At 47.8% G+C, this 58,693-nt stretch overlaps 4 protein-coding genes across 21 annotated transcripts; 2 read left to right on the top strand and 2 right to left on the bottom strand.

Moving 5' to 3' along the window:
* Window positions 1-18,589: 18,589 nt before the first annotated feature.
* Window positions 18,590-41,635, bottom strand: Mfsd11 (major facilitator superfamily domain containing 11). 6 transcript variants are annotated; one of them, XM_029483248.2, is made up of 14 exons: window positions 41,373-41,635; window positions 39,550-39,723; window positions 39,030-39,085; window positions 35,357-35,464; window positions 34,538-34,617; window positions 34,323-34,419; window positions 32,818-32,876; window positions 32,253-32,397; window positions 29,904-29,944; window positions 27,869-27,934; window positions 25,072-25,197; window positions 22,345-22,519; window positions 20,797-20,932; window positions 18,590-20,388 (listed from the first exon to the last, which is right to left on the bottom strand). In XM_029483248.2, the coding sequence occupies exons 2-14, from the start codon at window positions 39,643-39,645 to the stop codon at window positions 20,224-20,226; spliced, it is 1,350 nt and encodes a 449-aa protein (XP_029339108.1). In that variant the 5' UTR covers window positions 39,646-39,723; window positions 41,373-41,635; the 3' UTR covers window positions 18,590-20,223. The 6 variants fall into 6 exon arrangements, with proteins under 6 accessions (XP_029339108.1, XP_021031907.1, XP_085685526.1 ...); XM_021176248.3 differs by lacking the exon at window positions 41,373-41,635 and adding an exon at window positions 40,155-40,350; XM_085829400.1 differs by lacking the exon at window positions 41,373-41,635 and adding an exon at window positions 39,966-39,981.
* Srsf2 (serine and arginine rich splicing factor 2) lies at window positions 40,605-43,787 on the top strand. 9 transcript variants are annotated; one of them, XR_015044926.1, is made up of 5 exons: window positions 40,605-41,155; window positions 41,403-41,713; window positions 41,985-42,088; window positions 42,744-42,849; window positions 43,351-43,787. XR_015044926.1 is itself a non-coding variant. In XM_085829404.1 (3 exons), exons 1-2 carry the CDS (start codon window positions 40,794-40,796, stop codon window positions 41,704-41,706), a joined length of 666 nt encoding a protein of 221 aa, XP_085685530.1. In that variant the 5' UTR covers window positions 40,605-40,793; the 3' UTR covers window positions 41,707-41,713; window positions 41,985-43,787. The 9 variants fall into 9 exon arrangements, 3 of the variants coding, with proteins under 3 accessions (XP_085685530.1, XP_085685529.1, XP_021031914.1); XR_015044925.1 differs by having other exon boundaries at window positions 41,403-42,088; XR_002379100.2 differs by having other exon boundaries at window positions 42,744-43,787.
* Window positions 43,788-43,960: 173 nt separating this feature from the next.
* Mettl23 (methyltransferase 23, arginine) lies at window positions 43,961-50,136 on the bottom strand. The gene is made up of 5 exons (XM_021176254.3): window positions 49,907-50,136; window positions 45,339-45,443; window positions 44,548-44,785; window positions 44,387-44,471; window positions 43,961-44,290 (listed from the first exon to the last, which is right to left on the bottom strand). The coding sequence occupies exons 1-5, from the start codon at window positions 49,988-49,990 to the stop codon at window positions 44,125-44,127; spliced, it is 678 nt and encodes a 225-aa protein (XP_021031913.1). The 5' UTR covers window positions 49,991-50,136; the 3' UTR covers window positions 43,961-44,124.
* A 77-nt stretch (window positions 50,137-50,213) lies between these two features.
* Jmjd6 (jumonji domain containing 6, arginine demethylase and lysine hydroxylase) lies at window positions 50,214-56,282 on the top strand. 5 transcript variants are annotated; one of them, XR_015044922.1, is made up of 7 exons: window positions 50,214-50,616; window positions 50,955-51,343; window positions 52,348-52,634; window positions 53,197-53,332; window positions 53,807-53,900; window positions 54,571-54,709; window positions 55,951-56,282. XR_015044922.1 is itself a non-coding variant. In XM_021176250.3 (7 exons), the coding sequence occupies exons 1-7, from the start codon at window positions 50,488-50,490 to the stop codon at window positions 56,080-56,082; spliced, it is 1,263 nt and encodes a 420-aa protein (XP_021031909.1). In that variant the 5' UTR covers window positions 50,214-50,487; the 3' UTR covers window positions 56,083-56,282. The 5 variants fall into 5 exon arrangements, 3 of the variants coding, with proteins under 3 accessions (XP_021031909.1, XP_085685528.1, XP_021031910.1); XR_015044923.1 differs by lacking the exon at window positions 55,951-56,282 and adding an exon at window positions 55,201-55,288; XM_021176250.3 differs by having other exon boundaries at window positions 53,197-53,294; window positions 53,812-53,900.
* The last annotated feature ends 2,411 nt before the right edge of the window (window positions 56,283-58,693 follow it).

Consider the following 58,693-nt stretch of genomic DNA (forward strand, 5'->3'; position numbering starts at 1 on the left):
GCCTGGCCCTCCACTTATTGCCCCTAGTATGTAAAGTCACTTTTCTTTACCCTGGATGTCACTGGGGGGAGGGGGAGCTGAGGTCATGAAACCAGAGATGCACCCACCCCAGGAAGGCCTCCTGAATGAGCCTCCTGAGCCCTCCTCCCTCCCCCTTTTGCCTCATTCCAACACAGAGGCCCACACCTCAGAGAAGCAAGGCCCCACCCTCTTTCCCCACCTCAGAGCTCCATCTATATCCCCAGCAAGAGCTTGCACCTGCAGAAGCAGACGAACCAGATAACTCCATCCTGTTCCTTGGTTGGACACTACAGATCTAAGGATGGGGGATGAGGGGCAGGGGACGTGCAGATGCAGAGGTTTGGACCAGATGACACCCCTTCCCCTCCCACTGTTCCTGCCTTGACCCCAGCTCTCCCCATTACTCTCCTGGGGCTCAGAATAGACAGCACTTCCATCTGGGTGGGCACTGGCCAATGGGACCCTCCGCCCAGGAGGTGAGATGAAGTGTCCACTCACTGGGCACAGTTTCCTCTGTGGCATCTCTTTGGTGCCCCGTGATGGTCTGAGCTCCCTGCAGTGTGGGACACAAGGACTCGGTCACCCAGCCATTTCTCCCAGGTTCTAGCTTGATGAAAGCGAGCCCCCGGGACAGTTAAGAACTCTCACCCACAATGACACCTGAGGAGTGACAGGTGGTAACTTGAACCAGAGTTTATCTGTTCCCATTTCAACCATTCTATCACCATTTTAACCACGGTGACAGGGAGAGTATCATTGTGTTTGCAGTTCTGAGTGCCTACTTTGCTTCTGGACGAGGGCTGAAACCCTGGCTCCTGAGTGTCTCTCTGTCTCTGTCTCTCTGTCTCTGCCTCCCTCCCCCCCCCCCACATACACACACATGAAGCTAAGGGGATCTTTCTTTGGAAGATGTGGTTCAGTGAGTGGGAGACAGATGAGAGGGTAACCAAAATAATACTATACACACCTATGAAACTCTCAAAGAATAACTTCTGTTTGAGGAAGGGTCTCACTATGCATTCCTGGATGGCTTAACATTTGCTATGCAGACCAGGCCACCCTTGAACTCACAGATCTGTCATCCTATCTCCCAAGTACTGGAAGTGAAGTTGTGTGCCAACATGCCCAACAACAACAACAACAACAACATCCACCTGCCTTTAGACTGTGGGTGTGGCTTAGCGACAGAGTGTTTGTTTAGCATGCATAAGGCCCTGGTTTAACCACTACCTACATAAAACTAAAGCCCAGCCCACACAGAGATGGGAGAGACAGCCACTCATGAGAAAAAAAAAACCCCTCAGACTTGGGAAGAACGGAGCTGCAGTAAACCCATTGTCCCATCTGGGCCCTTGCCAGCCTGAGACAGGTGCTGAGTTTGTTACAGAAGTAGGTGGTAGATCTGGGTAACCAGCTGCTCCCCCCTCTCCCCGCTACCCTGGTGCTCAAGGGGGAACAGAAACTGCGACGGCAGACAGCTGGCAAGGGATCCAAATCACCTGCAGAGCACCCCCGGAGGCCTCCTGTTCCTTAGCAACCTGCTGAAGCCAGCCAAGGGCTTCCGGATTCCCTTTCAGAGGATCAGTCACCTTCCTCCCCTCCCCTTCCCTCCCCTCCTCTCCCGTCCCTTCCTCATCTCGTTCCCCCGCCCCCTCCTCATCTCGTTCCCCCGCCCCCGGAGAGGCGGAGAGCAGTAGGATCCCTGTACACGCAGAGGGAGTTCAGGGTGAAGGAGCCTAAGTTTCTTTTCAACTGGGTCTGCGCAGAGCCAGAGGATGCCAGGGATCCCCCAGCATCCCCGCGCCCCGCCCCGCACCCCCTGCCCTTCCTCACAATACACACACACACAAAGGGAAGGTGTCAGGGCAGTCTCCGCTGAACCATTTCACTGGCTCTTCTTTCGCAAAGTCCACCTATAAACTTAGAGATTTACGTCGGGACAACAGAACACATAGGACAGTGACACCTCGGAGACCTAAGCGAGGGAGACTGAAACACAGCAGAGACGTCCCTTAAACCGAGGTATTTACTATGCCGGCTCCACACCTCTTGCATCCCAGATCACGAGTTCGGTCTCGGCCTAGATCCAAAGCTGCAAAAACAGATCGCAAGAGTCGGTTGCCCTCTGCTGGGCATTGAAGGATATGCACCCAGCCTCCGTACCAAGAACTGATTTCTGCACTCTGTGAGAGGATTCAAGAGCTGGACAGCTGTGGCTGAGACTTCCCCCCCAGACATCTGGAATAAATTTGATGTGATTTGGAGTCTATAGCCCAGGCTGGCCTCAAAAACATAGCCAAGGCTGACCTTGGACTCCTGATCGTCCTGCCTCTGACTCCTGAGTGCAGGACTACAATCATGTGCCACAAAGCCCCGTTTTTGGTTTTTGGTTTTGGTTTAATAGCACTGGGGAATGGAAACCGGGGGTCTGATCATACTAGGCAAGCACTCTACAGCCCAGGTTCGAGACTATCTTGGGTATCTAGACCCATCGACTTGCAGAAGTAAAAAAAAAAAGGGTCTCAAAGTGTATGGAGACCTTATAGGGCAGGCATGCCCACTGCATTTCAAGATACAAGACAGGGCATCCTAGCCATCATAGTTCTGGTCTGACCGGAACAGGTCTTTTCTTTCTTTTACGTTTTTGTCTATGGGATGGAGAGATGGCTCAGCAGACAAGAGGACTGCTCTTCCAGAGAACCAGGGTTCGAGCCCCAATACCACACGGTCACTCGGAGTCATCTGGGATCGTTCTAGAGTATTTGATGAGCTCTTCTGTTCTCTACAGGCACCAGGTATGCATGTGGTGCACAGAAACAAAGCACACATAAAATAAAAATGAACAAATCTAAATATGGGCTCAGCAGTTAAGAGCACTTGACTGCTCTTCCAGAGGTCCTGAGTTCAATTCCCAGAAACTACATGGTGGCTCACATCTATAATGGGATCTGATTGCTTTTTCTGGTATACATGAAGACAGATCACTCATTAAATAAAATACATGTTGCTGGAGAGATGGCTCAGCAGTTAAGAGCACTGACTGCTCTTCCAAAGGTCTTGAGTTCAAATCCCAGCAACCATGTGGTGGTTCAACCATCTGTAATGAGATTTGACAACCTCTTCTGGTGCTGCCTGAAGACAGCTACAGTGTACTTAGATATAGTAATAAATAAATCTTCAAAAATATATAAAATAAAATACATGAATAAATAAATCTAAAAAATTAAGTATTATTGGGTGTCTGTACCATGGCATATGTGTGGAGGTCAAATGTGTATATTGTTGGTTCTCCATCAACATACATACATACATCTGTATGTTACTTTCAGGAAATCTCACCCAGGTGCCAGGCTTGTGTGGCAAGCAACTTTATCTTCTGAGCCAGCAATCTGGCTCCTGGGCAATGTTTGACATGGGTTTTAAGACTTCCTTCAAGCCAGGCAGTGGTGGCACACACCTTTAATCCCAGCACTTGGGAGGCAGAGGCAGGCGGATTTCTGAGTTCGAGGCCAGCCTGGTCTACAAAGTGAGTTCCAGGACAGCCAGGAATATACAGAGAAACCCTGTCTCTGCCTCTGCCTCCCGAGTGCTGGGATTAAAGGCGTGTGCCACCACGCTCATCTTGGTGCATGTTTTTAATCCTGCACTTGAGATGCAGAGGCAGGTGGATCTCTCTGAGTTCTAGGCCAGCCTGGTCTACACGTGAGTTTCAGGCCAGTGAGAGCTACATAGTGAGACGCTGTGTTTAAAAGGAACCCATGTGCACACAGGCACTGTAGGAGCCCGTGACTGCCGCACCAAACCACCACAAAACTGTTTTTTTTTGAAGCAGAGTTGGGTTTAATCAGAAATTTTGATATACATGTTAAACGTAAGGATCATGAGAAAGTGACACCTCAGATCATGATTCTCAAAGGAAAAATAAATCCCTTAATTGTTTTTTTTTTTTTAGTTGACAGGAATTTTTTTTATTAGATATTTTCTTTATATACATTTCAAATGCTATCCTGAAAGTCCCCTATACCACCCCCCCCCCCAACTCTTAAAAGCTTGAAACAATATGAAATAGTTAGTGGGTGTAACCTGTATTTATCTCAACACCTAGGAGACTGAGGCAGGAGGATTACTGAGAGTCAAGGCTACATTGAACTACACAGAACTCCAGGCCAGTCAGGGCTATTGAGCAAATTATCTTATCTAAAAAAATTATATACCTTCTTACATTTGTATGGTTCAGACATAAAGGGTCGGCCTCTGCTATCCTGAGGATCGAGAAGCTCTGCTTTCTTGACTTCTAGAGGCTTCGTGCATTCATTCGTTCATCTTCAAAGCCAGAAGTTTCCCTCCTTCAGTTCTCAGGCACGGCTTTGTCTTTTCTACCCTTCTCTGATCTTTGCAACTGATGTCAATTTTTCTCCGATTCTGACCCACTTTCTCCCTTTCATAAAGATACTAGGAGGGCTAAGCCTGGGGCAGGACGTGGGGGGCGGGACGTGGGGGGGCTGGGGGGGGCACTGGGCTGGGGTTGTGTAGGCAGAGGGTTTATCCCCAGCACTGTGCAAAACCAGGCATAGAAGAACAAGCCTATAGTTTCAGCGCTTGGGAAGTAGAGGCAGGAGAATCAGAAGCTCAGTGTCCTCCAAGAGTACAAAAAGAATTCAAGGCCAGCCTGGGTTACCTGAGACCCTGTCTCAAAAACAAAATAAACAAATGTGGTGGTGTTGAAAGACCCCCGAAGGGAGACCCTCACTCAAGTCTCGGGACAGCCGCGAACCCAAGAAGACACTGAGACCGAACTCAGAATATAGGAAGGTAAATTTAATCTAAGCACACAGGAGAGTTCAAGGCCAGCTTGGTCTACAGAGCAAGTTGCAGGCTAGATAGAGGCACAGAGTAAGACCCTATTTAAAAAAAATGAATAGAGAGGGCGGGAGCGATGGCTCAGCAGATAAGAATACTTGTTGCTTGCAGAGGACTGGGGTTCAGTTCTCAGAACCCGCATGGTGGCTCACAGCTATCTCTAACTCCAGTTCCAGGGGATCCAATGCCCTCTTCTGATCTATATGGACAATGAACACACTTGGTGTACCTACAGACTCATACACATAAACTAAATGCATTTAATAAAAATAAAATTTTCGGGGCTGGCGAGATGGCTCAGTGGTTAAGAATGCCAACTGCTCTTCCGGAGGTCCCAAGTTCAAATCCCAGGAACCACATGGTGGCTCACAACCATCCGTAACGAAATCTGATGCCCTCTTCTGGAGTATCTGAAGACAGTTACAGTGTACTTACATCTAATAAATAAGTAAATCTTAAAAAAAAATAAGATAAAATAAAATAAAATTTCAACCTAGGTGGTGGTGCTACACACCTTTAATCCCAGTACTTGGGAGGCAGAGGCAGGTAGGATCTCTGTAAATTTAAGGTCAGCCTGGTCTACAGAGTGAGTTCCAGACAGCCAAGGCTACAGAGAGAAGGCCTGTCTTCAAAACCACAAACAAACAAATCGAATTTCAAAAAGTTTTTTTTCCAAAATAAATAAGACATAAAATAAATGTTTTATTTGTATGTATCCATTTGTATGTATGTGAATGTGTCCAAAAAATGTGGTCCAGAGACAGAAAAGGGGTTTATTAAAAACAAGATGGAGCCAGGCGTGGTGGCGCACGCCTTTAATCCCAGCACTCGGGAGGCAGAGGCAGGCGGATTTCTGAGTTCGAGGCCAGCCTGGTCTACAAAGTGAGTTCCAGGACAGCCAGAGCTATACAGAGAAACCCTGTCTCGAAAAAAAACCAAAAAAACAAAAAAAAAACAAAAAACAAAAAAACAAAGAACAATGAAATTTTAAAGGGGCTGGTGAGATGGCTCAGTGGGTAAGAGCACCCGACTGCTCTTCCGAAGGTTCAGAGTTCAAATCCCAGCAACCACATGGTGGCTCACAACCATCCGTAACGAGATCTGTCGCCCTCTTCTGGAGTGTCTGAAGACAGCTACAGTATACTTACATATAATAAATAAATCTTAAAAATTTAAAAAAAAAAAAAAAACAAGACGGATGGCATTTATATGACACCCAGGATTAACCTTTGACCTCTACACACACAAACACACGGGTACACATGTGTGCTCTCTCTCTCTCTCTCTCTCTCTCTCTCTCTCTCTCTCTCTCTCGTGCGTGTGCACGCGCACACACACTTAGAAAAGACAAAACAAGAACAATTAGCCAACCAACTCACTAATGAAAGAAACTAAACTGCCCACAAACACAAAACACTTAATCTTACAAGATAATAGAAAGAGCCAAATGCCCGCTAAGTAGGTTAGCCAGAGCCAAAGGATGTCCTTCGGGCTAAATGTACTCTGACCTCAAACAAACTCCACCCACAAGCACGCTCTTAAGCCTGCACACACGCGCTCAAGCGCACACGGAGCCTGGTACAGACCTAGTACCAACACTGCACAAGAGCAGGCCCAGTGCTGACAGTGTGCACGCACAGTATGGATCCCCATAATGTGAACAGAGACCCTGTGAACGTCTCCCGACACCCCAAGTTTGACAGTTAATTTGTCAACCTGACTGATTAGTAAATGCCCCAGGCCTGTGTTTACTTAGTGAGACACTACTGTGGGTGTCAGTGAAAATGCTTCCTGGGAAGACAAACTGAGTATGGGCAGGGTAGTCCAACGGCAGGGGGCTAGACAAGATGGAAGGGGAAGGGGAGAAAACCAGAGTGGGTGAAAGGTTTGCACTGCCTCCTGATCCCGATCCACCGACTGTGAGCAGGCACGGGCACAGCTGGGAGTGCCTCCCAACCACCAGACCATGGGCTGTCCCCTAAACAGTGAGCCAAAATGAACCTTTGTTCCCTTGAGTTGCTTTTGAGTTATTTGGTCACAGAAATGAGAAATCAAGAGAAAACACACACATCACACACACATATAGCTATACACATCACACACCACACACACACACATCACACATACACACACATTACACATCACACACACACATATCACACACATCTCACACACACATATACACACCACACATCACACACACACACCACACACATCTCACACACACACATCACACACTTATACACCACACACACACACACACACACACACACACACACACTGGGGGTGGCCTGTCTTAACTCCATATGCTCCCGTGCTCCCACTCCATCTAAAATGAGTCACGGAGGGAGACTTGGCTTTCAGCTGGTGTAACAACTGTCCCAGCCGAGCTCGTTCAAATGCAGAACCCGGAGAACTAATCCAATAAAAAAGAAAAGGCAACCAGGCTGAGAATGTAAACAAAAATGACTGAAGGTTGAGGGGGAGCTGATTTTCAGGAGGAAATTTCAGGATTTCAGGAGGAAAAAGGGACCTTTGAATAGAGACAAACTAGAAACTAAGGGAGAGGCGCAGATGAGCCTTCTAGCTTGCAATCAGTGCTTGAAATTCCCTGGCTCAGTTCACACAGAACTGGGCAGAACCAGTTCTGACCGGAGCATCAGACCTTCCAGCTCAGGAAAATGGAGGAAGCCAGGCAGACACCAGCACGCCCTGCACAGAGAGGTTTGTGCCTCTTTGCACCACCTGCAGCGGATCTGAAGAGAAAGCCAGGAGGGCCGGCAGCCAGGACTCCAGCTTAGCACACACTTCCTACTGTTAAAACAGTAAGATCTAGGGGGCGGGAAGCTGGAGAGATGGATGGCTCAGTGCTTAAGAGCATTTGCTGATCTTCCCAAGTACTTGGGTTCAGTGCCCAGCTCCTAAGGTGAGCTCACACTCCAGTCACAGAGGATCTGATGCGGCCTCCAGATCACACATGCATACAGGCACATACACAAACTACTTGATCACACATGCATACATGCACATGCACAAACTATAACTTTAAAAAATAAACTGAGCCAGGCGTGGTGGCGCACGCCTTTAATCCCAGCACTCAGGAGGCAGAGGCAGGCAGATTTCTGAGTTCAAGGCCAGCCTGGTCTACAAAGTGAGTTCCAGGACAGACAGGGCTAAGAAAAAAAATTATTTTATGTATGTGGATACACTGTTGCTGTCTTCATACACACCAGATGAGGGCATCGGATTCAATTACAGATGGTTGTGAGCCACCATGTGGTTGCTGAGATTTGAACTCAGGACCTCTGGAAGAGCAGTCAGTGCTCTTAACCTCTGAGCTATCCTGCCAGCCCCAAAATACTTTCTTTCTTTCTCTCTCTCTCTCTCTTTATTTATTTGTATGGAACAGAGTTTATTTGGGGACATGGGAAGGGGAGTTGAGAAGGGAGTAGAGGCAGAGAAAGAGAGGGACAGAGGACAGAGAAAGAGGGAGGAGGGAGGAAGAGGCGGGACAGGAGCATGTGGAGGGGAGGAGGAAGGGGAGAGAGGGAGAAAAGGGTCTGAGAGAAAAAAGAGTCAGAGTCAGAGAGCCGAAACACTGTTGCTAAGAGAGATGTTTCAATATTTCTTGTTTTATTTTGTTTTGGAGACAGGTCTCTCTGTGTAGCCCTGACTATTCTGGAACTCACTCTGTAGACCAGGCTGGCCTTGAACCTCTGCCTCCTGAGCGCTGGGATTAAAGGGGATCCCCATCATTAAAGGCTGAGGCCTTTTTTAAATACACCAGTGGACACATGAGGTGTGTGGGTTAATACAAATCCAAGAAATCTCCCTTCCAGGCCTCAGGAGCTACTAAGCTCTGGTTAGTACAGGTTTCCGTACATGCCACAGGATTTACTTGATGGTCATGGTCACAACGACATTGACTGACATTCAGAGGAGGGTAAAAAAAAAAAAAAAAGGTTGTTAAGAGGGCTAAAGGTGACTCAAGATAATTAGGTTCTGTACCTGCAACATTCCAACTCCACACGGTGACAAAGATTCTCATTGGTTAATCAGTCATGTTCAATGAAGCCGTAAAACTGCCAGCCCCAGCAGCTGAGAGCAGCTCCCGGTGCCTGGTCTGGGAGCGCTAACAATAAGTTTATGTGAAACACACACCTGCCTTCCTTCTGGGAGTCTGGCAGGTGGCCAGGAGGCAGGCCAAGGCTTTGTGTGTCATCAGAAGCCAGGGAACCCCTTCCATAGAAGGTCTGGCCCGGTGTCCATTCCCTGCAGGCGCACAACGGAGGTAGCCGTGGAAGTGTGACCCCCTGTGTGGCCCTGAAGTGGAGACCCAAAAGATGGACCCACTCATAGCACCTCTAGACTCTGGGTCCTGGTCCCTGCAACGGCCATGGATACTTGACACTGGAATATTAGCCTTAGCCATGAGCATGACCACATGCATTCACACAGTGACATGCATCTTCCCTTCAGATGTCCCTTGTCAGGGATGGTCCTTGCTATAGAGTGCTATCCTTGGTCCCAGCAGCTGTGATATCCAAAAGCTGGATTTATTGAATGTTGACACTCTCACATAGGAGAGGGTAAGAAAGGTGGCTGGACCCTGGCTTGTTCCCCGTTCCTTCTAGACAGCTACACGCACCTCCTCTCTGATCGCACGGGGTCTCACGGATTTGGGAGCAGCTTCGGTGTATGCATGGAAGGGTTACCGAAGGGGGCTCCATCTGTCTGCAAGGGGAGACGTTTGGGTGGAGCAGCCCCCTTTGAGCTGGCCCTCACCCCTGCTCTGTAACTAAATCCGGTAGGTTCTCTGGCTTTCCAAACCGGGTTCTGGTGATTTCTTTAACCTAGTCTGCTGGTGGTACCCTGTGTGGAATGAGGAGGCACGCAGAGGTCAGAGGGCAACTTTCAGGGGTCGGGTCTCTCCCTCCACCATGTGACTTCCAGGGACTAAACTCAGGTAATCAAGCTTGGTAGCCAGTGCCTTTACATGCCTGAGTCCTGTTGCCAGCCTCCTGTGTTTCTAACACACACACACACACACACACACACACACACACACACACTTATATAATCTCACCAGGCCTGAATCAATCCTTTTGTCTCAGCTTACTGAGTACAGGTACTTCAGGCATATGTAGCTATGCACAGCTAATAGTTTTGTTATTGTTGTTTTGAGACAGGGTCTCACAGTATAGCCTTTGGAACTCGCGATGTAGATCAGGCTAGCCTTGAGCTCAGAAATCCAGCTGCCTCTGCCTCCCAAATGCCCCGTTTTACTTTTTGAGGCAGAATCTCACAGAATTGCTAAAATTAGTCTTGAACTTTTGTGGCCTCCCTTCCCCCAGCCTGGAACTTGCTTGCTCAAGGGTGGAGCTTCCTGCTCATTCGTCCTGCCACGCCTACTGCTGGAACCTGCCTTTGCTGCCTGGAGGCACACACGTGTTCGTCCTGCTACTGGACCCTGAGTTACTTGGCGGGAAGTTGGGTTCCCTCTCCCTTCCTTTATAACTGAGTGTCTGAAAATAGTAAAATTGAGCCTTGATCAGAATGTTTGTTGTCTTGGCTTCATTCATTCTTCCGCCCCGTCTAGATTCCTCTCTTTTCAGTTCGAACTGCCATTCTCAGTTGAACCGTTCGTGTTGTGGACTGCGGGCAGGCCGCAACAGTTGGCGCCAGAACTGGGACCTGAAGAATGGCAGAGGGATGCTAAGAGAAACGACTGCTGTGTGGAGCTCCACAAGAAAGGAAAGGATCTTCGTATAGGAGGAGCATCGGAGCAATGGACAGGTACACATGCTAGCGCTAGCCTAAAATTTCAGTTTTGTAAAGTGTTGCTGAGGATGCGGTAGGATACGAATCAAGTTTGAATCAGTGCTGACCCAACACTGTTTCTGCTTGGGGTCAGTAGTTCGTTAATCGGAACTAGATACGGAGACAGGCGGTGTGCCGCAGCTTTTTAGAAAGCTGCTTAGGTGGAAGAAGGAAGGGTTTAAAGTCATGGATCAGGCGGTTGTTTTTAGTTTTCAGGAGTTGCTTCAGGCCAGAGGAGTAAGGCTTGAAGTACAATTAGTAAGAAATTTTTTAGATAAGATAGATAGCTGTTGTCCATGGTTCAAAGAAGAAGAAACGATAGATTGTGGAACCTGGGAGAAAGTTGGTGAGGCCTTGAATATCGCTCAGACAGATAATTTTACTCTAGGTCTCTGGGCGCTTGTAAATGATGCTATAAAAGATGCAACTTTTCCAGGGCTAAATTGCCCTCAGGCGGAGCTTGTGGTATCTCAGGAGGAGTGCCTATCAGAGAAGGCCTCCTCAGAAAAAGATCTTCTTAACTCAAAAATTGATAAATGTGGAAACTCTGATGATGGACTGAATTTTAACAAAAATCACTCAGATAGAGGAATTGCCCATTACCTTAATGAGAATTGGTCCTCTTGCGAATCTCCCGCTTCACCTATAGTCACCACTTCGGGAGGTGCTACTCATAGGGACACACGGCTAAGCGAGTTAGAGTTTGAGATTAAGCTTCAGAGGCTGAGTCTCTTAAGATATTTCTAGTTTAGATAATGATTAATGTGGTTCCTATCCTAAATAGTAAAATTTAAGATAAGATATAAAGCAATGCCTCTTTATTAAAGCGTTAAAGCTTGCTTTAATAGGTATTCATAGGTATTAATTGATATCCAAACTTCGTAATATGATAGTAATGCTTCTAATATTGATTTTAACAGTGATAAATTGTTTTAAACATAGGTTTTGCTTTCCCAAAGTTGTAGATATTATCCTAACCTTGCACAAAAACTTAAAAATTATGGTTAAAACTGCCATTGTTCCATTGACTGCAGCTTGCAGTTTGATTGCAAATTTAAGATTAATGCTCAGATTAAAAAGTATTTTACCTTTGAGTCAATAAAGGGCTCTGGGCAGCCCCAGAGCGGCTTGTGGCCCTTTCTTTTGTTTTGCAAACAATGCCTAAAAAAGTTTTTCCCTGTGTTCAAGAAAAATTCTTTTTAACAGTGTTACAAATCTATTCAGATGTTTAAAATAATACTTAAATTCAAAGATTTTTGCTTCTAGTAAACTGGTAATCACTAGAAAATTTTGCCTCTACGTATGGCTAATATAGCTTTACATTATGTAAGAAAAATGTTTATTGTTTCTGCTTCTTTACAAGAAGCCAAAAGTTTTAATCTTTCAGTATATATTGTTTCCTAAGTGGAAAGTATTTTATTAACTAATGCTTCTCAAGGGAAGTTTACCTTAAATCCTTGCTTGTCATTTTTCCAGTTTAGACTAGCTTCTAGCCTTTTAACTTTATGGCAATAGTACATCAGAGACTGTATATTCAGACTTAGTAAAATTAGTCATTTAATAGAGTCATAATGATTTTTCACTCTTTTTCAGTGTGACCAGCCATTCTAACTCAATCTTAGACTGGTCTAATATTCAGTTCAATTATTAGAGATTCCTATATTCTAAATTACCTAGCAAAGTTAATTCAGAGCATTTCCCCCAAGGTCACCAAAGGCTCATCTTGCCTTCACCTTATTTGTCCTAAACTTTTTGCAAACTGACATTAAAGGTCAGTCTGCAGCGGAACGCAACTGGCACCCAGTTACTTCTAATTCTTATGCATTGGTAAAATGGAAGGACGCCCTGACTAATAAATGGAAGGGTCCAGATCCAGTTCTAATCTGGGGAAGAGGCTCGGTTTGTGTTTTTTAACGAGAAGAAGATGAAGCACGGTGGCTACCAGAGAGATTAATTCGTCAGGTAAACACAGATTCTGTCTCTTCTCGTAAGTATCATTCTAAAGACTAAAATTCCTCTTGTGCTTAGAATTCAACTGGGAGTGGAAGCTCTCAGAAAAACTGTTTTCCTCTGAGCCAAATCCCCTACAGGAGGCCGGATCTTAGCTTTAGTTTTACAATTTGCATCTAAATAAAGTACCTTGACTTCTCCAAACAGAAAATTTACATTGCTACACTCTCATTGTTTAGAATTCTTCCTTTTCTCAAGCAGGTCAATCTACATTCTCCAGTTCTCTGCCCCTAAGAGCAAACAGGTGGTACTGCTAATCTCCCTTCCAAGGACATCCCAGCATGTGGTTTTCAGTCTAAGATAAGATTTAGATTTACCAGGAGAGCTAGGGAAGTAGAAATTTCATATATATTTACAGAGATTAGTTCTTATTTTGATAGAGATGGGCTTAGTCCCTTAGCTGGCCTCTGGCTTTTCACCCTTGCTGTTACTGCAAGGTGTCCTTAGTTCCTCAGGCTATTGGGAATAACAGAGATGAAGAGGAAAGACTTTCAGCTCCTATTTTAACCAAAATTAGTGATGTTAATACTGACACAATTTTTGTCTAGGCCTTGCTAAATCTGAGGTTGACAAGTCTCATATAGAGACTGCGCATAACTCAGAATTGCGCTACTGATTCATAATCATATGAATACAGTATGGGTACCGCTTGGCGCAGGAGATTACTGCGGAGGGAAGGTCCAGCTTGACCGTTTCTGAGTTCCCTGTGCGACACACCTGATTTGAAAGAGGTTGGTATCTGATTCCAGCTAAAAACCAAAAATACTTAAGGCTCTGCCTCCCCTCCCCAAAAGATACCAAGAGCCACAGATGTGAGTTGTTATAATGCTCACGGGAGGAATCAGGTCAATGTCCACCCAAGTCAAGGTTAAAGGCCCACTCATCTATGGATGAAAAGAATAATTTGATCACCTCTGTTAAGCATTGCCTATTTAAACTTAATTAATAGGGGGGAGAGAGGTTGGAGACCTTACTGTCGTAGGGGCAAGCCCTTCACTGCCTCCCACCCAAATAAAAAAGCCAACTGGCCTTGTACTAAAGAGCTGGTCTTACCCCTTCTCACTGTTTCCCCTGCCTGTCACCCAAAATTGCGGAGGATTATCAGCTCAGTGTTATTCTAAATTTGTTTAGTTAAACTCAGCCAGGGTTCCAACGCCCTACTTAAAATGGAAACAGGTAGTTACCTATTCAGCACTAATTAGCATTATAAAGTCAGAGCCTATTACTAGGATAATAAAGACAGTCTTAGCCAAATACAGTTTACCATTAGAAAAGTTAGGGAATCCCACAGAAACAGGTTTTTTCTTTAGCCCTAAGAACTCAGGCAGAACTATTGAACATAAATAATTTTTCTGCCTCAGGCCACCCCCTTTTTTGTTTGTTTGTTTGCTTTGTTAACTAATGGGAGGAGATGTGGCCTCCCTTCCCCCAGCCTGGAACTTGCTTGCTCAAGGGTGGAGCTTCCTGCTCATTCGTCCTGCCACGCCTACTGCTGGAACCTGCCTTTGCTGCCTGGAGGCACACACGTGTTCGTCCTGCTACTGGACCCTGAGTTACTTGGCGGGAAGTTGGGTTCCCTCCCCCTTCCTTTATAACTGAGTGTCTGAAAATAGTAAAATTGAGCCTTGATCAGAATGTTTGTTGTCTTGGCTCCATTCATTCTTCTGCCCCGTCTAGATTCCTCTCTTTTCAGTTCGAACTGCCATTCTCAGTTGAACCGTTTGTGTTGTGGACTGCGGGCAGGCCGCAACAAACTCTGTTGCCTTAACAGGCTTTGGAATTTTTCAGACCCCACCCCATTTGAGCCCCCCAAACAGATAGCGGGGATTTGACCCCCATTGCTGCCCACTGTACCCTCACAAGCTGTACCCCAGCATTGGGAATAGAATCCAGGATCTCATGCACGCTCGCCAAATGTGCTGCTACTAAGCTGTGTTCCAGCCCTACCTCAAAGCCCTTGGCACTTTTCATGACCTTTTAGACAGTGTCTCACTACACATAGCTTCAGCTGTCCTGAAACTCACTACATAGGCCAAGCCTTTGCTGTGAATTGATTCCAATGCTGCTTTATGATGTTAATTTGAGCATCAAAATTGCCTGCCCGCATGTCCACACATAAGATGCTGAGGGACCCTGCCCCCAGATGGTTTTTTTGTTTTGTTTTGTTTTGTTTTTTCAAGACAGGGTTTCTCTGTGTAGCTCTGGCTGTCCTGGAACTCACTTTGTAGACCAGGCTGGCCTCGAACTCAGAAATCCACCTGCCTCTGCCTCCTGAGTGCTGGGATTAAATGCGTGCGCCACCACGCCCGGCTCCCCAGTTGGTTTTGATTGGTAATTAAGGTTGCTGGTGGCCAATGGCTGGGCAGGGAGACAGAGGCGGGACTTTAGGATTCCTGGACAAGGGATTGAGGAAGGAACAGGGAGGGAGAGAGGCACCATGCCAGGAAGAGAGGAGATGCCACATCTGAGAGGTGCCAGACAGAGAACATAGCCGTCATGTAGGTGCCAGGGAACTCTGCCCGAGAGGGCTACAGGTCTGGGTCTGGGGCAGCCAAGATGGAATACAGGATTTAGTAATAACTCAGGAATATTGGAGAGGAGAGTGTTAGCCACTTGGAGGTTTGGAAGTTTAAACAGCCATTGAGCTGTTTAAAGGCATATTAAAACAAGGCTGTGTGTGTTTGTGCATGCATACATGCAGGTAGGGACAGGGTGTGTGTGGGGGGAATGCGGTAGCAAGGAGTGCCTCCACCTCCTTGATCTCAGAGATCCCCCTGCCTCTGCCTCGAAAGTGCTGGGATTAAAACTCTGAGCCACCATGCGCAGCTCAAGACATTACTTTGGTGAGTCCTCATAAACTTACCATCTTAACAACTTTGAGGGGTATGTCCAGCTAGCAGTATTGAGAGTGTGCACTGTGCTGCGTATCCCCCATCTCCTCCTGCCCACCATTCTATTGTCTCTACGAGCTTTGGCTGGTAGGTACCTCATGTAAGTGGAGCCATCCATACGGACCCTTTGGCCTGACAGTCCATCAACAACCCAGGTGCTTGAGGTGTGTGTGTGCTGAAAGCTGTGACCAGCATGCCTACAGGAGTGACAGGGAGGCTTATTTCACTTAACAAAGCATCCTCTAGGTTTACCCGTGTTGTAACAAGTCTCACAATGGGCTCTCTTTTAAAGGATGGACACTATTTTGCTTCGTGCATAAGTCACATTTTGTGTTTGTTTTTTGTGCTTTTGTTGTTGCTGTTTTGAAACAGGGTCTCAAGGTATTGCTTTACATGGCCTCGAACTCCCTATGTGGGCTCTGAATTCATCCAGAGCTTAAAATGAGAAAGGAGGCACAGCATCGAGGAAGCAGACCAGAAGAAGCTGGGCTCCCAACTTCAACACACGTCCTCTCCCTGTTGACAGTAACCACCAGGAATCCTCTAAACGGTGAGAAGATGTGACTTCCTCATATGAAGACATCTGCTGTTAGGAACAGCTCTGCCACCTTCTGCCACACAGCTCTGCAGCCCATCCTTAGCAAGAACAGGGCCTGGGAAAGCACACTCAAGCTCAGGAAACGCATGATGGGATCCTCTTCATACGGATGCTTTGGCCTGGCAGTCAACCATCAACCCTGGTGCTTGTGGGGTGTGTGTGTCTCGGATGCAGTGACCTGCATGCCTGAAGAAGGGAAAGGTGTCATTTTCAAGAGTTAGGAAGGACCAGGACTTCCGTCCTGCCTTTGCTCTGTCTGTGGCTTTGCTTGGTTGGTGAACACAGCTGCCCTGATGTGAGTTGTCCTGACGACAGCCCCTTGTGACAATGGACAGATGGTCCTCAGCTGATTCCTGCCACAAGAGTTTGAGCCAGCTGAACACTGGGTCCTTCTCATAGAGCCAGCCTGCGTGTGGATTGCCGCCCTGAGGGATGGGCCAAGAAGACAGCTGGCTGGGCCAGGACTTCTTACCCTGGGAATCTCTGAGTACAGATGTGTACTGTCTTAACCAGTGAGATTGGGACAATGGCTCTCAACCTTCCGAATGCTGCAATCCTTTAACACTGTTTCTCACGTTGTGGTGAGCCCCAACCTTAAATTGTTGCTATCTCACAGCTGTGGTTTTACTACTGTTATGAATCATAACACAAATATTTGTGTTTTCTGATGGTCTTAGGTAACCCCTGTGAAAGGGTTAGGGGTCAGGACCACTGGGAACTTCTGCCTGAGAGTAACTGCTTATACCGAGAGCATTAGAAAACAAGGATACCTGGGTAGAAAAAGATACTCAAAGAACTAAGGGCAACAACAAGGGCAACCAGCTGCTGGGGTTATCTCAGCTTCAAGAAAGCCAGCCAGACCTCAGCCTGGCATGGCTGTGCAAGCCTGTAATCCAGCATTTTGGAAACAGAAGCAGGTGGACCAGGGTTCAAGGTCAAATTCAACTCCATAACAAATCTGAAGCTAGTTTTGCCTACCTGAAACCCTGCCTTACAAAACAACAACCTTACAACCAGGGAGGACGCCAATGTTCCACACAGGGGACCTCTATAAGGACTGCGGCTGATAGCAGGGCTTTGTGGGTTCCTACCCTACCATCAAATACTCAAAAATGCCAGGCATGGTGGTGCGTGCCTGTAATCCCAGCATTCAGAAGGTGGACAGGAGGAGCAGGAGTGTGAGGCCAGCCTATACTACATAGTGAGATGGAGGAGAGCCTAGGCTATACAATAGCCTATCTCAAGACCTGAAGCACGGAGCTAGAGAGGAGGCTCATGGGTTAAGGGTATGCACTGCTCTTCCAGATGTGAGTGTGGTCAGTTCTTAGCACCCACACTGGGTGGCTCACAGCCACTCTAGCTCCAGGGGATCTGATGCCTCTTCCTTCTGACACTGACACAAGCATACACCCTAATCAATAATAAGAATAAATCTCACCCGCCCCCGCATCATCCAACCAACTATACGATTTCTAGATTCATGGCATGTTTCAGAGTCACAGGTCTGGGTGTGATGGCTATGCCTTTAATTCCAGCACTCAAGAGGGAAGGCAGATCTCTGTGAGTTCAAGGCCAGCCTGGTTTAGGCTACTCTGAAGGGGAGTGGTGGGGGGTTGTAAAGGGGAAGGGAAAGAAGAGAGAGAGAGAGAGAGAGAGAGAGAGAGAGAGAGAGAGAGAATACACAAACCCAAACAAACAAACAAACAAAACCCCAAAAAACAACCCCAAAGTCATGGAAAACAAGATGTTTCTCTGAGCTGGACTCACTGTACTGTGGACAGATAAATGTCACCTTTAAAGGGAAGGCTCCTGTTCTATGGAATATCCAACAGGTCCAGACACAGGACGGTTGTTAGTGCCTGCCACATCTGAGAAGGTCTGAGACAATGCACGAGCACTTGGGGCTTGTCCTGATTGGGACGAGAATGGCCCCCATCTGCTCACACAGCTGAATGCTGCCCCCCGCCCCGCCCCGCCCGCCCAGCTGGAGGAACTGTTTGGGGGAGGATTGGGAGAAGTGTCGCTGGAAGTGGGCTGGAGGGGTGGCTCCGTGCTTAAGAGCAGCAGCTGCTCTCCCAGAGGGTTCTGAGTTCAATCTCTAGCATCCACACAGAGGCTCACAACCATCTGTAATGGCAGACCCATGGGAAGTTCTCTTCTGGTGTACATATATGCACACATATATCTAAATACATAAGTTACATAAAGACAATTATCTAAAGCAGAAAGTCATTCCCAGTTAGCTCTCTGCTACCTGCTTGTGGATAAAATGTGAGCTCTTAGCTATTGGTAGTGCATACCTTTTGTGTGTGTGTGTGTGTGTGTGTGTGTATCTTAATGTAATTTTTCCAAGCAGGCACACAGAAGAAAAACAAGAAAGCTAGGCGAATACATATGCCAAGGTACATTGACACAAAACAAAGAAATAGTGCACACTTTAATCCCAGCATTCAACCAGATCTCCAAGTTCAGGGCCAGCCTCATGAGTTCCAGGACAGCCAGCGCTACACAGAGAAACCCGTTGCCTCGGTGTCTCTTCACAAGAGGAAAGTAACTAAGACACCAGATAACGCACCCCGTACCGGACGGTCTTTAACTGCCTGTAAATGCAGTTCACAGGGATCCAATCCCTGCCTGACTTCTCTGAGTTCTGTAGGCAGGCAAGCACACAATGTATATACAGACAAGCCGCAGGCAAACACATACACTAATAAATAAAATAAAAAAGAATTTAAAAATAAAATATTAAGCCGGGCGTGGTGGCGCACGCCTTTAATCCCAGCACTTGGGAGGCAGAGGCAGGCGGATTTCTGAGTTCGAGGCCAGCCTGGTCTACAAAGTGAGTTCCAGGACAGCCAGGGCTACACAGAGAAACCCTGTCTTGAAAAACCAAAAAAAAAAAAAAGAAAAAATATTGTCATTAGATATGGTGGCAGTTATACAACCTTATGCACACACACCACACATACATACTAAGTTGGTGAATTTTAGCCAGAGGTTGTTTGTGGCTTGGAAGAGCACAAGTTGGAGGCCAACCTGCAGTACATATTAGACCTGATCTAGATGCTTAATTAATTTAATATCTCGATCGTAAGAGTGTCAGTCCTTATGGGAGACAGTCTGCAGTACTTACGCACTTTCCCAGAGAGGATGGCCGCACAGACCCCACTAGAGGATGGAGTTGTCTTTATTGTAACGTTAGGTCAGGACAACCACAGCGTAAGTCCTCCCCCTCCCAGGAAATACTCTTTCCTTCTCTAAATATGCTTTTATTAGTTGACAAATGACACAGTCTTTACCTCATTACACATAACCGGCCCCTTGCTGGGAGTGACAAGGTAAGACTTGTTCAATAAAGCATTTTAGGAGAAGTTGAAGTCTCAGGCCAAGCGGTGTGTGGTAGCATATTCTCACCACCCAGGCATTCTGGAGACAAAGGCAGGAGCATTGCCTGGTATACAAAGTCCAGGCCAGCCGAGGCTGCATATCAAGACCCTAACTCTTAGGATTGGAGCGTTTTAAATCCAGTGTTGGGCAATAACCCCAACACTGGAGGCGGGGGAGGGCTGCAAGTCCAAGACCAGCCTGGACTACGCAGTGAGATCCTGTCTCAAAACAACGTGTCTCAGCATCCTTGCTGTGTATCAGAAAGTCATTCCCAGACCCACACGTGGAGTGGCATCTGCTTCCTATTTCGAAAGAGTGAGGCATACTCCACAGCCAGCAAGGATCCCGTGACACATGGCGAGCCAGGCAGGATCGTTCCTCGAGAATGAGGATGGAGGAGCCCTGATTGTGAGGAACTGAGGGAGGGGGTGGACAAACATCTCAGAACAGCTGTAATGGATAGAGCGGGATTCCCTTCCTCCGCTAGTGTGTGCCACTAGGATATGTAAACTTTACTACCAACCCCGCCCGATTTCACAGTCTCCGTTCTCGCTTTAGCGATTATGAGACTGACAGGCCGTCGGATTTAACCAGCTGCCATGTGACCAGCTGTGTTTCTTGGAGACACTTGTCTCATCAAATGCTTCGGTAGTCCGAGCCTCGGGCCACGATGGCAGCAGCGTCCCACTCCACAGCGAAGAAAGAAATGGTTCCAAAAAACCCAAATATCACCATGACCAGGAGCTGCCAGTGGAGGAGGAGGTAGTTGCTGTAGAAAAAGGCCACGGCTGCGCAGATCGACTAGAAGAAACAAGATAAATCACCAAGTGGATGCTGGGGCCTCAGCTGCTCCACAGTCAGCCCAAAGGACATCTGCAACTGGCGGTGCCCGTGAAGACAGACTTCACTGGTCCCCAGCTCACAAATGCACCCCAACTTGCCAGACAGCAATAATCCAGTAAGCTGTGGCACTATAATAGTACAATAAAGTGATAAGAAGTCTGAGACTCTGTGGAGAGATGGGGCTGGTACCTAAGGAAGTATTCACTCAAGTGCAGAGACCAGAATTAAAGCCTCTCACCTAAGCAAGCCCACTGTGCCTGGTTCTCCTCACCCCCCTTTACAGGACACCCAGCATTCATTTAAAACCCACAGGAGGAGTGAGCGAGGACAACAGGAAGGAAACCTACTGCAGCACAATCCAGTTACCTGAACAAACTTAAAGACTGCGAAGGCTGGCGCACTGTCTTCTGAGTAGAGAAAACCCAGAATGCTAAGCAGCTGGGTGTTGAAGCAGCTGTCTCCCAGACCCAGCAGAAAACTGCAGAGAATGGCAACTTCTTTGCTGAAGAAAAACAAAAAAACAAAAACCACATAAGACTAGGAAGATGGCTCAGTGGTCAGACAGAGGCATGCGCTGATTCTGGGAAGGACCTGAGTTTGGTTCCCAGAACCCATGACTCCAGCACCAGAGGACCCAATGCTCTTCTTTGAACTCCACAGGCACCACCTGAACTCAAATATGCCCCCCCCCCATATATGAGTAATTTAAATAAAAATATGCTGGGGGTGGTGGGTACATGCTTTTAATCCCAGCATTCCAAAGGTAGAACCAGATGGACCTCTGTCAGCTCAAGGCCATCCTGGTCTTAGGGAGTTCTAGGACAGCCAGGACTCTGTAGAAAGACTGGTCTCATACATACATACATAAAACTAAAGTGAATCTCTAGAAAGAAGTTAAATGTGTAGCACCAATATTCACCAAATATAAAACCATGCTCCCAACAAAAGCAGTTTGTATTTGTTTTGTTTTTATTTGGTGAAGAGGCTGCTGAGGACTGAGCCCAGGGACTCCTTAATGCTAGGCAAGCCCTGCTACCATACCACTCTCCAGGCCCAGTACAGACCCCAGGCTGCCCTGGAACTTATGATCCTGTAGCCTCAGTCTCCTCGGCAAAAAGGTCACAAGTGTGCAACGCTCCTGTCCCCAAACAAGAATAAATAAATACTAACACGGCTGAGGTCTTTTCTGTGCTATTGGAGATTGAATCCAAGGTCTCCCAAATTCAAGGCAAATTTCTTCTTGTTTGTTTGTTTTTGAGACAGGTTTTCTCTGTGTAACTCTGGCTGGCTGTCCTAAACTCACTTTGTAGACCAGGCTGATCTTGAACTACTATAGATCCACCTGCCTTTGCCTCTAGAGTGCTGGGACTAAATGCGTGCACCACCATTCCATCTGACTCCAAGTAAACATTTTACATTCAGGGTTCCAACTCCAGCCTCCCTACTGACTCTGCAGTGAACAGTTATGCTCACACACAGAGACCTTCACAGTCTAGCAAATTCTGGTCTACTCTCTTTGAAAAGCAAATACTATCTCCTGGGCGAGGCTCCCTTGGGTCTATGGATTTATCTCCAGACACTGCATCTATGATGAATTAAAGTCGAATGAAATCAACTGACACCCTCAAACCACGAAGGACTGAGCAGCTGCTCGGCCAACAGCTGCCGCCTTGTTCCTCTGTGTCCCCCTCTAACACGGCAATAGTTCACTGCTAAAAAGCCAAGGATAAAATTCTCATCAGATATTTCTGTACCCCTGCACGGATCAAGAGATGATCCAGGAGGGCAGAGGTTAAAAGCAACCATTGCAAAACTACCTTTGTACTCTCTGCTCTCTCAGCTCTTGCCAGGTGACCTCACAAAGCTGACAGACTCTAAGAAGGTTTAAGTGCTCCACTTGGACAGTCAGCATACCTGGGCCTGATGTACGCAATGCTGTTGGTCCCTTCCACAGGGGCAATGGGCGCGTCTCCGGGCATGTTGAGAAAGATCAAGTAGAAGGCTACGAAGTGCACCAGGGTGCCGAGAAGCACGACCGGGTTCCTGCCAAAGCGACTGTTCTTGCTCAGCAGACCGAAGAGGCTACCACCTGTAGGTCAGGACACAGGAACACTTCAGGGGGTTCCACCCACCACAGAACCATAGTGTGAGCAGAGGATGAATCTCAGATGTCCAGCGTCTGCCCAGAAACAGGGACCGTCACAGTGGGAACACAGGATGACCACAGCACTCACAGCCACGGCATCGACGTTAGCTGTACTTCCAGCCAGCGATGCTCCTGCTATTCTTTCTGTGAATGAATACACCAATACACTTCCTATGCTTGCTGCCTAGTTAGAGAAACAAAAGGCTGTGCATAACTCATCAACTACCACTGTTGTAGTGAGACTGGGCCTCAGGTAGCCCAGGCCTGTGCTGACCCTGCCTCCACCTCGGGAGTAGGGGGTGGGGATTAGACCCGTTCATGACTGGATGAATCACCGTGAAACTGTAGGGTGGCAACAAAGGCTTTTAGGAAGGTTCACCCATCATAACAGCTTAGCGCCAAGGCCAGTGGCTTGTCCTATGGATCTAGGGACCAGGAGACTGAGGGAAGAGGAGTTCAAAGCCAGCCTGGGTAACTTTGTGAGATTCTGTCTCATGGTTTTAAAACTGGAGTGTGGTAAGCAGCTAGCTCAGTGGTAGGGTGGCTGGTCTAGTATGTACAAGGCTCCAGGTAATTCCTAGCATCCCCTCTTCCCCAAGGTTAGCAGTTAAAAAACTTCTCACATGAATAGGGCTGTGGCACAAACTTGTAACAAGTTTGAAGCTAGCCTAATTCTATATTGTGAGTTCCAAGTCAGCCAAGAGCTACATAGCAAGGCCATCTCAAAAAAAAAGATAATATTCTATAGCACAGTGTGGTAACTGTGGCTAATGACAATTATCTGTGGGCTACAAGATAGCTAGTAGAAAGGATTTGAAAAGTTCCATAACACAAAGTAATGATATAGCCCTGAGGTGGCTGATATGCCTATTACGCTGACCTGGGATCGGGTCATCACACAGTGCGACGCCACACTGTGCCCTGCTCCCCCGTGCCCACACAGCTGGTGCAGGCCCCCTGAAGAACAATCTTGGAGCCCCTAGCATCCTGCTAGCCTGCATTCTTCTTCTTTTTTTAAAGATTTATTTATTGTAAGTACACTGTAGCTGTCTTCAGACACACCAGAAGAGGGCATCAGATCTCATTACGGGTGGTTGTGAGCAACCATGTGGTTGCTGGGATTTGAACTCAGGAGAAGTTCTTCCTTCAGAAGAGCAGTCAGTGCTCTTACCCATTGAGCCATCTCCCCAGCCCCTGCATTCTTCTTATTAAGCAACAGGGTACATCTAGAATTTTCCTGAGTTCTGTGAGCTACATCTAACCCTGCTGACTCATTTGTGCCCATGAGGAAACTGAAGGCAGGATGAGGCCTGCCCCCCCCCCCCGTACTGAACACACACACACACACACACACACACACACACACACACACACACACACACACGCGCTTTCCATCAGTCTCTGCTGTCCTGCTCTCTGGGTCACACTCTTAGTTCTGCACACACACTGGCCTCCATGCGAGTCTGTGGAAACTGATGGCATCCAACCTGCCTTAACCAGCTTTGAGGCTGAAAGCAAGCACAAATCTTTGAGTCCTGAGCACCTTGCTATCAGCTTTTACAATGAGCGTCCTTTTCTAGACCCCCACAAAGGTGTCAGCAGGTTTCTAACCATCCACCTAAACTTACAGGCAGAAGAGCCTCACAGATAGCTCACCCTGTGATGACATCACCCCAAGCGGGAACAATCATTCCAGGAGAACCAGGCTGTTCCCTCAAGCAATAAGGCTCTCTTTGAAGCACCTTGCAGAACCAGATTTGTGACAGCTGACAACAGCTTAACCGCAGCAGACTAGTCGCACACCTCCTACCTGGGTGCCATCGCCCTAGCCAGGGCTCTGATCCCAGCACCCAAGCCCAGCTGCAAGGAGAGCAGGGAAGACTGCAGGGGCACAAAGACTTCCAGCCTACCCAAGAAATCTCAACTCCAAGTTTAGGGAGGGACCCTGCCTCAAAGAAATGACAGAAAGTGATAGAGGACTTTAGATGCCCTCCACTGGCCTGTGAGTATACACTTGTGCACACACTCTCTACTGGCCTTGTGTGCACACACCTGCATACACACACAAATAAGCAAAAGTTAAAAAAAATAGTGATGATGGAAAAATAAAATACACCCATTTGGATAAAAATAAGTAGGGGAGATAGAAACTCAAGGACAGGACAGAGGTGAAGGAGACCTAAGATTTCTATCTTTATGCCAACAAAATGTTTTTGTTTTCCTTTCTTTTCTTTTGAGATCAGGTCTTAAGTAGCCCAGGCTGACCCAAAGTCATTATACAGCCAAGGATGACCTTGAATTCCTCAAGTCATCCTGCTTCCACCTCTCAAGACTCAGGAGTGTAGTCAGGAGCCATCATGCCTGGCTCTTCTTCCTTTTTAAAATTGAAGCAGGGTCTCCTTTTATTGCCCAGGCTAGCCTTGAACTCCTACAGAGCCAGCTTTCCAGCCTGACTCTGAATGAAAGGTTTTTAAACTAGAAAAAACCCAACCTACCTAAAATCTCTCCAATGCCGATGAAAATTCCAGAAAGTCCAATGAGGCTTTTCTCTTCTGTCCCAAATTTGTTTACGGCCCCAATACAGGTACCGTACACCCCAGAGAAGAAGGTCAGCTCCAGACCTTAGGAGGGGAAAACCAGGGTTAGTTTAACTGTCCATCCAGGCTTTTTCCTATTTTTGGTTTGTGTCTAATAGCAGCTGAGCTTGCCCTACCTGAGGACAGACACACTGACAAAATTCAGAGACACTTCCACTCCCCAACACAGAGGCTCTGCAGGGCAGCCTTCAGATGACTAAATCATGTGACAGCTCCCTCATGAGACCACAACTCTGGCAGGAGACACCAGGGTGGCTTGCTTCCTGCTTTTTTCTGCCAGCCCTGTGACCGCACAGGGAGATGACCTGCTGACACAGGCTCTCTGACTTCTGAGCCCCAGAACTCAGGGGATACAGTGTGGTTGGCAGCTGTTGGTGATTTTTGAGACAGGGTCTCGCTTGTGCAGCTAAGGTTGGCCTCAAACTTGCATCTTTCTGACAGGCTCAGGCTGGTTTTCATTTTTGTTCATTAGGTTTTGTTTTTGTTTTTTCCTTCAAAGGCTGGTTTGTTTGCTTATTTACTTATTGACAGGGTTTCTCTGTGCAGCCTTGGCTGTCCTGGGACTCAGGGTTTCTCTGTGTAGCCTTGGCTGTCCTGGGACTCACTCTGTAGACCAGACTGGCCTCAAACTCAGAGACCCAGCTGTGCCACCACCGCCCAGCTGATTTATTTTTATTATGGTGCATATGGTGTTTGGCTGCAGGCATGTATGTCTCTGTACCATATGCATACAGTGCCCGCAGAGGTCAGACGAGGCCTTTGGACCCCAGAATTAGAGTTACATATGAGCCACCATGTGAGTGCTGAGAACCAAACCTGAGCCTCTGGGAAGAGCACAAAGCCTTCTTTCTTTCCTTTTAAAAAAAGATTTATTTATTTACTTATTATACGTAAGTACAATGTAGCTGTCTTCACACACACCAGAAGAGGTCATTGGATCTCATTAGTGATGGTTGTTAGTCACCATGTGGTTGCTGGGAATTGAACTCAGGTCCTTCGGAGGAGCAGTCAGTGCTCTTTACCGCTGAGCTATCGCTCCAGCCTGTGGTTTTGAGTTGCCCCTGACTCTTACTCCAAGACTGGAACTCTAACCTATGGCTCTGCCTTTGCTAGGCAAACGCTGACACTCAATTATGCAATTGCACCCTCAGTCTAACCACAGCAGGTTTTTTTGGACACAAGGTCTTGCTCATCTGAAAGTCAAACTGAGATTACAGGTGTCATCTCACACTGGGTCAGAGCACTGATGTTTGAGTTACATTAAAAACAAAATCATTAGATGGTAATCCCAGCACTTGGGAGACAGAGAGGGTCAAGAGTTTGAGATCACTTTCAGCTTCACAGTGAGCTCTAGACCACCCTGTGCTCGATCAGAGATCAGGTCTCAAAAACAAAAGCAAGTAAACAAACAGGCACCACCAAACAAAAAACAAAACAAAAATCAGCTCCGGCTGTCCCGGAACTCACTCTAGACCAGGGTAGCCTCAAAGTCAGAGATCCACCTGCCTCTGCCTCCTGAGTGCTGAGATTAAAGGTGTGGCCATCATAGCCTCAGCTTTGTATACCTGCTTACCTATATTTTATATACTAACATAGAATTACATAAAAATTTCTTGGGTAAAGCACACGCCTTTCATCCCAGCACTTGGGAGGCAGAGGCAGGCAGATTTCTGAGTTGGAGGCCAGCCTGGTCTACAAAGTGAGTTCCAGGACAGCCAGGGCTATACAGAGAAACCCTGCCTCAAAAAAAAAACAAAAAAAAAAACAAAAAAAAACAAAAACAAAAAAAGAAAGAAAGAAAGAAAAGGAAAAGAAAAGATCAACAGTAGAAAAAGTTCTAAAAGCCCCGATTTAAACCCCACTCTATGGTAAGTTTTCCAGAGCCTCAAACTAAGACAGCTCAAGGGGGCAGTTCCCATGTCTTTGGTAAAAACCCAACTTAAACGGGCATGCTTCTGTACAGCTGGCTCGCAGGCAGGAGATGGCAAGGGCATAATATCAGCAGACAGAAATAGCACACATTGAAGGCTCATCAGCCCATAAGAAAGCCGCCGTGAAGGGCTAGGGCACCATCAGCTGTTCTTATGGACACAGTGATGTTTTACAGACTCTTTCCAACATACACAGAAAGTTCCATGTTTATCCCACCTTCCCTAGAAGAAGAGACCAAGGGCTGCAGCTGTTCTCACAGCGCCCTAGTTCCCTAGGTCACATGTCAGTCATGTGACCCCTCCTGGGTACATCCTGAGTGCTCCCTGCTGCTTTGACCTGGCTGGTCCAGGCTATCTCTGGTAGTAGGTTCCTTCCACACAGAATCTGGGTTGGCCCTGTGACTGGCTGTCACCGAGGCTAGGTCCATGACAGGCCTTCAGGAGAGCTTGGTCAGCTTTTCCTGCTGTCTTTGGCCACTCTGAGGTCTGGCTCTCCTGTCACTCACATGAAGAGCTCACGGAGGGAAGAGGTTATTTATTCACAGAGCAGGGCGGAGCCCTGACGACAGGCTATGACACCCAGAAAGGTACCAGACATGCGTAGTAAACTGTTTTAGAGGCTGTGGCAGCAGCTGCTCTGAAAGCAGCCTCAGGAGGTGACAGGACAGCACTGTGTACTCGAGCAGATCCCGCCATCAGCACACAGCCGCAGGGCAGGCAGGGCAGCTGTACCTGTGTAGGGACAGGAGGGACAGAAGCTGTACCTGTGTAGGCAGTCGTGACGCTCAGGAGCAGCATCTCCCTGGTGATGCACAGCCTCAGAGACTTTTCTGTAAGGAGAACAATTGGACAGACGTAGCTGGATTTTAATCGGCACCCATTTCCTTCAGCCAGAACATTCCTCTCACCACTGAAGCCAGGAAACAGAGCCTAAACTTTCAGAGTAGAGTGCACGGGACAGGAATGCTCATTTCAAGTGTTCATGTTGGTGCTAGAGACACACTGTCCTCCCTGTGTCTTTAGATCTTAATGACAACAGAGGAGGGGAAAGGAACCAGAATTACTCAAGACAATAAAAAGCTGAGCGCACACTCCTGAGAGGCTACTGAGGAGCCAGCCGACAGAGATTTGGGTCAGAGACTGACTGCAAGCTGGGCGGTGGTGTCCATGCTCTGCTGTCTGCAGACACCTCGACCTCTGCCTCAGCACCTGGAGGTGTAGATGAGATCCACAGTGGAGATCGCATTGCTAATTACGTGCCCACTCCCTACTAAGACAGGTCTCACTCTGGCCCAGGGTATACTGGGAGTTACTATGTAGTCCAAGATAACTTGGAACAAGTCAATCTCCCTGTCACTGTCCCGAGTGTTAGGATTACAGACACAGACCACCACACATGCAAAGCTGCATCTCAATTATTAATTATTGTTATTATTATTTTTTGAGAATCTCCTGTACCCCAGGCTAGCCTCAAAGTCCTCGGTATGCGGATGATGGCTAGCCCTCTTGCCCCTCAAGTACTGGAATTACAGGGCTGAAGTGGAAGAATCCACAAGCTTCAGGGGAGCCTGGGCTACACTCTGCAAATCAGTCTTTACAAAGTTGCTAAACTGCTGGTTCTGTGAGCTTTAACCTCGACTCTCTGGCCGTGAGTAGACGGGTTCCTAGACTACAAATTGGAAAGCCAGACCTCCAGTGACCTCATTTTGGCAGGGAACCCAACTATACCCTACCCTACCTGCTAATACATAAAACCCCAATTTATAATTTATAATTATGACTGCATCCCTCAAACACAGGCAGTGTATAAAAGCTGTATTAGACAGCTCTAATAACAGAGCATACATGTCCCACGTCCTAGGTTCTTTCTAAGAGGAGGCCTTGTGACCTCTGAGCCAGGCGTCAGCTGATAAGATCAAGAATTTCCGCTCTGGCAGAAGGGACCTGACAATGCCTCATATCCCCAAGGGCCACAGGCACAGTGAAGTCCTGAGAGCTGATGGCCTGCAACGGGTTGCTCCATGGAGTAACCGCCTTAGCAAGGGTGTCTCCTAGGAAAGCCAAGAAGCTGAGAGGCTGGAGTTGGAGCCTGCCCGGGTCTGAGGGAATGACTGTCTCCCGTGTGAATCAGTCTGGGCTCAAATCCATCTCAGCCACCTACTGACTGGCTGGTTGACCTTGGGCAGAACTTCCTGACAGCCGGTTTTCCCATCAGTAAGATAGATGGCACTTGTTTGTAAAAGTTACAGTGGACACTGATAATCACATGCCCTGCCTGTCAACCACTGAGCCACCCAATCCCAACCTCATTCCCCATCTCCCCCTCACTGGATAACATTTCCTCCACGCTCCCAGTACTGTTTGGTTACTTGTAAACAGCTCCGAGAGGGCTCAGGACGGACCCTGGAAACCTCAGCTTTCTTCTCTGGAATGAAAATGTCGCCCGCTGCCCATTACAGAATCCTTAGAACCACTGTGCAAAGGCAGCGAGAAACCTTACTTATAGAATGCTTGCTCTAAGGAGCAGCCTGGGTTTTCTCACCTCCCTGAGTCAGAGTCCCCACACCTGAGGCCTCCTCCCAGCCGTCACACATTCCTTAGGTGGGCAGAGCTACCGTTCCTTCCTGACAGCCCCATGCTAGAGACACTGGTGGAGAAACTGGCGTACGTTAGAAGCGCATACCTGGAAGACTGAAAACCCTGGGGATCGTCAATCCAGAGTTACCAGGGAAAGGGGGGAGGCAAATGCTGAAGGTGTTCCCCAATAGCTCTTGCATTTCAGACACAGAGAATACTTACTAAACGCATCGACTGCCTTTGTCACGTTGTTCTGGGCAGACCTGGGAAAATAAAACAGACTGGTTTCTCCCTCGGAAACTCCCAAGGGAAAAAAGCAGCCCCTGACCAGTGACCGCCCCATTTCTACTGAGGTCTGTGGAATCTCGGGCCACACTCCTTTATTTCACCATGTCAGAGGCCCAGGCAGGTGGCTCTTGGGGAGTTCCAAGCCAGACAGATTTACAAAATGAGACCCTGTCTCAAACACAGACAGGTGTGCACACAAAAAGACCAATGTGTCTAGCTCCCACTTAGTGGCTAAGAGCAGCTGCTCTTCCAGAGGACCCAGGCTCGATTCCCTGCACCCATATAGCGACCCACATCCATCTGTAACTCCATTTCCAGGAGCTCTGATGCCCTCTTCCGTCCCCTAAGGGCACCAGGCACACACATAGTACACAGATTACAGATGCAAGGTGAAACATCCACACATATTAAATACAACAATTTTTTTTTAATTTAAAAATAAAATCAAGTCAGGCGGTGGTGGCGCATGCCTTTAATCCCAGCACATGGGAGGCAGAGGCAGGTGGATTTCTGAGTTTAAGGCCAGCCGGGTCTACAGAGTGAGTTCCAGGACAGCCAGGGCTACGCAGAGAAACCCTGTCTCGAAAATAAATAAATAAATAAATAAATAAATAAATAAATAAATAAATAAAATCTTCTGATATAAGGACAAGAACATGACTGGCTGGAGGCACAGTTAGGGTGCTCTGAGATTTTCTTACAGGGGTATTAATTCTGCCGCCTCTAAAACTCAATTCCATTAAGAACATGTCACTGCCCGGGCTGGCACATGGTCAGCCAGTAGTATTAGTGAAACAAAGACGCAGAAGTTGTGCACGTAGGTGACAGTTCAGGACGAGAGAATATTCACTAGGCTGACGTCATTCCTAAGAACCACACTTTTCCATGGGCACACGATCCTCTTCTCCAATTGCTGCTGACTACTGCTCTAACACAAAGCTGAGAAACAAACCTCACATACTGCTTAACGCGTACACAAAGTCTGCTGAGCCAGGCCAGGTGACATCATCTTATGGGTCCGCTGTCATCTAGCAGTCTGTCACTAAAGGCAACTCGTCACACGATGCGATACGATGCGATGCGATGTGTGACTGTATCACGTTAGCATATCCTCAGCCCAAAGACCACCACCTTCATTTTAAACACTGGTGCCAGTTTCCAACTGGAGAGTTTTATGAGTTCTTTGTTTGTTAATTACAAAGGCAACACAGTAGCCAGGCATAGTGGCCCACACCTTAAATCCCAGCACTCAGGAGGCCGAGTCAGGTAAATCTTTGTGAGTTTGAAGCCAGCCTGGTCTATGCAATGAGAGTCTGTCTCCCAGACAAATAAACAAGTAACTAAGTGGCAAAACGTTTAACAATGGATGAAAAGTTGTAAGGAAAAATCCTTCATAGTTTGACAACTCAAAAACAAAATAAGCCTCTCGTTTTTCTTTTTTCTCCCTCTCAAACCTAACTAGACAAATCACCTCTAATTTTTGGTTATGTAAGGTTCTGGTTTGAAACAGGTCTTCTGTAGCCTGACTGGCCTTGAACTTGCTGTGAGCTTCCATTCCTAATCCTCCTGCCTCCACTTCCCGAGTACTGGGACTACAGGTGTGTGCCACTCTGTCTGGTGACCAGATACCTGAAACAGTGTCACTCCTGAAATGTGCTCAGGTAACCGAGTATGCTGGCACTCACTCGGGATTCCAGCAGCAGGGGCTGACGCAGGAGGCTCTCCTGCCCAGGCCTGCCTAAGCTATGTAGTGAGATCCCATCTCAAGCTCAGAAGGAAAAGGCTCAGATAATGACAGCATCGGAAACCTCGTGTACAGATGACTGTGAGGGCCAGGAGCCCAGGCCCTGAGAACTGCAGGGCCCGACCGACACTCACCCACACCACAGCACTAGGAAGCTTGAACGCTGGGCCACAGGCACAGGACTAAAGGCAGAGCCATTTGTTCCTCACCTATCAGCCCAGCCTCCCACAGGGAGATGGGGTAGAAGGCTGCTGCTCACCAGAGCAGGAAATTGAGGCCTCGGGACATGATGGGATAGGGTTTTTGTACTGTAGGGTCGTCTGACAGCTGGGGAAGGACAGAAGTCCCCGGGGAACTTTCACAGCCTCCCTTCTAGGCCCTCCCCTTCTGTTCCCCAGGACTCTCCTTCACCTTTGCTGGAAAGCTCTCCCCATGCCCATCTGTCTGAGAGTAGCCGGGACAGACCAGCTTAGTAATCCCTAGACCAGGGCTATTCAAAATCTACACTAACGCGAGGAAGAGTGTTCCGGGCGTCTTACTCGGTGGCTTCCATGTCCTGGTCATCGCAAGACTCTTCTTCTCCAAGGACATTCTCGGGATCTGGTTTCCGAATGAGAAAGAACAGAACGGTGCCCACGAGGCTTATCACTGTCAGAGCAATAAACACTGTCCTTCGGTCATGCTCTAGGAACAAAAGCAGAGAGTGGAAGAGCCTGTGAGTGTTACGCCCACTGGCCATCCCCAGGCAGTGAAACATTTCCTCAGTACATTTTTAAGGTATCCGTAAAAACTTAGGAGAAGGAAACAGCCACTTTCATCTTCATCTCTCAGCTAGAGAATACTAAGAGCAAAGGAAACAGTCCGAGAACGAACTTTCGCTTCTAACCTGGGGAGGGCACGGAGCCAACAAGGGAGCGCACAGACCCTTGGGAGCCTGGCTAGCGCGTGCCAGCAAAGCACAGCCACTTGGGAAAAGGCAAGCTTCAGAAGAAACATCAGGGTGCCAAAGTTCCGGGGAGTGCTGCTTAGAGCAGATGGGACATTCTGCAGAATTGCTGCTCACTTTCATAACCATCTGAATAAAGCAACGTGAAGAAGACCAACCTGAAATCTGGGTCTTCCCTTGCCATGCAAAATATATGTAGAGATTTCCAAAGAACAAGCTGTGGGGGGAGAAAGGAAGAAGACGCTGGGGCATCACTGGAGTCCTCTGGTTAAGTCATTTATTTACTTGAAACAGGGTCTCACTATGTACTCCTGGCTGGCCTGGAACTCAAGGGAGCCACCTCCCTCAGCCTCCTGCATGCTGGGACAAAAGGCCTTGAGTCACTGTGTTAAGCTCACTTTTGGGGCTTTTAAAACCACTCCCATTATTTGGAAAGAGGAAAGAAGCTAGTGAGAAAAATGGGAGGTGATTTTTTAAAGAACCTACCTGCCCTAGGTTCCTTAGCAGGACCACCTGACTTTCTAAGAAAGTTAAGTGACCCATAGCATGTGACAGTAACCTGACTTGGCACCTGATTCACTTGGGCACATGTGACTTCCTGGGAAACAGACTTATGCTACCTTTAAGTTGTAAAATTTAAAGAGTCTGTGAACAAACTGCAATTTCCGTATGCACACCTCCAACCATTGCACACTCCCCTCACTCGCTCTCCTCTGTCTCAGTCTCTAACTCTTTAAAGCTTCTGTCTCAAGCCTGGTGGGGTACACCTGTACTTTCAGCTACTTGGGAGGCTTGAAGCAAAATAGTCACACCGAGTCAAGGCCAGCCTAGGCAGACTCCCAACCAAACAGAAAATAAGACACACACATACAACCCCTCCCACCACCACCAACTAAACATTCAAAATGAAGTCTTACGAAAACCCAAAAAACTTTTTTTTGTTGTTGCATTTAGTTGTTTGTACAGGAGAGGTGAGCCGGGGCTACAGGGCACAGGTGGAGGTCAGGGGGCAACCTGTTGAGGGAGTTGTTCTCTCCTTCTACCACGTGAGTCTAGGGACAGAACTCAGGCCATCAGATCTGGTGGCAAGAGCTTTTATCCACGAGCTATCTCGCTGGCTCCAGGCTGGCCTTGAACTCACTGCAATCTTCCTGTCTCTACCTCTTGAATGCTGGAATTACAGGTGCATTCCACTATACCCAGCTCTTCAGGATAGACTACTGAAACCAAGAGGCATAAGAAGAATGAGAATGACCGCTGTGGCTTCTTTCTCAGAAATTAGCTCCCGTGCCATATGGTTCACACTTGGTACCGCCATCCTCCCTTCTGAATCCAAGCGTACTTGTTCACAGCTATCAGGCAGCGCAGCTTGGGGGAAGGATGCTGCTCCTGGACCCCAGATAGCCATATTTCCATGGGTTAACTTTTAGTCTCCATTTTCTCATCTGTGGACTACAGATAATGCCTCCCACCTCCTGAGCTGCGTGAAGATAATTAAACAAATGACCCCAAAGCCCTAAACTATAGAGGATGCTAGGTTGACATTTTCTATTTGCTAATTTTAACATAAATCATAGAGGGAATCTGTACCACATGGTAAAGATCTAATAAGTGACGTCACAAGGCAACCCAAGGGGGGAATGAGCTCTAAAGATATTATTACCTAGACTGTAAGAGTGCCCAGAAAATTCCGCTGTTTCTCCCGATTGTGTGCTCATCAGAATTTATCGTCAGGCAATTTCCTTGTGCTGTCCAAAGGACTAAAATTCAAAGCAAAAGTTCATTAAAAGTCTAATATCAGGTAGCTCCCGGCACTAACCGGTACACCGCACCTGCGCCCCAGCCCCAGGGAAGTGTGCTTGCCGGGTGCTCACTCACCAGCAGCGGCAATTCCGATGAAGACAGATGCCGTGTAGAAGGACCATGGGAAAGGCTGGATAAAAACGGCAATGTACATGCTAAAATACAACAGGTCAGCGCATTACAGTCAAACAGTATGTGAGACAGAGCTAAGCATGCCGCCCCAGGGCCAGCACAGAGGCTCTCTTCCTCAGCTTCACCTGGAAAGCGCTTTCGTATGAAAGAAGCAGAAACGTGAGTTGGTTTGGGCCTTTTTCTTTTCTTTTTTCTTTTTTTTTTTTTTGCCCCTGGAAAAGAGATGAGGCCTCTGAGTGTGACAGGGCAGTGGTCTGCCACTGAGCCTTCTCCAGGTCAAGCTGCTTGCTGTTTACCACATTGGGATGTTAATGGACATTTTGAAGGATTACAGCAACTGCCATGAGCTCAGTGCAGGATGAAGCTCCGCCCAGAAACATCTCCTAATTTCATATAAATCTACTTGCCAACATAAGAGAAAGCAAACTTATTTCATGGAAGGTTCTTTTCAACCCCAACAGGTTTTTGGATTCTGATTATTAATAAGACAAACGCTGATATCCACTAGACAGGTTGGAACCTGATGAGAGTAGGAAGAATTCTAAAGGCTGATCCAGTTTGGGGACAGCCTGGGTCTGGGCTATCATGAGACCTGGTCTCAAACATAAAAACCAACTTGATACACTCGTTGGTTAAAACTTCAGTGTTCCTGAGCAACAACCCAAGAGTCAGACCCCTGAAATAACTACTTTCTACGTGCTCGAGAGATGATCTGAAGTGCTCTCCATTTAACAAGCGATGGGGGAAAAAAGAGCCACTCACCTGTAAAACAAACCACTGACAAACATAGAGATCTGAGGTCCAACAATGGCGACCACGGATGGAGTGATCAAATTCGAAGCAGAGAACACGCCATAAATAATTGCCAAGCTGCTCAATATACAGAAGGGAAAAAAAGAACAAAAACCTTAAGTAACGCATCCCAAAAATTCATGTTTAAATTTCTGCTTAGGCGGCCAGATGGCCCAGTGGGCAGAGGCACCTGTGCAAGCCTGGAGACCAAGTTCCATCCCCAGAACCCACCACAAGAGAACCAACTCCTAAATTGTCCTTTGATCTCCACTCATGCACTGCAGTATGTGGATACATATATAAAATAAGATTATGTAAAACCCTATTCATAGCCGGACATGGTGGAGCACACCTTTAATCCCAACACTTGGGAGGCAGAGGCAGGCGGATTTCTGAGTTCGAGGCCAGCCTGGTCTACAGAGTGAGTTCCAGGACAGCCAGGGCTATACAGAGAAACCCTGTCTTGAAAAACAAACAAACAAAACAAAAATTCTATTCATAATATGTAAATTTTATAAGTTCACAAAAAATGTCACAGACTTTAGTCAGAATATATATTTATATCCTTAGAATAAAGTTCTCATTTATGTAGCATATAAAAATATACATTTAATTCATGAATATATTAGTTATTGATAGATAAATAAAGGTTTTGTTGAGATGGGGCCCTACTATGTAGCTCTGGCTGGGTTTGAACTCATGGCATTCCTGACTCAGCCTCCTGATTGCGAAGATTATGGGCATGCAAACAATAAAAACTGGCTGGTTTTTATTTGTTGGTTATGACAGGGCCTCTAAATCTTGTCCTGGCTGGCCTCAAACCTGCAGCCAAGCTCCTGTCTGCCTGTCCATCCCAGGGGAGTGTTGAGATTATAAACACGTGCCACATCTAGCTTGTATCATGCTTCTTTCAGCCAGCTTGCCTGTAACATGATTCCAAGTACTGCTTTTAACAAAGTGAGTGGAGAGAACTACTGTGCCGAGCACTTCACAAATATTTCCTCTTTTAAGCCTAGATGCTATGTTACTACCCAATCTCACTTTATAGGAAACACAACTGCAGTGAGTGAGTTGTCTGAGTTCAGCCAGTCCTTAGGGAGTGGTGAGTCAGCCTCCAGCCCAGGAGACTTTGCTCCAGGGGCCTGCAAGTGGTCTGTTCCAGTCCAGCTTCTGGGAGCTGCATGGCATTTCTCTGCTATAGATAACAAGCCGAGTTATAACGTGCTTCCCTAGAACTTGCCTGAACATTTTTCAATCTCTCCTCAGCCGTTACATACACGCTGCTCAGTTACACATATAGGTTATATAAATATACAAGTTATTTATATAGGCAGTTGATTTTGAGACAAGATTATCACTATGTAGCCAGGGCTGGCCTTGAACCCACAATTCTCCTGCCCGAGCCTCCTACATACCAGGATTACAAGCATACACACAATGTCTAACCCTACATGTATCTTTTTTCCCCTTGCTAGTATACATATCTTTTGTTGTTGTTTTGGGATACGTCTCTTATGTAGACCTGGATGTACGACAACTCTCTCTGTAGACCAGCTGACCTTGAACTCACAAATATCCCCTTGCCTCTGCCCCAGTTTACTATACATTCCTTGAACTCAAGCTATCTTGAGGATCCTCATTTCATTTCTTAGGCAGTGTTTATCTGCCTAATTCATTCCAATTTGTAAATGCGTATTTCTCTGGCTTCCATAAGCCGCTCACAAATTGAATGTATTCTTTTATTTGTTCTTTAAAATACACAGAACACACAGTACTACCAAGTTGTAATGGTTTTAATTATCTAAAAAAGCGGACACTAAAATCCACCTATCCTCGGATACCATGTATTTGGGTAATAAAGAACCAAATTAGGAGAGTTTTGAAATTGGGAGGATAAACCTATAAACAAACCTATAAACAGAGAAATTACGGAAAAGGACCCAGGCATAGCAAGGCCTGTCTACCATCCCAGTCCTCAGCAGGTTAAGCATGGCTGGGTTCCAGGTCAGAGGAGACTACAAGGTAGGATTTTCTTCTCAAATAAATGTAAAGAGTGTGTGTATAGCTTAACTTCACAACTCTACAACGTGCACATACTAGAGATAAACACGTACGACTCTTGTCAATTGAAAAGTTTTGGTTTTCTGCTTTAAGAGAACCCAGAGGTAGATGAGGTACATTTGGTTAATCCCAGCACTCAGGAGGCAGAAGCAAGAGGATCTCTGTGACTTTAAAACCAGTCATTTTGAGGCCAGCCTGGTTTATGGAGTGAGTTTCAGGACAGCCAAGGGTACACGAGAAACCCTGTGTCGAAAAACCAAAGTAAATAAATAAATAAATAAGACCAGCCAGGGTTACAGAGTGAGACCCTGCCAACCACAAAACAACCGCCCCCTGTCTAGTTTGCCCAGTATCTCAGCAGGGGGTAATGCCAGGTTGACAGAGGCCTCATTGTCACCTTCCTGACAACAGAGTCTTGGAGAGCCTCTGAGAGAATGCTGAATTCTTTGATGTAAGTAATTGGAAAGAGGAGGAAAGAGAAAAAAAGAAACCTTGAAGCCAGGCCTGATGCTACAGGTTTCTAAGCTTATCACTAGGGAGGTGTAGATACCTGAAGTTCAAGGTTATCTTGTATTAGGCTACAAGCTCCAGGCCAGACAAGAGAGGAGGCAATTGGAGGGAGAGAGGTTGTATATGTGCATGTATTTAGTACATTTCCAGCTACAAATCCAAAGTACTACAGACCTGTGAAGTTTTCATTTTCTATGTCTAAACAGCATAAAAATCTTTGGGTTTTTGTTGTTGTTGTTGTTGTTTTGTTTTGTTTTTTGAGACAGGGTTTCTCTGTATAGCCTTGGCTGTCCTGGAACTTACTTTGTAGACCAGGCTGGCCTCAAACTCAGAAATCGGCCTGCCTCTGCCTCCGGAGTGCTGGGATTAAAGGCGTGTGCCACCACGCCCGGCTTCAGCATAAAAATATTAAAGCTTCTGATGAAATTATAAATTGAGAATGAGATTACAAAGCCTCAAAAATCCAATGTTTCAGCAATTACAGCACTGTTTAGGATTAGAACATGAGTTTGACAAGACTTGCGTGCATATTGAGCCAGAAGCACTACACTGCCTGCATAGCCATGATCTCAGTAAAGAACCTGGGGTCACAGAGATAACTTGCTGAACGTAGCAAAGCACCCCAGTTCTGAAGCCAGGCTTTCAATCCCAAAGTCTCCTAATTCTACAGAAGACCTTCAGTCATCATCATAAAGGAATTTACCATCACACTTATTTATTTTGGGATTCACGGCATGCACCCCCATGCCTGCTCTGTAACTTTCTTATTACTACATTTTAAAATTAATGTTTATATGGTAGGAGAGTGTGCTCCTGTGTGGAAGTCATATGAAAACCTGCAGGAACTGGGTCTCTTCTTCCACCATGTAGGTTCTGAGGATTAATCCACGTACTGTGGGAGGTCTGGGTCTGTATCTACTGATCTACCTGGCCGGCTCAAATCTCAGCAAAAGAGAGACAGATTTGACACAATCATGGCTACTCTTCAGTTACAACATGTTATTGCTGGTTCTCCTGAGGAGATGGACGGAACTACGACATGCAAAATAAAGTCATGCACACAGTACAATACCTGGTATATCCACTGCCATGAAAATCTGTGCTATTTAAGCTCCTGATGACAGTTTGCTGTGTGGAAGATAAAACTAATCAACGAAAATGTCTTGCCATCTCCCTCCCCGCGGGAAAGCCTGAATACTCAGGAAAAAAAATGTTATGATCCACACCACTCACCCAAGCCCACCATGAGAGGAGAAAAAAAACGACTCAATTGCAGCAGATGACATACTCGAGATGGGGAAACAGATAATCAACTGTACCCACAAGCCACCCAAGCACTAAATACAGAGTTTAACACTCACAAAAATTAAAGTAACTAGGTCCATACTCAAACTGCAAGCCGCATCTGAGTATTAAACGCAAGTGTTTAACACCACGTAAACGCGAAATATCTGATACACAAAATTAAGAAAACGAGAAAGGGTAGGTTGAAAAACAGGAGGTGCAATCTTGGCGTGGTAGCGGACATAAACGTTTATTGTCACAACTGGAGTGCATTCAGATGGGCATTCAAAGGAAGGATTCCAACTCACCGCCACATTTCCACAAGTCTGAAAGGCGGTGAACATAAACATAAAGGCAACTCCTAAAATAACGATGTTGAAAAGCTTTTTAGACTCCGGGGACATTTTGGCTCCGCTTGCTCGGAGGCCAGCAGCGGCCCAGGACAGTCACCTCTTCTCCTCCAGTCGAACCCCCTGACAGCCCTGAGGGAAGAAACCAGATAAGAGAACCACGAAGCCAGACTGCCAATTTCCAGTCCTGGGATGAGAATGGTGGGTTTAAGGGAAAGCTCTCCCCACCGGCACAGTCGGGACCCTCCGGGGACGCGACCGAGTGCAGAGGACACCCAGGGTCTACCCGCCGCAACTCCAGTTGCAGGGACCGGGATCCCGGACAAGGACGAGCAGTAGCAGCTGCTGGGGCCCGCCCTCCCGGCCTGACTCACAGCAGATCACGAGACCGGTCAGCTGACCAGGGTCTGGTCGCAGCGCCCGCTGGGAAATGTAGTCCCGGCGCCCCGTGGGGGGAGGGGAGGGTACGGCCGCACGCTGTGGCTAGTGCGTACTTTAGGTCTACACTACCCGTCCCTTCGTAGAGAGCAAAGGCCCCGAGAAGTGAAACCAAGGCAGCGAACCTCAGTCAGGAGCGGCGGGAGAGGGGAACGTGAGGTGGCCCCGGGACACAGAGAGGCAAAGGAGAGTGCAAGAACCGGCTCTGACAGGCGGGACTGAAGGCTGGGCGGAACGGCGCGTGGAGCCCGGGCATTGGCGTGGGGAAGGGGGCGGAGCTCTGGTGGGGCGCGCTTCCTCTTTCTCCCTCCATAGAGTCTCGTTCTTCCCCATCCCGCGCCCTCGCGGACGCGCCCACGGTAGCGCATTTGGCGGGCTTTCTAACTGCTTTCTCGGGCTGCTCCCCCGCCCCACCGCAGTGACTGCGCGCTTTCCGCCCGCCCGCCGCGCGGTGCGCAGGCGCGCCCGGGAGGGGCGGTGCGCGCGGCGGCGACGTTACGCAACGCGGCCGAATGGGCCAATCAGGAGATTCATTTCCGGGTGGCGCGGGCGCCATTTTGTGAGGGTGGGTATAAATGCGCGGTGGGGCCCGCCCGCCCGCTTAGTTGCTGCTCAGGCGTCCGTCCCGTGCGGGTGCTCTGCGGCGGCCTTGCGGCTCCCGCCCGACCCACGAGGACTGTAGCTGCTGAGCGCCTGACGGAGCCGCGTTTCCGGAGAGCGAGGGCCTGTCCGGGGCGTTAGGGTCTCGGCGCCGCTTCGCAGCCATGAGCTACGGCCGCCCGCCTCCTGATGTGGAGGGCATGACCTCCCTCAAGGTGGACAACCTGACCTACCGCACCTCGCCCGACACCCTGAGGCGCGTCTTCGAGAAGTACGGGCGCGTCGGCGACGTGTACATCCCGCGGGACCGCTACACCAAGGAGTCCCGCGGCTTCGCCTTCGTCCGGTTCCACGACAAGCGCGACGCCGAAGACGCCATGGACGCCATGGACGGGGCGGTGCTCGACGGTCGCGAGCTGCGGGTGCAGATGGCGCGCTACGGCCGCCCGCCCGACTCGCACCACAGCCGCCGGGGCCCGCCACCCCGTCGGTACGGCGGCGGCGGCTACGGGCGGCGGAGCCGCAGGTGAGCGGGGCCCGGGCGGAGCGGGAGGCAGACGGGCACAAAGGTACGCGGAGCACGTGGAGCGAGCCCCTCCCTCGCGGCCGGGTGGCAGCAGGGCCGGGCCACTCCGTCCGAGACCCCGCCTCGCGGCGAGGGAAATGGCGCCTGGCAGCCAGATAATGGCGGCGGGGCGGGCAGAGCGGGCGGGCGGGGCGGGACCGGCGGCCTGCAAGCTCACCCTGTCGCTTCGTTCGCGTCCCACTCGCAGCCCTCGGCGACGCCGGCGCAGCCGATCTCGAAGCCGGAGCCGGTCCAGGTCGCGGAGCCGCTCCCGCTACAGCCGCTCCAAGTCTCGGTCCCGCACTCGCTCGCGCTCCAGATCGACCTCCAAGTCCAGATCTGCCCGAAGATCCAAGTCCAAGTCCTCCTCGGTCTCCAGATCCCGCTCGAGGTCAAGGTCCAGGTCGAGATCGAGAAGCCCTCCGCCCGTGTCGAAGCGAGAGTCCAAGTCTAGGTCGCGGTCCAAGAGCCCACCCAAGTCTCCAGAAGAAGAGGGCGCAGTTTCTTCCTAAGAAAATGGTAATGCCCGCGGGAATCTGAGACACGCCCTAACTCCCGTGGGGTATGGAGTAGGTTTTTTGAGCCATGTTAGCAGGAAGACTCCTGGTGTTGAGAGCACTACTGCTCTGAAGTTACTCAGCTTTGGGAGTGATGCTGAAGAGGGGTCTGCAGAGAGAGGATTGTGTAAAGCTTAGATAGTAATGGCTGTTTCATGCTGTTTGAGACCTATTAATGAAAATGACTATTTCTTGCTGTTTTTATCCAACGTCTGCATTTTCCCCCTTTAAAGCTGCGGTCTCCTGTTTGATAAAAGAATATTGGCCAGTATTGCAGATTTTAACTGATTTGGCTGATCCTCCAGGGACCAGTTTCTGTGGGCGTGTATTGGAGCAGGTTTGTCTTTAAATGTTAAAGATGCACTATCCTCATAGAGAAAAACATTCAGTGCAACTGTTGTTGTGCTGACTGGGACTTCTTACTCTAATGGATGTGGCAAAGGAATTGCAATTAAGAAGCAATGAACTTTTGGAACCCCAAAAGAAAGTTACAGGTATCGATCTACACCGGGTGGGGAAAGGATAGTGTGTCTTTAACTCTAAATTGTTTGGTCCTATTTTTCTTTTTAAAGGAAAGGGCCCTAAGTAGCTGATTAAGAACATCCTCAACTGCCAAATGTTTCATTTTCAAACATCTTACAAAGTGTAGACTAATTTCTGATAGCAAGTTTTTGTTTGGATACAGCCCCACCCTGTTCCCCCTCCCTTTTTTTTTTCTTTTAACCCTCCCTTGCCTCCTTTTTTTTTTTTTTTTCTTTTTGGTCTTGGTTATTTGACCAAGAATCACATATCCGAACGTGCTGGTGGTACCCTTTGGGAAAACTCCCATTTGGGCCTTTTAAAAAAAACTGATAATGGCCAGGTGGAACCTTCTGTAACCTACTTGTTTCACCAGAGCCTTAGTAAGTACATGCCTGATAATGAAGCCATGTGCACTTTGGAACCTTTGTAGTAGTGGAAAGTAAGCTGAACCTCTTTCTTTTCAAACCTAGATGAATCGGCAAGCGGCTTAACAGAGGACATTGGGGGAAAGGACCACAAACTCAGTCCATCGGTCCATGGAAGAGTCCTTGGAACAAGCAACTGGCTATTAAAAAGGTTATTTTGTAACATTTGTCTAACTTTTTACTTGTTTTAATCTGCCTCAGGTGGCAAACTTCATTTTATGTGCCATTTTGTTGCTGTTATTCAAATTTCTTGTAATTTAGTGAGGTGAGCGACTTCAGATTTCATTATTGGATTGGATATTTGAGGTAAAATTTCATTTTTGTTTATAGTGCTGACTTTTTGTTTGAAATTAAACAGATTGGTAACCTAATTTGTGGCCTCCTGACTTAATAAGGAAACATGTACAGCCATTACATACAGCCTAAAGCTGTCAGCAGAGTGACTCAACATTGCCTTCACTTCTTAATAATTAAAAACCTATGAAAGTTGGTGTAATTTGTTCATATATGTTATTTACCTTCAGGTCTATATGATAATCTGAACCCAAATTTGTATAAAGACTTTTCAGGTGAAAAGACTTAATTTTTTTTTTAAAGGATTGTTTACCCAACACAATTCTAATCTCTTCTCTTATGTATTTTTGTGCACTAGGCGCAGTTGTGTAGCAGTTGAGTAATGCTGGTTAGCTGTTAAGGTGGCGTGTTGCAGTGCAGAGTGCTTGGCTGTTTCCTGTTTTCTCCTGATTGCTCCTGTGTAAAGATGCCTTGTCGTGCAGAAACAAATGGCTGTCCAGTTTATTAAAATGCCTGACAACTGCACTTCCAGTCACCCGGGCCTTGCATATAAATAATGGAGCATACAGTGAGCACATCTAGCTGATGATAAATACACCCCCCTTCCCTCAAAAAATGCAAAATGGTAAATCTGATCATCTTTGTGTTGTGAACTTTAAAAAAAATCAAAATGTTAAGGAAGCAAATGGTTTGTAACTTTGTAAGTACTTAAAACATGGTGTATCTTTTGCTTATGAATATTCTGTACTATAACCATTGTTTCTGTAGTTTGATTAAAGTGTTTTCTTGGTGTTAGCTTTTTTGAGAATATGTCCTGGTCTTTTGTTTCCCTCATTTTAATCCAAAACCTATGCAATTATTTACTTTGAATGCTAACAGCCTTAAGGTATAAAATGTGGGTTGGATTGCTTTTTACTGGTAGGTACTTCAGTGTCAGTGTGGTCCTACTTTAATGATTGGGAGCAGTCTTAAGTCCTTTTCAATGTTTAATTTTGTTAAAGTTATGTTGAATGCTACCCTAGGCATGACATCACAGCCATAGGCCTACAGAATTGACCATCTTCGTACCCATTGAGTTTCCTCGGATAATCCATTTTGACACTGTCCCAGAACATATTGAGGTACAATTCATTCAGAAACTGTCCTTTGCAAAGGAGATGATCAGCATTTCAACAGTATGTCTTCCTGGAAGGGTAGACTCTGCTATGTCTTCCTTGTCGGCATCAAAAGACTCCAGAGGAATGTGCACACATTTCATATCCCACTTGTAGAGCAAGCCTTCAAGTGACCAGTCAGCACTTAAAAGAAATAAATTGTTTTTTTTTTTTTTTTATTCTATGCTTTTTCTGTTTTACTGTATTGCTATAAAAGCAGCTAAAATTGTCCATACTCACCTTCTGACCTGGTATGTAGACCAAAATTGAACTTTTGGATTCTTCTGCATCAGGAAGTATACTGTGGCTAAAATGCTTTCAAAGTCTGGGAGGGGTAGGGTGGTTTTTTAAGTGAGTTTTCTAAGATACATCCAGCCAAGTTTGCTATAAATTATACTTACCTTCTGGTTCAAAGAACACATCAGATCCAAGAATGATGTCTTGTGGTGGCAAAGACAGAATGTCCTTTGATATGTGGCCCCATGTCAGTCCTACAACTTGGACCTGTGGCAGGTTATTCATCTGGCAACTTTGCCTGCAGATATCCAGACAGTGAGGGAACTCTGAGCTGTCAGATAGGATGACTTTAGCACCACACTTGGCAGCCAAAATCCCTGGAAGGCTCACTCCAGCTCCAACCTAAATGAAGATGGTATTTAAGAATAATTTAGCTCTCCCACCCCAGATGAGATAGTTTGCATATTCTAGCTAGGCTGCCTTTGAACATCTGCTGCCTGTCTTCATCTGAAGACTGGGACTAAAGGCATAACACTACCCCTGGCAATAGGCAGTCTGGGTTTAGAAGTTAGTTAATGGTTAACTAAATTGCTAAGGAGTAAGTACTTAGGCTGGGCATGGTGGTGCACGCCTTTAATCCCAGTACTTGGGAGGCAGAGGCAGGCAGATATCTGAGTAAAAAATTACTTCAAATTTGTTGAAGGACTACTTCCAGGCTTACAGGTTCTGGAATAGAAAATAACCTCACTGCATGTAGTGCCAGAAAACGTGACTTGGATTAGCCACTTACACTACTCTGCTGCTAACTGGTATTCCATTTACAGCTAAAATTTCCAGACTGCCACTTTAAAAACATACTTTTCCCAGTTCTGAATTTCAAACTTTGCCAAACCGATTAATTTAAATGCATGAAGGCACAGCAAATATAACCCAGTATTTTGGTAACTCTGGTTACCTCTAAGACAGCTTTGTCTGGTAGAGATCTTCTGTGAAACCACAGGTATTGGGCCAGGACTACAGCACAGGGCCAAACATACATTCCATACTGGACATGCAGGACCTGCAAAGAAAGTTCATCACTAACATACATTATTACCATGACACTCCTGGCCTGCTCTAGATCACGACTAGCAGGTTCTGAAACCAATGTAGCCCAGGCTGGTCTTGATCCTGCCTTATTCTCTTGAATGCTGGAATTACAGTCATATACCACACCATACCTAGATTGAACACAGGTTTTGTGTATGGGTTTTGTCTGTACATATATATGTATGTATATGTATGAGCATGCCTGGTGATTCTGAAACTAGCTCAGGTCTCTGAAAGAGCAGCATCTAAGCCATCTCTCTAGCACCTCCGCAAGCATTTAAAATGAGAAGGGGCAGGATGACTTTTTGGGCTAGAGTGTACACTGTACATATTACATACTGGACAGTCATGTGCAAAAATGAGTATCTTGTTGGACATAAAGGCTACAACAGTAAAGCAAGATGTGAGGTTATAGCAGCAGGAGACAGGGTTGCCCAAACAAGTGCCTTTAGTCTGGCTACAGCCCACAGGCATAGCAGATCGGAGTTTTATTGGCCCACAGAAGTTTAGAATTCTAACAAGATGATACTAGAAGGTAAAACCAAAAATGGCTATCTTTTTTTAAAAAATGGCATATGTGGAAGCCAGAGGACACCTTGTCAGTTATCTTCACCTTGTGGGATATTGTGGTGAAGTTCAGGTCAGGCTGTCCAGCCTATAGGCAAGTGTCTTTACCTAAGCCATCTTTTCAGCCTTATTTGGTTTTTTTTTTCAAGACAGGGTTTCTCTTGTGTGTAGCTCTTGATTGTTATGGAACTCTGTAGACAAGACTGGCCTCAACTTCACAGAGAAACACATGCCTCTGCTTCCAAGTGCTGGAATGTGCCACCACTGCCCAGCTTATTTTTGGTTTTTAAGGCAGTAGTCTCCTGTAGCTCAGGCTGGCCTCACTGTGTAGCCTAGGATGACCATAAGCTTTTCATCTTCTTGGCTCTACTTGCTAAGCACTAGGACTGCAGCTAAGTGCCAACACCCAATTTTATGACGTGCTGGGAGTCAAACCCAGGCCTACATATGTGCTAGAGAAACCCTGTTCCATCTGACCCATGTCCCTGTCCTATCTCATTCCTAAATCTTGGAAGACTTTCAACTCCTGCCTGACTTGGACATTCCCTGCATGTCCCTCAGGAGGGGGCATGTGTGGGGCTGAATTTTAAAAAACAAAAAGAGAATCTTTCAGAATGTGGTTCCCACTTGTAATCCTATCATATAGGAGCTTCCTATATGCATTGTCAGAAGTTCAAGGCCAAACTGGACTACATACAAATCAAAGGGCAGCCAGGGCTAGACTTCTAGATCCTGTGTAAAAACAACCAAAACTCCAAAAGCAAACAATTAGAATCTGGGGAGCCTTTAGAGGAAAAAGATGCTTCCACAATGAGCCTCCCTCACCAACTACTCCAGATCCAGATGTGTGATGTCACATGACCTACTTGTCAGGGCTTCAGTCTCAACTACAGACACTGTCTCCATAGGGTAGTTAATATGCAATGCCAGGCACAAAGCACTGAATATTAGCAACGGAAATATAAGCCTTCTGCCTGTGTTCTGGAAGAAGGGGTGCCCTGATAGACTAGCAAACAGGGCAAAGCTTATCAAAGCTGTAAAAGAATGAGAGGGCCAAATTTACTCTAGGGACTGAGTTTACTCATTCAGTCCACTAACAGCACATGGATGGGTATGGTGGTAAACACTGGTCACTCCAGCACTGGAAGGAAGGGGGGCAGACGGGAGGGCCCCAAACTCAAGGCCAGTCAGGCCAAAATGTCATGACCCTACTTAAAAATAATAATAGGGATTGGAAAGAGCTCTCCTTTTCCAGAGGATCAGGGTTCAATTTCCATCACCCTTATGGCAGCCAGCAAACATCTGGATCTTCTGTTCCAAGTGGCCTCTGAGGACACATGTAGGTGGTGCTCAGACATACATACAGGCAAAATACCTATAATCATAAAAAGCCTATGTAGTGATACTCCCCTTTAATCTCAAAATTGAGAGGCTGAGCTACTTAGATCTCCATGAGTTCAGTCAGCCAGGACTGCATAGACTTTGATTAAAAAAAGAACAATAAACATAAAAATAAACTTTATTTGGGGAGCAGGGAGGGAACGTAATACTGAGGGGTGGAGGGAAGAAGAATGAAGAACACTAGAAAATGAATGATGGAAAAAGCCAGAGAAACATTGTTTTGTTTACTTAAAATTACAAGTGTGTATATGCATATACTTATGCACTTGATGTAAATGAAGTCACAGGGCAAAAATATAGACCAGATGGAAGATTCAGCAGTTCAAAGCTTCCTGCTCTTCATTTTCGAGATGAAGTCACTGTGCAGACTATGTTGGCCTCAAACTCCAGTGATCCGATTGCCTCTGCCTTTTGAATGCTGGGATTAGAGGAGGGATTAAGGGCATGGGCCATCAATCCCAGCAAAAAATTAATCTGTAAATAAAAAAATAAAGCAGGGGATGGTGGTGCATGGCTTTAATACACTTGAGAGGCACAAGTGGGCAGGCCAGCCAGAACTACATAATGAAATCCTGTCTCAAAAAACAAATATCAGTACCTAAGTATGAGACGCTGACTTAACATATATACACATGTCTATAACACAATGGATTGGGCTTTGAGTAAAGGCCTGGCCTGGTAGACTTTACCTTTGAGTACAATAAAGGCCCAGAGAAGGATGTTTCTAGAAGAAATGCAGATTTGTGTATTAAAAACCCCGGGGTTCTTTACTCATATGGAGTATCTTTACTCCCTAAATTTGGAAGGAAATTCAAGAGTTTTTGACATGAAGACATTTGGAAGCTACAGAAACAAGTTCTGTTTTGGGTCTGCCTCTTATGTGGTTTCCCCTGCAACACTGACCTGCTGAGAAAGGACAAACTGTAAAAACAAGGAGTACACGGGAAAGCCAAGATCCCCTTATCCCTAGACTAGTCTCTCACCCAGTGAGGGTCAAATTTCAGTACAACTAACAAAATTCGCTGTGGCAAAGGAGCAGAGTTCTTTATATAGACACATTTCAAACCAGAATGTTCTATGGTTTTATTTACTAAAACAAGTTTCTTAGAAATTCCTTAAACAGTCGGGCGGGGTGGCGCACGCCTTTAATCCCAGCACTCGGGAGGCAGAGGCAGGCGGATTTCTGAGTTCGAGGCCAGCCTGGTCTACAAAGTGAGTTCCAGGACAGCCAGGGCTACACAGAGAAACCCTGTCTCGAAAAACAAAACAAAACAAAACAAACAAACAAACAAAAAAGTTCCTTAAACAATTTAACTTCAGATGTTACCAAATCATTCATATGGCTATTAAGACACTCAAGTGCAGTGTTCTGACTTATGAAGTCTGTGCCCCATGCCTTCTTGTCCTTTTCCGAGGTGTCTATTAACGCCCAAACTTAAATCCAGGTTATTAGTATCTTCCAACTCTGCCTCCCGCTGATTTGTCCTGAAATAGTTCTCTGTAGTACACAGCCAAGAATCTCTTCTCTAATGTTAGAGGCCGCTGGGAGGGCGGAGGAGTACACCTTTAATCCCAACACTCCAAAGGCCGAGGCACGCTGATCCCTGAGTCCAGACTGGTTCACAGAATGAGTTCCCCAATAGCCAGGGATACATAGAGAGACCCTGTCTCAAAACAAAATCTCTGCTTCACTTGTGTAGAAGTCTGGGGAAAAAAAACGAGGACTGCTACAGGTGGCAGCATAGGGCTATACCTTCTGCTCCCCCTACTATTGCCAGGGACACCTACCTACCTATGGGCCAGCTGCCTACATTACAACACGAAAATCCTTTGTAAAACCCGACTATCTGGGTAGAGCTACTCAGTTTTAGAGTAGCTATGAGCTCGGAGGGAACAAGCCAGTGCCGATGTATAAAACTTTATTGGGGTGTTGGAGACAGGTATCCCTGGTCCCAAAACTTAAACAGAGCAAAGATTACCGGGTTTGGTATAAACTCAAAAGCACAGCTATTATCTATCGTGTATGGATCTTGGATTCGAGCCCCGGCACTGCTTAAGCCAGCATGGTGGCGTACACTCGTAACCCTAAGAAGCGGGAAACGGGGGTTCAAATTCAAAGCCTGCCTGAGCTCAGAAATAAAACAGAAAGAGAGTTAGGGCTATCCGTGGCAGAGGTTCAATCAAGAGTACCCGGAGGTTTGCGTGTGGGGACCGGGAGGCCGTGTTTGACATATTGACAGATGCTTTCAAAAGAGTCCAAAGTTAGCATCACGGTACAAGACAGCCACTTTCCTGGTGGAATTCAGTGAACTTCCTGGCACGGTCCTTAAATGTGTCACTGGAGCGCACTTAACCCCTCACCGGGCTTCACACCAGACCTGGTGCTAATGAACGAAGCCGAGAACTGAAGGACACCCCACTCCCGCTCCAACCAGGGGGCTCCCACGTGGGTGCCGCCGCACGCACCTGCGGGACGCGGACCTCCAGCACCGCCCGGTCGCCTCCGGGACCTGGCTCCTCCCGGAACCGAAAGCGCTGGGTCCCGGCCATGAGGCCGGGCTCGCACGGAGGGGAGTCCAGGGACGCCGGGTCAGGAGGCGGTCCTCAAGGAGGGCCAGGCTGGACACTGTCCAGAGCAAACACAGGAAGCGGGAGGCCACAGCGGGCCCGGCCGGAAGGAGACCGCGGGGAAGCGACGCGCAGCCGGAAGTGTTGCGTAGGCCAAAGCAGGGAGGGGCAGGGCGTCGGCGACGCGACCTTCCCAACATGGCGCCCAATTGGCGCGCATGAAGGCGGATCTGGCAGGTCGCTGAGGCCAATGGCGGACCGCATGAGGCGGTGGGGCGGGGAGGAAGGCCGCTGTTCGCCCAACCCGAAGCTCCGGTGGCGGCTGGGGAGTGAATCTTCTGGAAGGCGACTTTAAAGGCGCCGGGCCGGAGCGAAGGGCGTCTCGGGGCCTCGCCAGCCGGGGAGGGAGGGTGCGTTTGGTGGCAGGAAACGCGAGCCGCGTCGGGGTCGGGGCGGAACCGGACGGCGAGCGGCTCACGATGAACCACAAGAGCAAGAAGCGCATCCGCGAGGCCAAGCGGAGTGCGCGGCCCGAGCTCAAGGACTCGCTCGACTGGACCCGGCACAACTACTACGAGAGCTACCCGCTGAACCCCGCGGCCGTGCTGGTGAGCGGGGCGCGGGTCCCCACGCGGCGGCTGCCCGCCTTCCGAGGGCCGCTGGTCCCACGATGGGGCCCCGCAGCGCGGCTGTCAAAACTCGCTCGGTCGTGGGAGCTTCGGGCCCCTCCCTCCCTTGAAGGGGTGGCTCCGGGTGCGACGTGCTCGCCCGCACGCACGTGGGCCTCCTTCGGTCCCTCCGTCCAGGGAGGAGCAGAGGCTCGTTCCTTGCTCGAGTGTGCCATTGCTCACGGGTGTCTTTGCTAATTGGCCCTGTGGGACACCTTTATCCGCCACTGGGCTTGTTCCAGTGTCCTAACGGGACAGGTCTTTTGTTGTTCCCGCAGGATAACGTGGAGAGAGCTGATGCCTTACAGCTGTCGGTGAAAGAGTTCGTGGAGCGCTACGAGAGGCCGTATAAGCCCGTGGTTCTGCTCAATGCACAAGAGGGCTGGTCCGCACAGGAGAAATGGACTCTGGAGCGCCTCAAAAGGAAATACCGGAACCAGAAGTTCAAGTGCGGCGAGGATAATGACGGCTACTCAGTGAAGATGAAGATGAAGTACTACATCGAGTACATGGAGAGCACCCGCGATGACAGTCCCCTTTACATCTTCGATAGCAGCTATGGCGAACACCCCAAAAGAAGGAAGCTTTTGGAAGACTACAAGGTGCCCAAGTTTTTCACAGATGATCTTTTCCAATACGCGGGGGAGAAACGCAGACCCCCTTACAGGTAAAGTATTTCACGTTAAGTGTTCAAAAACCATGGACAGTGACAGGCAGTGGTATTTTTGTGAGGCCAGCCTGGGCTACAGAATGAGTTCCAGGACAGCAAGGGCTACACAAAGAAACCCTGTCTCCAGATAAACACACACACACACACACACAAATCCACAAACCTTCCAGAGTGTAAGGTTAGCAGAACTCTGTCTAACCTTGTAAAAGCCATGAAGGTCTTCCCTACACATGGACCTGTTTATGGTCCTACTTCGGAAGAAGGATTCCATGGGGGATGGGGAGGCATCTGGATTCCTCCAGGGCAGTTTTGTTTTTAAAAGTAAAACTTCATGCATGTATGTGTTGTACCAGTCTGTGCCTGTTGGTTGAGGTCAGAAGAGAGGGTCAGAATCTCAGGAGCTGCAATTATGGATAGTTGTGAGCCATCGGGATCATGTGAGGTTCTAAGAATTGAACCTTGGTGCTTTGGGGAATTGAGGTGTTCCTAACCTGAGCCGTCTCTGCCCAGCCCCAGGGCATTTTAGTGCAACCACTGCTTAATCAAGGAAGTTTTATTTCTATTTTTACAAGTGTGGTTTCTTATACTGACTCTCTGTAACTCACTGTGTTACCAGGTTGACCTTAAACTCACAGAGATCTGCCTTCTAAGTGCTAGACATTAAAGATGTTCAATATTGCACCAGGCTTGGTTTGGGTTTTTTGAGATAGGGGTCTCTGGTAGGCCTTGAAATTACAGATCCACCTGTGTCTGTCTCCAGGATGTTGGTATTAAGAGCTTGGGCTACCACACCCAGTGGATCGATAAAAGTCCAGCAGTAATTTGCATCAGTCCATTATTTTTTCTGTTAGACGTCAGTTCATATATAGTTCACTTAATATTGTATACCAGAATGTAGAGTCTCTGAAGACTGCATGCATGATGGTGTATTATAGACATTTGACTTCTGTGTCACACACATTTCAGATTACCTCTCATGGCTTCATGTTTGCATCCTGTAGGTGGTTTGTGATGGGGCCGCCACGTTCTGGAACTGGGATTCACATCGACCCTCTGGGGACCAGTGCCTGGAATGCCTTAGTTCAGGGTCACAAGCGGTGGTGCCTGTTCCCAACAAACACACCCAGAGAACTCATCAAGGTGACCCGAGAAGAAGGAGGGAACCAACAGGATGAAGCAATTACCTGGTTTAATGTCATCTATCCCCGGACACAGCTTCCAACCTGGCCACCTGAGTTCAAACCCCTGGAGATATTACAGAAACCAGGGGAGACTGTCTTTGTGCCAGGTAGACATGACTAGGAGAAACTATGCCTGTTCTTCCCAGCTCCGGCTCGTCCGTCCGGACTTGTCCTGTATTGCCATTTTGGAGTAGAATCATAGAATGAGACAGAAGGGCCCTTTTTATCTGTTGGGTGTGTGCACTCCCTCCTGTGGCGATAGAGTTAGGGACTCAAGTCAAAGGGAGAGCACCTCCATGTCCCACATACCTGTGTCCGAGTAGTAGTCCAAGTTCTGCCTGCTTTCCCTGGCTTTTTGCTGGAGTGAGTGCAGAACTGGCTGGGTTCAGTTGGAAAATTCCAAGCAGCCAGAACTGGATGGATGCAGTTTCAGCAGTGAGAGTTTCAAGGCTAGGGGTCCTCCTAGAACCTTTGCTTTTTCAGTGTTGGTCACAGCTGGGTCCCCCCCAGGAGGCAGACAGTCTGTGTTCCATTGCTCGCTCAGCTCTGCCTTCCAGGGCCCGTCCACAGTGGAGAGAGAGCACAGGTTGGCCTGTGCCGAGTTAGACCCCAGGGTGTCTGCATCTGCAGGGCTGATCGTCACTGAGTTCTTCGTTTGTTGGATTTCAGGGGGCTGGTGGCATGTTGTCCTCAACCTTGACACCACCATTGCCATCACCCAGAACTTTGCCAGCAGCACCAACTTCCCTGTTGTGTGGCACAAGACGGTAAGAGGGAGACCAAAGTTATCAAGGAAGTGGTATAGGTGAGAAACCGTTTATTCCCTCTGCTTTGTTCCAGCTCTTTCCCCAAAGAGGAAAAGGGAAGCGGTCCCTGCTGCCGTGCTGTGTGTGGGGACAGCCGCGCCTTGCTGACCTGTGGGTAGAGAGGGCCCAGGTCAGGGCTAGTCGGCAGGGAGTCTGCTAGCCTCCAGGTGGCAGCGTGTGTGGGTACGTGCGGCTGGCTCTGCATGTGTGGCCAACATCACAGTCAAGACATGGCCACAATTGGGATTGTTTCTTATTTTTTGTGCTGTTTTCTCCTTTTTTCTTATTCTTTTTATTCTTGTTTGTTTGTTTGTTTGTTATTTTTAAACATAAAAACTAGCACTAGCCAAAACAACAACAACAAAAGCCTTTGTTGAGGTTTTTATTTTCCCTGGAAGCATTCATTTGAACTTATACCTTCAGTTCATGTGAGGTAACTGCCCTGGAGACTTAGCTCCTCTGTTTATCCACAGAACAGATACAGCACGGGCAGCGGCAGTGCAAGCCACCCCCAGCCACCCCGTGCCACTGTGTCCCAACCCTGACCTGGAGGGACCAGCTCTCGGGGTAAGAGAGGGATTCTGGCTTGCTCAGTGCGCTGCCTCCCTGCTGAGAGGCCAGCAAGGGTGGTGGCTGCTATTCCCCTGACTCTCGGGCATGAGGTCTACTTACTCTGCCCTGTAGGCCACTGTGCTGCAGAGAGGCCACAGCATACAGCAGGTCCTTTGTCGCTGGTCACAGTGGATGCCAGGTTAGGGTGCTGCTGGGGAGGGCTACTGCTATTGGTCAGCTCAGTTTCCCTTGTGTGTGAGACAGCTTATTTCTTAGAATCTAATTATCTCTGCTCTTACTAGTATAATCTAACCAGCTCCCACCCCCCCTCACTAGCACCGTGCTTTGGGAAGGAAAGGCTTTTTTCAAAAAAAAAAAGGAAAAGGAGCCAGAAAAGATTTAGGGAGAAAAGTAGGAAAGGGGCTGTTTGTCTCAAGGCAAGAACCTTAAGGACCTCGGCCTCCAGAGGTGTGTGGCTGGTGCTCACAGGCGTGTGGCTCTAGAATGATGTTTTCCTTCAGTGAGTGTGGACAGCCTGTGTGGTCTGTCCCAGCCCAGTGGTGCCACCTGGAGCCACTTCCAGGTGCCGGAAGCAATGGAGGCTTTCTTTCTGAGTCCGCATCACCGAGAGCGGGTGCTGCCAGCAGCTGTCACAGCCCTAAGAACAATGCCTCTTGCCCTTCAGGATCTTGAAGCAGGAACACCCTGAGCTGGCAGTCCTGGCTGACGCAGTTGACCTCCAGGAGTCCACAGGCATCGCCTCTGACAGCTCCAGCGACTCTTCTAGCTCCTCTAGCTCCAGCTCGTCAGACTCGGACTCAGAGGTGAGGCCCTCACCAGCCCAGGCCCATCAGTTCAAGGGCAGCGGAGCAAGTGCAGTGTCCTCACTCAGGACAGGTGCCGCCCTTCCCATGATGGCACCCATTTACAGCAGCTCACACGCGTGAGCTCGTCTGCTGCAGAGGTGCCCCAGTGTGTGAAGGTTTGTGAAACGGTGGCCTTGGGATCACAGGGATTAGAGTCTGTTTTGACTACGCACGGAGCCCTGGGTACAAATTTCCCTGTGGATGGTAATACGTAAGTCTAGAAACAGGCAAACCCGGTGACCTGCTTTAGTTAACAGCAGCTCAAGGTGGTCTGCCGTGACAGAAGGATTGCTGCTGGCGCCACTGTGCTAGTGTGTCTAGCCTAGGAAAGTCCTGTGCTCGACGTTCCATAATTCAGAAAAAAGGGAAGAAGGTCTTATCCACATGGAATTCTTGTTTTGTGGTTTCAGTTTTGAGGGGTTTTTGTTTTCTGTTTTTTTCCAAAACAGGATTTCTCTGTGTCACCCCGGCTTTCCTGGACCCCAGTCTGTAGACCAGGCTGGCCTCGAATGCTGGATTAAAGGCATGGAACACCACGTCTGGCCTTTTTTTCTTTTTTTCTTTCTTTTTTTTTTTTTTTTGAGTCAGGGTCTCTGTACATACCCTGGCTGTTGTGGAACTCACCATTCAGGCCAGGCTGGCCTTAGACCAACAGACATTCACCTGAAGCTGCCTCCCAGGTGCTGGCATTAAAGGGTTTTTGGTTTTGGTTTATTTGTGTTTTTGAGAGTGTCACATTCTGGCTGTGGCTGTCCTGGAACTCACTCTGTAAACCAGGCTGCTCTTGAACCCACCGAGATCCGCCTGCCTCTGCTTCCAGAGCGCTGGGATTACAGGTGTGCATCACCACACCCCGCTAGGTCTTTTCTATCTTAACGTTTTGGTTTGCAGTGTCTCTATAAAGAACATTGTTCCTCTGTAGACAAACTTCACAGTGAATTTTGTTGTTTAGAAGAGAGGAAGTGCTCTTGGCTGCCGTGCTCTCTCTCCAGCACCTACAGCTTCTGATGTTCCATTGACTTACTACGTGTGTGCCTGTACATCTAAGTATTTACTGTAGCAAACACACGGAGGCAGAAAGTGACTTGAAGGAGTTGGTTCTCTCCTACCAAGTGAGCCCCAGGGATTGAGCCGAGGTCCTGAAGCTTAGTGTCAAGTCCTTGTCCTGGCCCTGAATTGTTTTTCCTCCCTGTGTCCAGTGTGAATCTGGGTCAGAAGGTGATGGGACAACACACCGCAGGAAGAAGAGGAGAACCTGCAGCATGGTGGGAAATGGGGACACTACTTCCCAGGATGACTGCGTGAGCAAAGAGCGCAGCTCCTCCAGGTGACCACATGTGGCCGCTGTCTGTGCCAGGATGTGCTTGCAGCCAGGCTTGGGGGGCTGATACCCAGAGAACAAGGACACTCAGATGGGCGTTGGTAGTATGTGGTGCAGTGGCTTTTCTCTGTGGTCATGTCTTAGGGGCAAAGGCGTGTGGATGGTGCCAATGAAATCCTTTACCTATTTAATAAAAACGGATACATTTTATACTGTGGACAGCTTTCCTTGGGGCGTGCCATAGTCTCCCTGGGGGTGCGAGGGGGTGCCTGCTGCTGTGTATCCTGTTGGGGGTGACTAGAGTAGTAGGGAATTACTGGAGCAGTCGTCCTCTCTGAAGGCTGAAGAGGCTTCCTGTATAACATCTTTTTTTCTTTCCCTTGGTTTTTCGAGACAGGGTTTCTCTGTATAGCCCTGGCTGTCCTGGAACTCACTTTGTAGACCAGGCTGGCCTCGAACTCAGAAATCCGCCTGCTTCTGCCTTCCAAGTGCTGGGATTAAAGGCATGCACCACCACGCCTGACTCTGTATAACATCTTAATCATTCCTCTAGACTTGTTTTTCTGTTTCTTTTTTTAAACAAGATTAGTTCTAAGTAAGCCAGGTGTGGGCGCTGGGTGTAAGTGTTTAATCGCAGCATGCTGAAGCCAGAGGACAGCCAGGGCTACACAGAAGAAACCTGTCCCAAAAAAGACACAGAGAATTGGATTTAAGTTAACTTCAAAACCAAAAAGCATTTGCTGGCTCCTGCTCCTGTGTGGATAGTGACTTACTCGGTGTGTGCTGGTACACGGTGTGTGCTGGTTGGATTGTGGGACATGTGGCCTTCTGAAGTGCTTGACTGCTGCAGGTAAGGAGCATTCCTTTGCCTGCCTTGTCTGGGAGCAATCTAAAACTGCATAATGAAAGTGCAGGATCCTGGTTTTTTTCTTCTTTTCTACATTCCCTGGTGTGATTGAAATTGAATGGGGAGAATCAGGTTGTCTCCTCAGTTGAATCTATGGGACTGGCCGTCCTTTCCACTGCTGTGTTCACATGTGCTCTCTGTCTTGTGAGTCATGTTACACACCCCCAGCTGTGCTTGGGAAGTGACAGTAGGCTGTAATGTGAGGTCTGAGGTTTTGCTCATTTGAGGTAGGGACAGTTGAGATGGTATCTGATTACATTATCCTGCTGGCTTTGAACTAAGGATCCTCCTGCCTCAACCTCTTCAGTGCTAGGATCTTGTACCACCAAATTGTTTGCTGTTTCATTTTCAAGACAGGGTTTTTCTCTGCAGCTAGCCCTGACTGTCCTAGACCTCTGTAGACTAGGCTGACCTTGAACTCAGAGATCTGCCTGCCTCTGCCTCCTGAGTGCTGGGACTAAAGGCGTGTGCCACCTTGCCTGGTGGGGTTCTGTCTTACTGTTGCCATTTAGCTTTGGCCCAGCCATGCTGTCTAACTGCTGACTACAGGCAATTGTGCTTTCCTTGGCAGGGTTAGGAACCCTTGTGGAGGCTGTGCTCATCCCAGAGCCGACAGAGTCTCTGTAAGGATCTATTGTGTAAGCTGTTGGTTGTCACCCATCTCAGTTCTCAATCTTCTGCCCCTACCTCCTAGCCTCTGTCTTTGACTGTGGCTCTTCCTTCTCTGGCCCAACTTCCTTCTTTGGGCAGATGCTGTCTTACTGCTCCCATAGAGTCGCCAGGACTGTGTAAGCTCCACTAGCATAGAGCCACGCTGGCACTAATACAGTGGGGGAGAAGGCTCTGTGCTGCTGTAATTGAGCGTGCTGGGATCTCAGTCATTCAAGTGCTGCTCAGGGCAGTGACCTGCCGCAGACTTTGCAACCATTGCTGACCACTCTGCTGTATTAGAATCGTTCTGAGCAGGGGAAGCTGAAGTCTCAATGTGGTATATTTTGGGGAACAGTAGAAGACATGCTTGGGCCTCAGGGCCGGTGTTGTTGGAGTTGTCATCTCAGAACTTGAGGTGTAACTGGGCCAGGTTCTGATGGGTGGGTTCCCACAGGTGTGTGATGAGGAAGGAACGCTGTCTACTCCAGAGTGACCTTCCTGACCTGCGTCCCCTATACATGTCATCAGGATGCGTCAACAATAGCTTGTACATCCAGGAAAGAAATCCCTGGGTGGAACTGGCACACTTCAGGATCTGTGGGCCCTTCTGAATAGCTCTGGAGGCACTGGGTGTTGCAGGATATTTGATCACACTGAACCCCAAGGTTGTGTTGTTTACTGAAGAACCCTGTTTCTAGTTGTGGTGGGTCTCAGTGCTTAGTACACACCTTTAATCCCAAACAATGAAGGAAAAAGTTAGCTTGTAGGAGGAAGCACCCATGTTTGAAAGTGATGTCTAAGTGAATGGCAGACAAAGTGGCGGATCAGATAAGAGAGAGGAAAGGGAAGCTACTTGACAGGAAGAAAAAGATGGGGGTGAGAGAGGGAAAGGAGAACAAGCTAGATAGGTGAAGACAGAACAAGCCAGCGAACAAGAATGAGCCAGAAGATTAGAACAAATTGCCAGAGTTCGTTTGAGGCCAGGAAGCAGAAAGTCAGACCAAGAGAGAAAAGCCAGACTAGATCCAGCTTGGAGAGGAGTTTGAGCCAGAACAGCTGAATT

The sequence above is a fragment of the Mus caroli genome, unplaced genomic scaffold (assembly GCF_978045245.1).
Source record: "Mus caroli unplaced genomic scaffold, Mus_caroli_1 scaffold_13, whole genome shotgun sequence".
Lineage (NCBI taxonomy): Eukaryota > Metazoa > Chordata > Mammalia > Rodentia > Muridae > Mus > Mus caroli.

Coding starts and splice junctions, on each gene's coding strand:
- Mettl23 (XM_021176254.3), bottom strand. CDS start 49,990: ATGGCCGGGACCCAGCGCTTTCGGTTCCGGGAGGAGCCAGGTCCCGGA. Junction 44,786..45,338: donor CAGACAAAGCTGTCTTAGAG/GTAACCAGAGTT, acceptor ATCTTCATTTAG/GTTGGAGCTGGAGTGAGCCT. Junction 44,291..44,386: donor TCTACATACCAGGTCAGAAG/GTGAGTATGGAC, acceptor ATTTCTTTTAAG/TGCTGACTGGTCACTTGAAG.
- Mfsd11 (XM_029483248.2), bottom strand. CDS start 39,645: ATGTCCCCGGAGTCTAAAAAGCTTTTCAACATCGTTATTTTAGGAGTT. Junction 35,465..39,029: donor CATGGCAGTGGATATACCAG/GTATTGTACTGT, acceptor TATATTGAGCAG/CTTGGCAATTATTTATGGCG. Junction 32,398..32,817: donor AGGGAAGACCCAGATTTCAG/GTTGGTCTTCTT, acceptor TTTTGTTCCTAG/AGCATGACCGAAGGACAGTG.
- Srsf2 (XM_085829403.1), top strand. CDS start 40,794: ATGAGCTACGGCCGCCCGCCTCCTGATGTGGAGGGCATGACCTCCCTC. Junction 41,156..41,402: donor TACGGGCGGCGGAGCCGCAG/GTGAGCGGGGCC, acceptor TCCCACTCGCAG/CCCTCGGCGACGCCGGCGCA.
- Jmjd6 (XM_021176250.3), top strand. CDS start 50,488: ATGAACCACAAGAGCAAGAAGCGCATCCGCGAGGCCAAGCGGAGTGCG. Junction 53,901..54,570: donor TGGAGGGACCAGCTCTCGGG/GTAAGAGAGGGA, acceptor CTTGCCCTTCAG/GATCTTGAAGCAGGAACACC. Junction 54,710..55,950: donor CGTCAGACTCGGACTCAGAG/GTGAGGCCCTCA, acceptor CCCTGTGTCCAG/TGTGAATCTGGGTCAGAAGG.